A 71648-nucleotide genomic window follows, 5' to 3' on the forward strand; every position below is an offset into this window, starting at 1 on the left:
CCAGGCACTCCTGTCTTCCACTGTCTCCCGCAGTTGGGTCAAACTCATGCTGGTAGCTTTGAGAACACTGTCCAACCATCTCGTCCTCTGTCGTCCCCTTCTCCTTGTGCCCTCCATCTTTACCAACATCAGGGTCTTTTCAAAATACAATGGTTATGTTGTGATTAGAGGTTTTTATGTAAAGCTTGGTTTTGAATACAACCCTTGCTCTTTGGGAGTATATAGAAATTCTTGTTAAAGCAGAGGTAGGCAGACTTGAATCTACCTTGTGGTTGTATTCCCCAAGATCCACCAACTAGATCTTGTGGTGCAAAAGACCTAACTTTGGAATTAAAGAATTCTGACCACAGGAGTCCATTTTGAGTACTAAAACTGAATGGACTTCACAGATCTCTCTCTCTCTCTCTCTCTCGCTGTGTGTGTGTGTGTGTGTGTGTGTGTGTGTGTGTGTGTATCTTGCTTCTGCCTTGCTTCTTTTTCATTTAAGCAACATAATTTAGGCTATGGGTGCTATTGTTAAACGACGGGGAGTCGGAAACCCTAGCCACTGAACTGCCAATCACCCAGAAATTCTGATTAAAATCAGAAATCAAGATAACAAACTTTTTATAAAAGAGTGGAAATGGTTTATTGAATGTTTACAAATAAACTGTAAACAGATAAGAACATTGTTAAGATTACTGTAATAACCTGCAGTTTTATAAGAGTATATATTTAAAGTAAATGAATAAATGAGTAAATTAAGTTAATTTGGAATATGCAGAAAATATATTTTTTTAAAAAACAAATTTAAGGAACCACAGAAAGAAAGGGAAGGATGTCGAGTTTTGAAATAGTTCCAGTTACAGATAGGTAGCCGTGTTGGTCTGCCATAGTCAAAACAAAAAAAATTCCTTCCAGTAGCACCTTAAAGACCAACTAAGTCAGTTCTTGGTATGAGCTTTCGTGTGCATGCACACTTCTTCAGATACACTGAAACAGAAGTTACCAGACCCTTCTATATAGTGAGAAGGTGGGGAGGGGTATTACTCAGAAGGGTGGTGGGAATGGGTGATTGGCAGATAGCTGTGATGAGCCTGTTGACGACTCTTAACGACTGCAATAGGTCTTACAGGAAAAAGCAAGGGGTGAGAAGGTGAAAAATGGCTTTGTCATGTATAATGAGATAAGAATCCAATGTCTTTGTTCAGACCAGGTCTCTCCATGGTTTTAAGTTTGGTAATAAGTTGCAATTCAGCAGCTTCTCTTTCCAGTCTATTTCTGAAATTCCTTTGTAGTAAAACAGCTACTTTGAGATCTTGTATAGTTGTATACTTTGTATACTTTGAGATCTTCCCAGATACACTGAAACAGATCTTTGAGATCTGTTTCAGTGTATCTGAAGAAGTGTGCATGCACACGAAAGCTCATACCAAGAACTAACTTAGTTGGTCTTTAAGGTGCTACTGGAAGGATTTTTTTTTGAGTTTTGAAATGTTAACATGATTGTAATATTATCGAAATGTATAAAACTGAAAATCATTTTAAAAAACCACCCAGAAATCCAGTGCTATTTTTTCTAGAAGAAGAGGTGCTGGAACTCACCACAAACACCTCCCTTGTTCTCTTATAATGGCAACGGCACCTACCTTAGAGGTGCTGGAACAGAGTTCTGGTGAGTGTTGGCTGAAAAAAAAAAGCCCTGTATAACTCTACCAATAAATCATAAATAAATAAACAAATCCCTATCTACCTTCTGCCCACCAATGAGTTAAAGGCACTGTAGAATCTAGCAGACTCCATCCACCCTTCTGCTATTCTTTGCACATAAAAAAGATATTCAGCTTCATTTTCTCCTTCCCTCAATGCAGGAAATGCATTTTCTATAAGAAGCTGTCAGGGTAAACAAACCTAGTCTGGAAAGTAAGGTGCTTCTTAAGATCACCAACTGAGAACTGCAAACAAATGGAGCAAATAGCCTTAAATGAAAGGGACTTAAATTGCTAGACAAGAAATATAAATAGCCGTACACATGAGTCATTGAGAGACGGGCACAAAAGGATGTGTGAGATGTATCTCCATCGCAGGCAGCCAGACATTCTCTCCATACTGAATCGTGGAAAACTAAGGTGGATTCCAGCAGTCACTGTTTACAACCCCTGGTGCTGCTAAGAACTGATGGTTCTGGCACCCATAGTAGATTCTAGCGCTCCTGGGAGACTGAGGTTTAAATCTTAGTTGAGCTATGAATTTGCTACTTGGCCCTGTGCAAAGATCTCTCTCAGCCTCGATTCAACCTTTGTTGAATAAGCATTCTAATGACTCATCTTGCAAGTTTTTCTGGTTGAATGAGGGGAGCATTGCAAAGTACTTTTCACAAAAAAAGGTGCTACCAAAATGAGTAATAATATTCTGACTGCCCTTAAAAACTTATTCCTTTTACTTAAATAGCAAATATGTGTCACAGGCTGTTTTCTCATTGCTTGTTTCCAACCAAGAAAATGAGAAAAATAAAATTATGGGAATTTATCACTCACTTCCTTCCCATATGTCACATTGACATGGAGAGCCAGAGAATAACTCCTTACAGAAGCAAGGATGTAGGAGATCTGTCATCAGATGAATTTAGTAAGAGATTCTGGAAGGCCATAATTGGATCTCCTGACATTTTTTATTTTTACTTTAAAGTAGCTGCAGGGGATTCCCAATTTGATTGGAGCAACAGCACCGGATGAGGTTTCTGCATGTTGGCGCTATCCGAAATATTTGGAACCAATGTAGATAAACAATAGAAAGGTTCAGTTTTATTTTTATTTTTGTCCTTGACTGTTTCCCATTCAGATAATCCCTGTCCCTCATTTTAGGGTCTGCAAACTATGATATATGCTTCTGGGACACCCAAAGATAATCCTCCTGGATAGCTCAGTTGGTTAGAGCGTGGTGCTGATAATCCCAAGGTTGCAGGTTCCTGTGAGGGACAGCTGCATATTCTTGCATTGCAGGCACGTGGACTAGTCAGGCACGTCCAACAGGTAGATCGTGATATACCAGTAGATCACTGGACATCTGTGGTAGATCACTGGCGCCCCCCAAAGAAGCTCAACAAGTTTTGCTCCCCTAAAAGAAGCTCAACATTTTTTACTTGACCCCTTAAAAATTGGGCTTTCCTCCTCCCTAATAAAAGCTCAACAACCTTGACCCGAACCCCCCCCCCAAAATGCGTAGATCACTGCCAGTTTTTAACTCTGTGAGTAGATCGCAGTCTCTTGGGAGTTGGCCACCCCTTGACTAGATGAACCTTAGGGTCCCTTCCAACTCGTTGTTTAGTCATTTAGTCGTGTCCGACTCTTCGTGACCCCCTGGACCAGAGCACGCCAGGCCCTCCTGTCTTCCACTGCCTCCCGTAGTTTGGTCAAACTCATGCTGGTAGCTTCGAGAACACTATCCAACTATCTTGTCCTCTGTCGTCCTCTTCTCCTTGTGCCCTCCATCTTTCCCAACATCAGGCTCTTTTCCAGGGAGTCTTCTCTTCTCATGAGGTGGCCAAAGTCTTGGAGCCTCAGCTTCAGGATCTGTCCTTCCAGTGAGCACTCAGGGCTGATTTCCCTAAGAATGGAGAGGTTTGATCTTCTTGCAGCCCATGGGACTCTCCAGAGTTTTCTCCAGCACCAGAATTCAAAAGCATCCATTCTTCGGTGATCAGCCTTTTTTATGGTCCAGCTCTCACTTCCATACATCACTACTGGGAAAACCATAGCTTTAACTATACAGACCTTTGTTGGCAAGGTGATGTCTCTGCTTCCAACTCTACAGTTCCATAATTCTGTGTTCCCTCAGTGGGCTGTTTGCATTACTGGAAGAAGTCCCAGACTTTAACCAGCAAAGGGAGTATTCTCCCTTTGGTTTGTCAGCCCAGTCTGACTTTGGAACTTGGGCAATGAGAGCAATACCTATACCTAGCCAGGCTCCATTAGGTTAAAGGAACGTTGAGGTATGGAGAGGGAAAGGAGGTTTATGTTACCAATGTCTCATCTACATTGACGTCTAAAGTCCACTCAACCATACAGGAATGCAGCATTCGTAGGGTGCCTAGCATTGAAGAAGTGGCATAGAAGCCAAAACTCTTCTTTCTGGTAGAGTTGGCTGGACCCTTTCAAAGGGTGAGTGCAGCCCAGATCCCTTGAAAACACAAGGATGCTCTGCATTGCTTGTGGAGGGCAATTTTTTTTTTGAGCCAGCCCTAAATGCATGATACCAGAGTCCAGTCCTGGCAGTGAAAGGCAAAGGAGCATATGTTGGCACACATTTCCCCCTCTCTCAGGGTTGTGTGAGACACTTGGGTAGCTGACAGGGCAGCAAGCGAGGAGTTTAGGAAGGCACAGTCAAGAGTCGGAGGAAGAGGTGTTGTGGGACTGACACAGTCCGTACGGAATATATTGATGTGTGCTGCCAAATGCACAGGGCACCTGTCTGCAGCCAAGCAAGGAGCAGATATTGTCCTTTCTGGATAGGCGCTCTCAATAAATCTCCTAAAGTCCCCAAGCTGCATCAGTGCTGGCACATTTCAAGGTCGCCCAAAGAAGTCGCAGCAAAAATTCACAAGGTAGGTATCAAAATTCTTTATTACGGAAGTGTGATAGAAGTGGCTCTGCACTTTGAAAGGAGAGCGACAACTATGACCTAAATAAACAGCAAGAAGGAGAAGAGCATAAAAGAATACTGAAAAGGTAAAGATGGGATCTGAAACCAGATGCTTCAATGATACTTTAGTTGATTAAACAATCCACGGCCTTTTAAATGGGGGGGGGGGAGCAGCTATTGTTTTTGTTTGTGACTATGCTATATATTTTTGGGGTTGAAATAAATGACAGACGAGTGGCGGGTGTCATCTGGGAGGCATTTCGCGAGCATGTCTCGGGGAGTCTCTTTTATTGAATATTACAGCATTGCCACACGTGCTCGTTGCTGATTGGTTAACATAAGTACAAAGCAAAGGTTACCTATAGACATTAATCATCAATAGACTAAAGGGTGGGAAAGGGAACACAGAATTGGACAGGCGTGAAAGCTTCCTTATTAAATTATAACTAGTGATTGATATGGCAAGACTTAAACAATTACTCGGTGATTAATATACAGCATTCATCCATAAATGTGGTCAATCAAGCACTAAGAACAGGTCAGACTAAGAACAAGTCAGAATGCAATGTTTTCATGAACTCATGGTGAACTGAACATTCTAGGGTGATGCGCAGAAACAAAAACTTTCCTTCAAGTAAAAGGCGAAAGATTTATACGATCTGAAGAGAAACCAGAGTATTTCACTCCTTTATTGTGAATAGCATTTTATAGAGGTATAAATAACTGTAAATATGAAAAGAGCCAAAGTATTTTTCCCCCCCTTGGTTATATGTATTTTCTTTTTCCTTTGTGTGTTATTTTGTGGTAAATATGTATGTTTTCTAATTTGTACTTAATAAAAATTACTATTAAAAATATTTTTGGGTTTTTATATTGTAAACTGTCCTGTGATCTTTGGATGAAGGACAGTATAGAAATAACAAGAAGAACCTGCTGGTAAGAGTCTAGATCAGTGTTTCCCAAACTTGGGCTTCTATCTGTTTTGGGACTACAATTCCCATCAACCCTGACCATTGGTCCTGCTTGCAAGGGAACAGCTTGGATTGGCTGGCTAAGCCGGGTGAGGTTAGCCGATGGGTCTGAAATCCTAGGTGAATTAGGGACATCCCTTGCATGCAAAGACAGGATCCAGAGGGTTGAGCAGGCAAGACCTATAGTGGGTCCAATGGTCATGAAGGCAGTTTCTATATGTACTGTAGAGTGAAGTGAGCGATGGATGGGGCTCATCAACCTGGGAAGGTAGCCCACCTAGGAGAAGGAAAACTCGGATCCTAAACTTCTGCTGCCTTGCAGGATGTCTTCGGGAGGGGAAAGGGTTGAGGAGTAAATCCTTCACAAATCTGGAGTGGAGTCTTGTACACCTCTTTCCAGCAACTCCAGCAGCCAAGCTGGTGCCAAACGTATTGCTCTACTTTCTGTTAAGTTGTGGGTGAACATTGTTGGTTTCTGTTTCCTTCACTGTGCAGCGAAGTGCTTGTCACGGGACATTGTTTTGCATTCCACAGTCAGAGTACTGTTGGGTTCCCACAGGAATGGGAGACTGGATGTGACGTTCACTGGTTTCCTGTTTTTCACTTTTTCTCTCGGTGTTCTTTGTTTCCGAGAGGAGTTGCTTCTCTGCTCTCGCAGAGGCAAGATGCATGTTTGTATTCTCTCAGCATAGAAGTGTAAATAAAGTTAAGAATGTGGCACATACTGCTTATCCTTCCGCTGTGTTTAGGCTCAAGATAAGACGAGCCGGTATCAGCTTCAGCTTCAGATGGGCCGAAACTGGTCAAAATCTCACAAACATATCAGTCAACACAGCGATTCTTCAAACAGCTCTTGTTTATTCACAGGCCAGAACAGAACTGAACTGAAGGGTTCAGCCAGCCTGCTTATATAGAGCTCCAGTACAACGTAACTGTAACAACTTTCTATAACTATCCAATCACTGAACGTCACTTTCAATCCCCTATTTGGATATGTGGACCTGAACTATCTATAGTATCCTCCTGCTGGCCAAGTACATAACACTTTCCTTTGGACCCCATCAGTGAGGGGGTCTTGTCATCTGGGCAGCCCAGGACCTCCACACACACCGCCCAGGCCTGCGCTCTGGTTTGACTTTACTCCTAGAGATGCACTCCATCAAGACAGAGGGATGCCGACAACATATATTTGTAAGTGAAGTTGGGAACTACATTGCTTAGTAGTGCAAGACGTGTGTGATAACAAAAGTAAATTAAAAAGACTAAGCTGCGGGCACTTTTCTGCAGAATGAAGAGGAACAGAAGAGGCATTCAGCCTGCCTTCTTGCTCCCCACCCCGCTCTCCCCAAGGCTTTGAAAATATAGGGGGGGGGGAGGAATCCACTGCATGGTCATTCAGACATCGCTGATTCAGAGGGACAACATGAAGCTCTCTCCCCTTGAGGAGGATGAGTCACATGGTGGGGGAGGGAGTGGATTGGATTGGGACATCACAGCTTCATGCTTAGTAGCAGAAATAAGCTATACCTTAGAAGGGACCCTTTCACTATGTAGCCCAGCCACATAGACAGTTTTGGACCATATTTTCAAGCTTTCTGGAGTCTTTTTATCTGACCCACAGCTTATTTAAAATGCCACCCTACTGCTTTCATCCTCCCCACCGTCAACCCATGCCCAGTATTAGGAAATGCACAATTAGTACAATAATTAGAAAATGCAAATCGGTATTAGAATCTGCACACTGACTGCCGTTTGCATTTAAAGTAATTGTGCAAGCTCTGCGTGCCAGTGCTAAGCCAACGTTATATTTGAGTTCATGCTTGCCCATCATTACTTATCTCGTCCTGCAAATATGCAGCCACAGGATGAGTTCTAGGTCCCGTACTCAGTTCACACAGAGCTTAATCCTGAAGAAGAGAAATGTTATGTGATTATGTTCATAAGTCTTGAGTCTGGGAGGCTAGAAGGCAGCTGGTTTAGTGGAGGCAGCTGGGTGGTGGTGGGAGAGATCTACTTGGTGGCAACGGTGAAGCTAAGAAGGTTAATTTGGCTTGGTTCTTGGCATTCCCTTGCATGGTGCAGGATACAATCCATGCTGTGCCAGCCCTTATGGTCTCTTTCAGTATGTTTTTACTCTTGATCTTGCTGAAACGGGTGGATCTTTGTGCAATCTTATTCTCTGCAGATTGGACGCAAAGTAATGCACTATATTTTTGCTGCCTGCTTTTTCAGGACCTTCCGATCTTATCTTGCTTTCCACTCTGCCACTTCCAATCCACCTTACCTGGGGAGTAAGGCAACAACACTTGCAATCATTTATCTGAAGCAGAGGATGTAGAAGGGGGCTAGATAGAGAGGCAACCAATTCATTTTCTTTTAGTAAATACTTCTTAGCACAGTAGATCCTTTCAGGCTTTACTTTTGTCATGCTTCATCTCCAAGTTCAGTCAGAATGAGTTAGCACAGTGATTCTCAAAGGGTGTGGCGTGCTGCAGTGGCATCGCAGGAGAGGATGGCACGTGTGGGGGGAAGATTCAAGGACAATCAAAGAAACATAAGCATTTCAATGTAGTACGTTGTTGTTTAGTCATGTCCGCATCTTCATGACCCCCTGGACCACAGCACGCCAGGCACTCCTGTCTTCCACTGCCTCCCACAGTTTGGTCAGACTCATGCTGGTAGCTTCGAGAACAGTATCCAACCATCTGGTCCTCTGTCGTCCCCTTCTCCTTGTGCCCTCCATCTTTCCCAACCTCAGGCTCTTTTCCAAGGAGTCTTCTCTTCTCCTGAGGTGGCCAAAGTCTTGGAGCCTCAGCTTCAGGATCTGTCCTTCCAGTGAGCACTCAGGGCTGATTTCCTTCAGAATGGAGAGGTTTGATATTCTTGCTGTCCATGGGACTCTCAAGAGTCTCCTCCAGCACCATAATGTAGTATAGTATCAAAATATTTTTTTATGAATGAGATTATTGGGCAAAATCAAGCTCACACCTCTCATTGAGTTTACATACTGAAGGTACACATGTAAGAGGCTCATTTATCATTACATTTTAGGGAATGATTCATGTTCTCATTGCTTTATATTTTCTGGATGTCCCATGGCCATATTATAAAGTAGTATTTCTTATCAATAAAAAAAATGTGTGGCGTGAGCAATTTTTTATTCTGAAAGTGTGGCCCAGAGAGAACAGTTTGAGAGCCACCATATTAGCATGCGCTAGTGTTTACTTCTTGGTACCATCTTAAAAAGGTAAAGGTAAAGGTACCCCTGCCCGTACGGGCCAGTCTTGCCAGACTCTGGGGTTGTGCGCCCATCTCACTCAAGAGGCCAGGGGCCAGCGCTGTCCGGAGACACTTCCGGGTCACGTGGCCAGCGTGACATCGCTGCTCTGGCGAGCCAGAGCCGCACACGGAAACACCGTTTACCTTCCCGCTGGTAAGCGGTCCCTATTTATCTACTTGCACCCGGAGGTGCTTTCGAACTGCTAGGTTGGCAGGCGCTGGGACCGAGCAGCGGGAGCGCACCCTGCCGCAGGGATTCGAACCGCCGACCTTTCGATCGGCAAGTCCTAGGTGCTGAGGCTTTAACCCACAGCGCCACCTGTGTCCCTGGTACCATCTTGGCCACATGTAAAATCTTTACTTAAAATGGCTTTGTTTGCTGTGACTAATAAGCCTTAAGCTTTCTCCCAACCAGCAGTCTTTCCAGGCTGATTCTTTCTGCATATATGCAAAAAGATATATATCTCTTTTGGTACAAGATATGTAGCAAAGTCCAACAAAGGTAAAATCTTCTCTAGGTAAGCTGAGGTGAGGGGATGAAGGAGTGTGGAAAGGGGTGGCAAGAAACCAGTGACGCTTTTGGGGAGGGGTTGAAAAGGGGGCAATTGGAAGGAGAGCCTAGTGGTACTGAACCTTTGTTTTCCAGAGCAGTTAATTGATGGAAATACCAGGCTTGGCATTATCCCTCTAAATCAACATGTACCAGGAGTTTGTTGGTTTTGTGACAAATCCTAATGTTGGAAAAGCCATAAAAATGGGGGGGGCGGATGTGTGAGGTCGGTAAGGAGAGAAAGTGGGGCTCCTGGGAGCAATGTGGGCTAGAGAAGGAATAAGGATTTTGCAGCGGGAAGAAACAATCACATCAAAGTACTGGAGACAGAAATATCCAAAATACACTGTGAGGATGAGCTCCAAATGAATATCTCCATACTGAATGACTGAGAAACAAGATGACAGATGAAATCCAGCAAATTAAAGCACGCTGGGACAAATAATGCCAACTATACACATGTATACTGATGGGTTCTGAGCTGGCTTTTACAATTTAGGAAATAAATCCTGAGGTCAAATCAGAAAACTCACTGGAAATGTCAAGTTGGTGTTCGGCGGCACTGAAAAAGGCCGCGTTTGGGATTATTAAGAAGGGGACTGGATATAAAAAGCAAGCACGATAATACTATATTATATAAGGCCACAGTGCTTCCATATTTAGAATATTCTGTTGTCCTGTTTCCGTCAGGATGGTGGTTGGTGCAGAATCATTTACCTTATCGGCAGGAGTCTAAGAAGTTGATGCTGTACAGCTGAAGGATAAATGATGACTACAGAGAGACGCAATTAAGTTTAAAACAATCACACAACAGTATATTGATACATGAATAGCCAGTGTACTGTAAATATACAAAACAAAACAAAAATTCCTTCCAGTAGCACCTTAAAGACCAACTAAGTCAGTTCTTGGTATGAGCTTTCGTGTGCATGCACACTTCTTCAGATACACTTCTTCAGATATAGAGTGTATCTGAAGAAGTGTGCATGCACACGAGAGCTCATACCAAGAACTGACTTAGTTGGTCTTTAAGGTGCTACTGGAAGGAATTTTTTTTGTTTTGACTATGGCAGACCAACACGGCTACCTATCTGTAACTGTAAATATACAGAATAAGTGAGATAAGAGGTTTTTTTCAACAGAGGGTTGGTGTCACCATATGTTTATAAACTTCCCTGTTGCAATTAACTGATCCATAGTCCCAACTGCTGAGCTGCAGCAGACACTGGTGCACCAGTCTGTGGCTGATCTACTCTGATATCAAAAAATGCTTCTTGAGTAGGTAGGCTTCTCATAGCCCTTCCAACTGCCATCGGTTTAGCTGCTCTGAAGTCACAGAGCGTCTTGGCGGTATAGGGTATGGCAGCTTTTTTTTTGTTTTGGCAAACCTACCAAGACATTTCGTTTACCTGCTTATACATAAAAAAAAAAAAAATATCTGTTCATGTTCCTAAAGGTAATGGGACCCCTGACAGTTAAGTCCAGTCACAAACGACTCTGGCGTTGCGGTGCTCATCTCACCTTACAGGCCGAGGGAGCCAGCGTTTGTCCACAGACAGTTTTTCCGGGTCATGTGGCTAGCATGACTAAGCCGCTTCTGGCGAACCAGAGCAGCGCACGGAAACGCCGTTTACTTTCCCGCTGCAGCAGTGCCTATTTATCTACTTGCACGTTGTCGTGCTTTTGAATTGCTAGGTTGGCAGGAGCAGGGACTGAGCAACGGGAGCTCACCCTGTCACGGGGATTCGAACCGCCGACCTTCCGATCGGCAAGCCCAAGGCTCAGTGGTTTGTTGATCATTGTTATATATTGCATACAAATACACCACTTAGGGGATTATTTTATTAAGCAGTTCATTAATTTTTCTTCACAAAATTGGGGGGGGGATGAAACTCCAAGATTTGTGAGCAATTCTAACTAATATGTATAATCAGTGGCGTAGCGTGGGTTGTCAGCACCCGGGGCAAGGCAAGTAATTTGTGCCCCCTAACCCGTGGATTTGAGCCCCCTAACCTGTGGATTTGCGCCCCCTAACCCCCAGATGTTGCGCCCGGTGCGGCCGGCCCCCCTGCACCCCCCACGCTACGCCACTGTGTATAATGTTTGCCTGCACACACCTAGGAATTTTGAATGGCAACGATGGTGAAGATCAGCTGAACATTTCTGAAGCCTTTCACTTTATGTATCTGTCTGTGACGTTAATAATCATTTAGGAGAACATTACAACAAGATAATCCAAACATGACTCTTACATTCGCCATGTGTGTCTTGGACCTGAAGCTGTGGCAGGAGTGCATGCTGAGATATGGAACAAAGGAGAAAAAGAACAAAGCAGGGCATTGAAAAACAACAACCCAATGAAGGCAATAGCAATCTAGCATGGAATGGGTGTCAATGGCACATTTGCCTTTCTTGTTGCTTCCAGATGAAATGTTTCCACCCTGATTTGGTTGCACGGAAACTGCATGATGTTGGCAATTTTTTCCAGTATTCATTCTGATCGGTTTGCACAGAGGCTATACAATTTCAAGCCAAGCAATTGTTACCCTATACATTCCAGTGCGTCACTTTCCTTCCTGCAAAAAGTCCAGATTTTTAAAAAGAGGATTTGTTTTGCACAAAGGCCCAAATCCACTTTAACTGGGCAAGCTAAAATTGCTGGTGTGCCAATGAATCCCACCTGCAAAGCAGTGACAGCCTACAGGTGCCCTCTTGCCTCAGGCATGGTAGTAATCATTTGTCAGGTCCCTGTAAGAGAAAAAACAAATAGTTCCCTGAGATTTACACCAGGATATAGCAGGAAAAAACATAGCATGCTGTTAAGACTGGGAAAATGGGGAGGCACATTTGGTTGAGATTTCATGTGGATAAATGCACTTGGTTTTGCAATTTGTACAATTTGTACAATGCAGTTCAAAAAAGAGTAAAATTGGTGAAGAGTAATTGATCACCTAGCCTCTGATGGAAGTGCCTTGCATTGTCTTCTAATTGTATATGGACACAAGTGACTAATGGCTTGTCCACACTGGAGTTCACTGTGTTTTTGCAGCTGTTTGCCTTCCCATTTAATCTGTGTAGCTCACATAATCTTACTCTGAAATAACACCAGATTTGATGCTTGCCCCTTGTAAATTCAGATTTCTCTTATACATGGATAATCTGATAAATTAGGGAAAATTGGGCTCTAAACCACTCCAGCTGGGGTCACAGACAATTTTGTTTGGGTGGATCACTTGCCACTTTCTGCTGCTCCCCTTTCCATGTGCACTACTTTTCTCAGTGCTTTCATTTCTTTTCTGAGCATGCTTGTAACTATTTGCAGCACTCTCCTGAACTATATTCTCCCCCCTTTGACCCTCCAGATTTGCACAAAATCAGAAAAATGCATAAGCAAACCACATAAAAAAATTCTACCCTAGATATTGCAAATTAATCTGAAGTGTGCTGAAAATCTACAATTGCTTCCATTTCTTTTATGGCTGTGCTCCCAACTATTTCTAGCACTCCTGAAAGGGGGAACACATGGGGATAGCCGGGGGGGGGACTGCTTCCCACATCACTAAAAATCAATACAAATCTTAGGTTCTGCCTCCCCCCACTGAAAAGTCTGCCCTCCCTAACAAAAATCCTTGCTACACACATGGAGGAGCATACCGTTTTCCACTGTTTTGATCCCTAGGATTTGCACCAAACCAGAAAAGTCAAAGAAATCAGGTCAAATTTTTAAGGTGGTTTGCTTGAACCTTTTTCTAGTTTTGTGCAAAACCAAGATATCAAAAGAAGAAGAAAATACACCAGATATTGCACAGATATCTGTGAACATGCCCTATTGATACTTAATCATGATAGCAGATTTAACAAATTAGAAGGCAGACACAAACCCCAAAAGGAGATGCTACTGGAATGAACAGGAGAGGCAGAAGTTGCTCCTCATATACAAATCCAAGTATGTCTGGGTATGGAACGCTCCAGTGTAATTTGAAAGAGGGGGAAAGTGGATATACAGCTAAATAATGCTCACATGTGCTCAAGCCCTTATTCTCATGTTCATGCAAGCTTTCCTTGGTTTAACTAGTAGACTATTCAAGTAGAACTTCAGTTGATTAATGGGGTAGAGGACAAATTTTAACTGGTGATGCTGAGAGCTTGTTTATCATTTTTGAGGCTATTTTCATTTTGGTCCATTACTGCAAAACGAAACCGCTAAAGGTGGTATTAAAAGAGAGATGACCCTGTTCTCTTTAATCTGTCTTGTCTCTTCTCTCTCTTGGTAGAGAATAACAAGTGTCATCAGCTGGTCTTGTTGACTCCTAGTCCCCTTTCCCTGAGGAAGACTTGGAAAAATAAGTGACAAAGGGTCCTCCTTTAAGTCAATGCAGGGTGTCTGCTGAGTGCTCTGGTACGTACTTATGACACTGACAAGTCTTCTTTTCAAGCAGGTGCTGCCTAGCCTGAGCCATTCTCCTTGATCTTTGCTGCCAAAAAATAAAGCAGAGTTTTATGTTCTTCCAAGTTCTCTTCCACAGATTTCTGTATGTACAAGTATTTTCCCCCTCCCCTTTCCATTTATAAGCACATATCCACTCACCCTTTTCTGTTTAACAGTTTTGCAACTGAACACACACACTCCTATGATGATCAACAGCAGCAACATCACACCAGCTCCAATGGCTATGTAAGTCAGTGGGAATGAATTGGACACAGTTGAGGCCTCATCTGTGGCAAAAAGGAGAGTTGAGATGAGAGGAGGATACACATATGAAATGGAAATAAATAATATAGGATGGAAACAAATGATACAGGGTGGTAGTCAACAAAGTTTTGCCCAGAGTAGAAATCAATGGACCCAACTTCATCAATTTCATTGGGTCTACCATGAGAAAAACTCACTGTGCTGAAAATTACCAAAGCCACATGCATCTGATGATGTATGCTTTGGCCCACGAAAACAAATGCCATTCTAAATGTATTACATCATTCAAGTGAAAAGACCTTGTGGTTTTTGCTGCAATGGGCTGCCATGGCTACCACTTCTGGAAATCCGCTCCACTTCCCAGTGGGGAGGAGTTGTGGTGGACCGCATGGCCACCCACTCCCCACCGGGGGCAGGGGATTTTGTCCCCTGTTGCCTGGGGGATCCCGGCTACGTCAGAACCCGGCCAGCCAATCCGCTGGCCGGGGAGGTGTGGCCAGAGCCGTTTAAATGGAGGAGCGAGCCATAGGACTTCTTCTTTGGCTCGCTTCCTCAATCACCCGCCCTCCCTCCCTATTTTGCAGGTTAGGCAATGACCTTGCCATGGACCTCGGTTGGTCGCCTTGGTTGTCCGAGGGGCCTGGTAGGAATTTTTCCACTTGGCAAATTGGCACTGGCCACTTGGTTTTCGCCTGCCTCGTAGCAATCGCCACAACTTTGTTAGGGTTGCGGTTAGGCATTGTTTGACCTTGTGTGGGGGAGGGGAGGTGTGGCCACCACCTGCCCCTCCATGCTTAAGGGTATTCCGTTAAAGGAATCCGGGGGTGTTGATCTAGTCTGAAGCCCGGCTGGGGGGCTAAGGCCTTGACACAACCCCAACGAGAACACCAGGGGGAGCTTGAGTTGGTTTGCATCGACAGGGCTCTCCCTACTGGTGGCTTACCCTTACTGGACTTCCTGCACAATGGGCAGGAGTCAGATACAGCCAGGTCCAATCAATGCCTGAGCCAATACCGCTCACATTCTGTAATTTCAAGAAAGTTGTGGCCAAAATTTGCCCAATAACATAAACCTAATATTTGTGTCCTTGAGTGAGTTATTTCCAACGAGGGGGCGGCTGCGGGGTCTTGACACGCAACATACCTACAAAGTAGATCATACTGAGCTTCTCTTCGCCCTGCACCATGAGGCTGCACTTCCACTCCCCTGCACTTCTGGTCTCATAACAAAATTTGCCCTCTGGAAGGTGAGTTTCACATTTGGGCGAGTCACGCCTATTATTCCAGCACAGCTGAGCCATAGAAAGATCAGGAGCAGAGACATGACAGCAGAGGCTCACATTTTCTTTGGAATCCAGTCTAGGGCAGTCAGCAGAAACTGCAGGGAAGACAAGAAAGGAACGTTCACGGGGGTCCCGTTTCCACAAAGCTCAGGAGAGAATGCCAAGCCTCCATGCTGGAGATGCTCACTGCTACAAGAGACACATTCATCTTATGATCTAAGGTTCTAGGCTGCCTGACTCACAAGAAAGGATTCCTCCCAATGGAAAGGCAAAAACACTTGGATCGACACACAGACTTGAGGTGCTACAGCTCAATCGGCTTTATTTACAGGGCCACAATGCAGAGGAAGTCAGTGTACACTGTCCATATTTTGGGCACCAGCTTATATCCTGGTTTGGCATATGGTCCTGGGTCCTTTTGCCACCCTCCAAACACACAAGCGGAGGCACTTTTAAGTGTGGAACAAAACAGTACCAAAGCAGCACTCTACTTTTTGCACTGGTTTGCAGTCAACCAGATGAGGTTGTGTTTCTGACCCTTTACCTGTGACCCCAGTTTGAGTGTCAATTACTCAGTTGGGGGGTGGGGTGGCAGGGAAGGCGGGGTCTGCAGCACAAAACAGCACCAAACCAATCAGGCAGCAAACTGTCTTGGGCTGGGCTGACCAAACCATCAAAAGACCCTCTCTACCAGTGCCGTTATTCCAATCCAAATCAAAGCACCCTTTAGTTGCTTCAGAGTTTTTGTTTGTTTTGACCTCACATCTATTTTTGCCCAAAGTTTTAAGAGTTCCCGGGAATTGTTTCTGTTTTTCAACCAGAAGTTTCACCAGGTCTAGATGGGATAGTTTTTGTAAGTGTGATATAAGCAGTGTTATGGTCCTTGTTTACACCATAACACAAAGGGATCGAGGCTTATTCTTACCTTTCATCACTACCAAGCGGGTGGTCTTACTCAATTTCCTCCGTGTAAATGCAATACTACACTTGTACTCTCCAGCATGCTCAGACTGGACCTTGTCTATCGTTTGCTGAAGTAGGGAACTGTTGAAATTGTTTAAGTCAGCCTCCACAATGGTCTTGTTATCCTTCGTCCATCTCAAAACTGGGTTTCTTAGGATGTTCTTTGGAATATCTTGGAAGTCAATGCTCAATTCACATGAAAGGACAACTGTGCTATTAACAGCTGCATACCTCGTATCTCCATCCAGTGAATTAGCAAAACCTGATTTTAAGACAGAAAAAACAGGAATAAATAATTTCCATTTTCTTCAGTAAAGAGTAGGGAGAAACTCTCTTCCCCTTACAGAATTCTAGAAAGGCCTTACTTGTGTACCTATTTCTGGGTTCCCTAAATGAAGTAGACTCTGCAAAAAAAAAAAGCTATGAAAATGAAAAGGGGGCTGCATCATCACCATCAAGTACTCAAAGATCTCTTCTCCAAAGTTTGGCAAATGCACCATTTAAAGGCAAGGGGGCCAGATGGTAACAGAAACTGGCACTGGAGTAATTAAGAAAGACTATTCAAGGGACGGACGCAGGTGGCGCTGTGGGTTAAAGCCTCAGCGCCTAGGACTTGCCGATCGAAAGGTCGGCGGTTCGAATCCCTGCGGCGGGGTGCGCTCCCGCTGCTCGGTCCCAGTGCCTGCCAACCTAGCAGTTCGAAAGCACCTCCGGGTGCAAGTAGATAAATAGGGACCGCTTACCAGCGGGAAGGTAAACGGCGTTTCCGTGTGCGGCTCTGGCTCGCCAGAGCAGCGATGTCACGCTGGCCACGTGACCCGGAAGTGTCTCCGGACAGCGCTGGCCCCTAGCCTCTTGAGTGAGATGGGCGCACAACCCCAGAGTCTGTCAAGACTGGCCCGTACAGGCAGGGGTACCTTTACCTTTACCTTATTCAAGGGACAATGAAAGTGCTGCTCAAACCCCCCCCCCCCAGTATTAATCAGTCAACAAGAAGCGCAAGGAATTTGCAGGACCAACTTTCCATTAAAGGTACAAGTTTCCTGAAAGGCCTTTAAAACTTTTTACTTGTCCACAGCGGAAAGAGAGGTTATGCAACTGAGTTTTATTGCAAAAAAAAAAAACTGTCAAAAGAGCAGAAGTGGGGTGTGCACAGAAAATGATCTGGCAACAATGTCCTCCAGATTATCCATAAAAATAAGTGACTGAACAAATGGTGGCGATTCCAGACTTTAACTCGGACGGCCTGGAAGCATCACACAGTCACTACAATATATTTTACGCTTCCGTTTATAATGTTGTACAACTTGGCAGAACTAACCATGATGCACAAGACCTCTTCAGGCTGTCCCCATCACTGTGACTTGGATGGTGACTGTCTGCAGTAGGGAAGCAGGTTTTGTTTTTTTAGGGTAGGCTACTGATGCATTTTTTAACCCTGGTTTTCTGCTCAGGTAGGCTCCCTGATGCAGATAGCCACCTTCCAACTTGTGGAAGGAAACAAATGGGATAGGGATGGGGCACGCTCCTCCCGCTTCCTCCTCCACGTAACATTAATATAACGTATTTTTCACTCTATAAGACGCACCAGACCACAAGACACACATAGTTTTGGAGGAGGAAAACAAGAAAAAAAAAATATTCTGAATCTCAGAAGCCAGAACAGCAAGAGGGATCGCTGCGCAGTGAAAGCAGCAATCCCTCTTGCTGTTCTGGCTTCTGTGATAGCTGCGCAGCCTGCATTCGCTCCGTAAGACACAAACACATTTCCCCTTACTTTTTAGGAGGGAAAAAGTGAGTCTTATAGAGCCAAAAATACGGTAGTTGTTGTTGTTGGTTCTTCTGCAAGGAAAAGAACCGACGAGGTCAGTGATTTTTCCTACCTATCACTTTGACATCATGGGTGATGCGAAGCCCACTACGAATAATGAAACATTCCCAGGTCCCTTGGTCCTCCTGAGCTTTAAGGTCCTTTATCTGCAGCCTCCGGTCTTTATTTTGTAGAGTCCATCGTGCTGTTTTATTCGTTATTTTTGACTTGTTGGGGCCAAACCACTTAACCTGGGTAGACGTGTCCAAGGAAGACAGTTCCAGTTGTGTAATGTCACCCTCCAGGAGGTATTCATCTGAAGGTCCTTTTACTATGAAGGGGGGAGAAAGCCTTATTAGGTTAATTGTTTTTACCTAGGGCTCTTCCCTGTCCTTCTCCCCCAAGGAAGTGCAGGAAGATGGGACAGGGAAAAAGGAGTTGACATTTAACTTTTCTTCTTTCTCCATATCACATCACTCACCGCTCCACAAGTTAAGATTAGTAGTTTTTCTTTCCCCATGTGCTTCACATGTATACTGTCCTTCCTTTCCATTTCTCATAGTTAAAGAGTAATCCCCTTTATCTGCATTCTTTAATGAGTATGTTGCTGATGATGATGAGGGACCTTTGAAAGAAGTGGAGTCACAGAGAGTTAAAGCTTTTCATCAGAGAGCAAAGGTTCTGCCTTCCCTCTTTTAAACGCATAATGAATGGTACAACTGGATTTTTACCTTTTAAAAGATGTCCACGCTGATATTTAATTATTTCTTCTGATTTATATTTCCAGATCACTGGAACGCTTGGGTTAACTGTATCAACTCGGCAAGGAAGGGTAACTTCTTGCCCATAAGTAGCATCTATGTAATGCTCTTCACTCACACGAATCATCACACCTGAAAGACACAAAGGCTCAAAAAACACAAAAACAAAACCACATGGAAAAACAAAAACAGGTCAACAGAATTCTCCCCTCCACCCTGAATTCTGGGGTTTCCCGGCCCAAAGCTTACAATCTGAACACCATCTTTGGACTTTATAGTACCTTCATTTTTGTATATGCTTGCATTTATGTTCTCTTTTTCTTAATATCTTTTATTTAAGTGTTTCTTTATGTCACTCAAGTGTCACTGGAAAATGCATCAATTTGGATTTAATACTGAGAATTTGATCAACCCCTAGAATAAATGGGAGTACAAAGGACTGCCACAGTAATTCTAATTTCTGCAGGAGCTCTTACGTCTAGTTTTAAACCAAAGGATTGACCAGATTTGCGGCCAGCATGAAAACTTGCTTTTGAGTGCTGAAGTCAGCGTTACAGTAGATCAACGACTGTCAACCATATGGGTCACCCCAAGTCTCTGGAACCACAACAACTACTAAATCTGTTCCTGAAAATCTCTGCTATTTTTGCCGCGCCCCCCCCCCCCATTTGTTACCAAGAGAAGGCAGCCTTCTGTGAGCAGGAGATATTGATCCCAGCAATCCAGAGCAATATAGTAAAAGGGTGTGCAGGTCTTTTTTGTAGTAACAGTGTACAGCAACAATAAGAACGCAGTATGGGCCATGGCAAGGGGGAAAATGGGTCATATGGAAATGGTTCCTATGTGGACCAACACAGCTAGCTCGCTTTGCTTTTTCAGCTTTCATTATATTTCTAGCCAAAGCAAAACATCTGTCTTGGTGACTCTGGCACTATGTGTGCCTGCTGAAGAGAACTTACCCAGGACAAAGGAAACAAGAATGCATCTCAAGATCATATCCATCGGTAGAGCTTTGCGTACTGCAGACTCGGTCTTCTGTCTAAGGGATCCTAGCAGGGAAAGGTCAGAAATCTTGTAGTAGTAGAAGAAGAAGAGTTTGGATTTGATATCCCCTAAGGAGTCTCAAAGCGGCTAACATTCTCCTTTCCCTTCCTCCCCCACAACAAACACTCTGTGAGGTGAGTGGGGCTGAGAGACTTCAGAGAAGTGTGACTGGCCCAAGGTCACCCAGCAGCTGCATGTGGAGGAGCGGGGAAGCAAACCCGGTTCACCAGATTACGAGTCCACTGCTCTTAACCACTACACCACACTGGCTCTCCTGATTGTATCAGTGAAGTCAGCAGTGGTTTCTTCCCTGAATATATCATACATAATATATAGACAGAAAATAGTCGACTGATTGATAATATGGCCTGGTGTTCAGTTAGTCATTTGGAAGCTGGTCCTCTCTATCAGGTAGTGATTATGGGTGATGTGTGGCTGCCACCGACATCTGTTCAGCAAAGTAACTAGGGTGGTGCAACTGGTGTCCCAACACCAGCTGCAAGATTGTGGTGGAGGTGCAATATTTGCTGCCGCCAACAGAATAAATTATAATTTAAATATAATTTTCATATTTATTTCATTATTGGGGGGGGGGACCCAGAATTACCCACATGTAATTAATAAAACCATTCCAAATAGTGAAACGAGACAGAGGGCCTTCTCGGTAGCGGCACCTGCCCTGTGGAACGCCCTCCCATCAGATGTCAAGGAAATAAGACATCTGAAGACAGCCCTATTTAGGGAAATTTTTAATATTTAATGTGGTATTGTTTTTAACACTCGATTGGGAGACGCCCAGAGTGGCTGGGGGAACTCAGCCAGATGGGTGGGGTATAAATTATTATTATTATTAATCCCATTTGGGTAATTTTGATTTTTGATAATGAAATAAATATGAATGGAATCTTTAAATGTATGAAATTTGTTCACGGTTCTAACGGGACCCCTTTTTTGCTCTTCATTGTTCTAAATTATCATCCCTATGCTTCACTGGACCACAGATGCAAGGAATGGTTGTGAGACTCTGTTGCCTTGCAGCCATATTTCATATTGAGGGCTATTTTGTCTTATTTTAAAAAACCAAGTGTCAGGGGTTCAGAAGGAGAGACACAGGAGGGGGAGCAAATGGAGAGTGAGGAGGAGGAGTACGAGGGGGGCGCAGGCAGTGACAGTGGCCAGAGTTATTCCACAAGCCTCTCTAGCGAATCGGAGGACTCACAGAAGGGAGCGCCGGTGGCCAGAGCAAGGGAGATTCCAAGGGAGAAACCTCAAGAGGGAGGGGCCAGCGGGGAGTCCCTGAACAGCAGCTGGAGATCAGGGCCAGCGTCTCCACCAGAGCGCAGTGGGGAGGGGGAGTCCCAGGAGTCGGGACCAGTGTCCTCACCACCAGAGGGAGGAGAGGAGTCAGGTTTGGCAACACCCACATCAGGAAGCGGGGAAACGGTCAGAAGGAAAGTCACCGGCTGGGCGCGCGCGCCAAGTTCAAATGTACAGGAGCGCGGCACAGCGGGGAGCCCGGGAAGGGAGCCAGGTCCTAAAGCCCGCCGGAGGGAGGGGCAAGACTCAGGAGGCTCCGCGTCAGAGGAGTCCAGGAAGGAGGGAACCCCAGAGGGCAGAAGGACCCAACGCAGGAAAGAGCAGCGCAAGAGGTGGAGCCGGGCTAGAATCTTAAACTGGTGTGGGTGGAGCAGTGAGTCAGAGGGGACTTAGCCGGTCTAGCGTTAAGACGTGGGCCTGCGCGCCCAGAGCTTGGAAATGGAAACTAAACTTCAATAAAGACTTTTGTATATAATATCCACTGGGCGTTGGTCCTCTGTGAGCTGGGACCTAGCGGCAGTCCTGACACCAAGATACTCAGAAAATGAACTGATCAGATTGTGTATAGTGGAACAATCTTGCTCATCCTCCCAAAACTCCTCGATAAGCTAATAGTAAATTATTACTGAGAAAATGTGGACCTGATCCAGAGGCCTTTTTGCTGCCAAAATCCAACTTAACCACTGCAATATTAAAGCGTAGCTCTAAAATCTGCTTTCGGAAGAGGACCTGGATGCCATTACTTTATCCAGTTGTTCCAATACATTCCCCACCTTAAATTCATACCATGGGAAAAAGAAATACTTAGCAGAGCTAACTTCTTTTTCTTTGCCAAGCACTTACAGCCCTGTATTTTCAGACTATGAAATCTAATTTTCTGGAAGGGAGATTTAAGAAAATCCCTAGAGATCAGCACATTTGCATATGCAGCAACCTCTGGGTAGAGGACACGACACACAATATGTTATATGGTAAACTGTATATGTAATACCTAGGCAAAAATATTTAGAGAAATCTTTAGCATTGGTGCCACATGGTGAGCTGGTTGTCTGCAATCTGTAGCAGGTGACATTGAGAGAGGAAGGCGCTCCCCTGAGCTAGAGTCATTGAATAATAAAAATGTAGAGTTGGAAGGGACCCGAGGGTCATCTAGCCCACCCCCCTGCAATACAGGAATCATTTACCCAACATGTGGCTCGAACTCACAACCCTGAGATCAAGAGTCTCATGCTCTACCCACTGAGCTATCTGACAAATAAATTAAATTCCACGAACAACCTCCTCTGCTTCATCTAAAAAAAAAGATAGAAAACTAACTTTTAACTTGCTTTTTAAATTTCTGATTTGGCACTACACTAAATTTCTGAGGTAACTGAGGTACTATTTCTGGGTTAGTGGAGTCTGTAACCTGAAGCGTACGTAAGCTGAAGCGTATGTAACCCGAGGTACCACTGTACTTGGTTACTTTAAAGCAGATACAATGGTACCTCAGGTTACAAACACTTTGGGTTACATACTCCGCTCACCCGGAAGTAGTACCTTGGGTTAAGAACTTTACCTCAGGATGAGAACAGAAATCATGAGCTCCCGTTGCTCGATCCCTGCTCCTGCCAACCTAGCAGTTCGAAAGCACGTCAAAGTGCAAGTAGATAAATAAGTACTGCTCCGGCGGGAAGGGAAACGGCGTTTCCGTGCGCTGCTCTGGTTCGCCAGAAGCGGCTTAGTCATGCTGGCCACATGACCCGGAAGCTGTACGCCGGCTCCCTCGGCCAGTAAAGCGAGATGAGCGCCGCAACCCCAGAGTCGGCCACGACTGGACCTAATGGTCAGGGGTCCCTTTACCTTTACCTTTATGTCGGTGCAGTAATAGGAAACTATGCAACCTTGAAGTCACAGAGTTCAATCATGTTGAATTGCTGAGTGTTAAGATCTCAGCAAGACAGACCACCCGAAACTTCCTTAGTTGGATAAATAACTTATCATCCTGAAAATTTAGAATAGGTCTTCCTGCCCTTCATCCTTTGTCCAGATAGTAAAATTGCCTTTGAGTCATATTCTGCTGCATGGCAGGCTGTGCCAACAGTCTCTTTGAAAGGTGAAGGTTAGCTTTTAAAAGCTTCTTTTGAATTTCCTTGAGTATAGCATTAAAGTTTGGCACATTTCCCCAGAGGAAGTATTAATCTAGCTATGCACAATTTTGAAAGTTCAATATGTGAGAAACCAGCATGGGCGAGGAATAAAACATGACTGATAGCAAGGGAGTTACGGTGTTGAGAAAGAAAGTCACATGTATTTTGTGTGTATTTTCCCCCCTATGAGGAAATGCTGCCACATAAGGAGATCTTTAGTTTAGAAAATAGGTAGAGGACATGGCAAGAGATTATGCATGGGTGCAGAAGGGGAATAGAGAAAAGTGTTTTTCCCCTCTCCCATAATACTATCACCATCTAATGAAGCTGGATGTTGGAAGTTTCTGGACAGAGAAAAGGAAGTACTTCTATATATAGCTTGTTAAACTATGGAATTCACTCTCACAAGAGTCAATAATAGCCTTCAATGTGGGCAGCTTTAAAAGAGGATTAGACAAATTCCTGGGCGATAAGACTATCAATGGCTACTAGCCACGCTGGATATGTTCTGTCCCCATTGTTGGAAGCACATTTCCAAACACAATTCAAAGGGTTGGGGCTGACCTTTAAAGCCCTAAATGGCCTCGGCCCTGTACACCTCCACCCCCATCGTTCAGCCTGGCCACTGATGTTCAGCTCCGAGGGCCTTTTGGCGGTTCCCTCACTGCAAGAAGGGAGATTACAGGGAACCACGCAGAGGACCTTCTTGGTAGTTGCACCAGTCCTGCAGAACGCCCTCCCGTCAGATGTTAAGGAGATAAAGAACTACACAACTTTTAGATGACATCCGAAGGCAGCCCTGTATAGGGAAGTTTTTAATGTTTGATTTTTTACTGTGCTTAATGTTTTTAACTTGTTGGAAGCTGTCCACAGTGGCTGGGGCAACCCAGCCAGATGAGCGTCAAACAAACAAACAAACAAAAATAGCAGTAAGCCTCTGAATACCTGTTGTTGGGAAGCACAAGCGGGAAGAGCGCTGTTGCACTCAGGTCCAGTTTGCGGGCTTCCCATCAGCATGTTGTTGACCACTGTGAGAAGATGATGTTGGACCAGATGGGCCTTTGGTATCATCCATCAGGGCTCTTGTCAAATCAAAATACAGTGGTACCTCAGGTTAAGTACTTAATTCGTTCTGCAGGTCTGTTCTTAACCTGAAACTGTTCTTAACCTGAAGGACCACTTTAGCTAATGGGGCCTCCTGCTGCTGCTGCGCCGCCTGAGCACGATTTCTGTTCTCATCCTGAAGCAAAGTTCTTAACCTGAAGCACTATTTCTGGGTTAGCGGAGTCTGTAACCTGAAGTGTCTGTAACCTGAAGCGTCTGTAACCCGAGGTACCACTGTAATGGAAAGGAGGTACAAGAGTTTATCTCAAAGCTGTCTAGTTCCCTGCATGTGAACTGGGAGCACAATCAAGGCTAATGGTACTGCTGTTTTTGCTGAAACAAACTGGAACACAGGTCAGTGGATCACAGGAGAGGCTTGTTGCAGTTTTGGCTCAGAGCCTATGCTACCTGAAGGATGTTCTCTGAGTAACACTTTAAATGCTCTGGTAGAGTGATTGGTTTTGGGTCGCATATACAATACACTGGTCACAGTCAAAGAATTTAGTGGCTCCCTCGGAACACAAGGCAGATTCATGTAAAGAAGGTGAATGCTGAGAAGCTGAGCTGTGGTCTCTGGAGGAGCTACCATGGTGAAGTGGTTGCAAGAGGTTGCATCAGGTAGATGTGACAGCAGATGCAGTAGTACTGATGCTGCACTCATAGCATATATTAACTGGGACCACAGTTGGGGAGACTGCCAGAGGTGGCCACAATATGGTGGATGGTTGTGATGAAGCCAACATTGACAGTGTAGGATGCTAAGGTGGGGTCAACAATGTCACAAAGAAAATGACAAAGGTTACTGCCAAATTGATACTGCCAAGCCTATCTAGTGGTTGAGGTAGGGGTATCCTGTCTGGATAAATCAGAAAGGTGAACTCACTAAGGAGTATCCAGTGTACATGCACGTGTGTGTGTGAATGAGAGACAGAGAAATCCCACCTGTCTGTTAATCTAAACGAATTAAGGGTTTTTTTTGTCCTGAATCCTAAGGATAGTATTTGATATAAAAGAACAAAAGGGACATATATCTTGGTGTGCCTTCCTGACAGGAGAAACATCCTGAGTTTTGTTGTTGTTGTTTAGTCATTTAGTCGTGTCTGACTCTTCGTGACCCCCTGGACCAGAGCACACCAGGCACTCCTGTCTTCCGCTGCCTCCCGCAGTTTGGCCAAACTCATGCTGGTAGCTTCGAGAACACTATCCAACCATCTTGTCCTCTGTCGTCCCCTTCTCCTTGTGCCCTCCATCTTTCCCAACATCAGGGTCTTTTCCAGAGAGTCTTCTCTTCTCCTGAGGTGGCCAAAGTCTTGGAGCCTCAGCTTCAGGATCTGTCCTTCCAGTGAGCACTCAGGGCTGATTTCCTTCAGAATGGAGAGGTTTGATCTTCTGGCAGTCCATGGGACTCTCCAGAGTCTCCTCCAACTTCTCCTGAGTTTTAGGAGAAGTCAAGCCTACCATCGCAAGTTATCTCCCTCCAACACGGAACCCAGAATCTATCCAGCATAGTAATTTGTAAGGTTGCAAATGAACACTAAATGAAAGGCATATGAAACCAAGATAAAAAAAAAACCTCTGGAGCCCAGCATCAAGGTCATCAACCTTGACTAAGCAGTGCTGTTAGTGAAGGGTCCAAGAAAGGAACTGGGATTAATAGTACCACTGGGTGGAGTAGAGGAACAGTCCTTTGCATGCCTTTCCCCAGAGCTTAGGCTCCGCTGAGACCCATGCAGAATGCCTGTGTGTGTGCTGGGATCTTATACTTTTAAAGTTATTTAGAAGCTCACTTGGTGGCTAGTTTGGCACATATAGTTGGTGGCACTGAACCTTGAGAAGCCACACGGGCACTGAGGTTTAAATCCAAGGTGGTCTTGGGCACTGATGAAACTGAAGCTGGTCTCTCAGTGGAATGACAGGAGAGGCTGTATAGCTTCTTCAGAGCCTGTTTCATACAAAGCGTGTTCTCCCTAAAATGAGAGCACGTGTTGTGGTGGGGGCCGCCAGGCCAACCCTCTGTTGCCAGGCAGTTTAATGGTTATTGCCTGAAGCAACGATTGGCTGACCGGGTTGCTGGGGCAAATTGCATGTTTCAAATTGGGTGGGTGGGACCAAAGGCTATAAATATTGGGGGCACACTGCTTTTGCTTTCTCTTTCGCAGAGTGTTTCGGATCACCCGCCTGCCCGCCCTGTGATCCGGTTGACGTTGCTGTGCCTGTCATGGGGTTGTCTGCCATTGGGGCAGGGGCCTAGTAGGAATTTTATCCATTTGGCTGATTGGCTGATGCCACTTGTTTTTTGCCTACTACTTAGCAATTCGTCACAACTTGTAAGGTTGCGGTTAGGCATTGGTTATAAAAAACTGGTGGTGGAGGGGTCAGGATAGGCTGGGCCTGCCCCTCCAATGGTGCTGGAAGGGAATTCCGTTAAAGGAATCCTGGGGCTTGCCACAATTTCGTCCAATCCCTGAAATGGGACCAGGGCCGGCAAGCCTTGGGGAGCTGGTTGGGTGAGCGGTGAGGGACTGACGCTCAGCTCAACTGATCCCCAACATTGTTTTCCCTTCACTGGCTTCCGAGGGAGTTTGGAAAGTCAGTTCTGTCCCAGGCGGGAGGACAGATAGTCATAACCAATGCCTAAGCAACCACTCACAGACTATGTATTTTAATAAAGTTGTGGCCAAAATAGTGCCAAAAACCTTAAACTAAAATTATGTGTGATTTGTGAATTATTTGAGGGGTGGCTTGGGAACCTCCACACGCAACAACACCTGGAGAGGAGAAGAGCAATTTCCACGGGGTTGCTTGGTATACCACTGACAGCAGGGACAAGGCTCTATGCTGTGTTCCTCCTTCCTAAGCAGAGAAGGCAAAGCATGACCTATAAAGCCGCAGGTATGCAACCTGCTTTTGATTTTGTGGAGAAATACAATACAGGACTCTTCACCGCTCCTTTGTGTGTGCAAGGGTTACATAAACAAGGTCTTTTGTCATGTGTTTGTGTGCTCATGCACAACCCTTCCTCTGTTTGTCTCAGCCCGCCCCCATGGCCTTGTGGTTTTCTTCTTGCTCTGCTCTTGTTTGCGGCTGAGGTTTTTGTTCAGGAACCTGCTGAGAAATGATAAGAGGCTCTGCTTGCAGGGCTCTTTCTGTTTCTTCCACACCACCCTCCAGAACGAAAACAAAATATTTGCCATTTCCAGCCTGCAACATTAATCTGAAGCCTGGAGCCCAGTAGACCTTACGGCCAAAATAAGATGAGGCTTGGGAAATCCTTGGTCATATCTCCTGATATTTTCATTTCCACCTAGAGGCAACTGCCAGGGACTTCAACAGTGTAGGGAACTAAGCAAGGCACACAGGTGACGTGTGTGCCTGTTTCATCTGCTGCCCAGGTGTTACCAGCTGGTGGACAACTGCGAGGCTCCTGATCCCCTTCTTAGCATTCATTATCTTGAAACCAGACTTGGGTGAGGCATCCCTTCAGCTAGATCAGTCTTCAGAAACCTGGCTTAGGACAACAACTCCCATCAGCCTCAGCCAACATAGCTGGGGGGGGGGGCAACAGGGTGAGGAAGGCTGATTTAAATAATCATCAATCATTTGCTACATTGGCTCCCAGTACGTTTCTGAGCACAATTCAAAGTGTTGGTGCTGACCTTGAAAGCCCTAAATGGCTTTGGCCCAGTATACTTGAAGGAACGTCTCCACCCCCATCGTTCTGCCCGGACACTGAGGTCCAGCGCTGAGGGCCTTCTGGCAGTTCCCTCCCTGCGAGAAGCAAAGCTACAGGGAACCAGGCAGAGGGCCTTTTCGGTAGTGGCGCCCGCCCTGTGGAACGCCCTCCCATCAGGCGTCAAGGAAAGAAACAACTACCTGACATTTAGAAGACATCTGAAGGCAGCCCTGTTCAGGGAAGTTTTTAATGTGTGACATTTTAATGTATTCTTAATCTTTGTGGGAAGCCGCCCAGAGTAGCTGGGGAAACCCAGCCAGATGGGCAGGGTACAAATAATAAATTATTATTATTATATTATATTATTATTATTTGCCTGCAATAATCCAGCTCTTTAGATTTTATAAGCCATCCATGCAGTGTTTTTTCTTTTACTGAAGTCTTTGGATTTGACCTTATTGATGACTAGATTATTATTATGAGCATGCATATAAATAAATATATATAATATAAAGTTGGGTGAACGATATAAATAAGCATATGCAAATTTTATAAAAGTCTGTGTTCTCCGTTGCCTTCTTTTTTGGTGATGCGTTTCCCATTTTCTTTACTTTTTTGGTGATGCAAAAGTAGCCACCCTCTTGAAAAGATTATTAAGGAATGAGACCAAGCACATACCATGCATATAGACACACTTTAAGCACTGGCAGGGGGAGGAATTATATATTATTTGGAGTCTGAGTTTAAAACCACATTGTGGAACATTTTGTTCAGTGTTTTATTTAATTTTTTTTAAAAAAGTATTTAGTTAGTCACCTGAGGCAGAAGGGGCTCATCAACCTGGGAAGGTAGCCCATCTAGGAAAAGGAAAACTCTGACCTGAATCATCCACTGCCTTGTGGGATATCTTTGGTAGAGTAAACCCTACACAAATCCAGAGAGGAGTCCCTATATATATATGGACACGGGTGGCACTGTGGGTTAAACCACAGAGCCTAGGACTTGCCGATCAGAAGGTTGGCGGTTCGAATCCCCGCGACTGGGTGAGCTCCCGTTTCTCGGTTCCTGCTCCTGCTAACCCAGCAGTTCGAAAGCACGTCAAAGTGCAAGTGGATAAATAGGTACCACTCTGGCGGGAAGGTAAATGGCATTTCCACACGCTGCTCTGGTTCGCCAGAAGCAGCTTAGTCATGCTGGCCACATGACCCGGAAGCTGTACGCCGGCTCCCTTGGCCAGTAAAGTGAGATAAGCGCCGCAACCCCAGGGTCGGCTATGACTGGACCTAATGGTCAGGGGTCCCTTTACATATATATATATATATATATATATATATATATATATATATTTGCTTTCGTAGATTTTCACGGGTACAGGAATGCAGGTTTTGGTGTCCTCGGGTGTCTTCCCGTGTAAAAGTTGGGGTGTCTAGGCGACGTTTCGACGAGGTCTCACTCGTCATCTTCAGGCTGGTGCTTTCGGCTTCTTGTTACTGGAACAGAGCGGGATCTCAATGTTTGAGTTCCTATAAATACTGTAGAGGGGGTGTGGTGTCTAGCCTCCAATGTTCTGGGCAGAGAGGAAGTTCCCAGGCTAGTGTGCCTTTTCTTCTTTTGTTCCTTAATTACTTGAGAGATACCTTGAGTGATTTCTTGAGTGATATCCTGAGTACCACTTAGGTGGGTCATTAGGTGTGGATTAGTTGCTAAAGTCTTTGTGTCTTGACCTCTTGAACTTTGTGAAGAGTTTTCCTGAGAAGATGGCTGTATTGCACTTAGTTGTGCTTTGGCTTGGCTTCGTGTATAGGGGCGAGCTGTGGTTTTGTGGCTTGTGTCAGCCAGATCTGTGTAGGGATTGCAGGGGGGTGCAGCATCTGGAGGTGCCACCATGGATTGGCTACTGGATGGTGTCAGTAATTCATCTGTGGAGAGGGTCTGGGTTTGGGTCTGGTGTGGTTGATTGGTGTTGGCGTTCTGTGTGCCTCTGGATCTGGTGTCAGTTTTTGTGGGGAGGGCTAATTTCCAGATGTCTGGCAAGCGGGATGTGTCGTCACGCTTGTTCATGTTGTGAGGGTGTTTCTCTATCTCGATGGCTTCCATGATTATTCTCTTGTGGTGATGTTCCGTGTTAAAGAGCAATTTGGAATCTGCAAAATTAATTTCGAATCTGCAAAATTAAAATAAAAGCCTCTCCTATCAGTGAAGAAATCCAGCTAAGAATCATCCCCAGAGAAAAATCATCCAGATGCCCCAAACTCTACGGCCTCCCCAAGATACACAAAGAAGGAACACCACTCAGACCAATAGTCAGCTCCATAGGCTCACCTCTACAAAATCTCGCTAAATTTCTCGCCAAGCAACTTCAGCCCTATGCAGAATCCATCTCTTCACACGTACCAAACTCCTTCCAGTTCATAGAAACAATAAAGAAGCAAAACCTACATCCTAATGACCTACTTGTGAGCTTCGATGTTGTATCTCTCTTCACACAAGTGCCCATTAATGAAGCCTTGACAGCTATTCAAAACAAATACAATCCCCCCGAATACATCTTGGACCTGACCAACCACTGCCTAACCAACACGTACTTCATCCACAATGGACAAAGATACAAACAGATAGAAGGAGCACCTATGGGATCACCCCTCTCACCGGTCATCGCAAACCTGTACATGGAACACTTTGAAACCAATGCTTTAGACAAGTCAGAACACAAACCCAAACTTTGGCTCAGATATGTTGACGACACCTTTGTAATTTGGCCACACGGGAAGGAAAAACTGGATAGCTTCCTCACACATCTCAACAACTTACACCCCAAAATACAATTCACTATGGAAATAGAAGCCAACAACCAACTTCCCTTCCTTGACGTCCTAATCTACAAAAAACCTGATGGCTCCCTAGGACACACTATCTACCAGAAAAAAACACACACCAACCGCTACTTACATGCACAATCACACCACCACCCTGCACAAATAAACTCCGTAGCCAAGACTCTCATCTCCAGAACCAAACGCCTGGCTGACAAAGACCACTTGACAACTGAGTTACAGAATCTCTCAAATGTGTTAATTGCCAATGGATACCAGCAAAACAGGATTACGAAGCTAATCCAAAAGGAAACACCCCCCAAAAACCAAGACACAGAAGAAAACAATGGCATGGCCCTCCTTCCTTATATCAAGGGCACTACAGATAAAATTAGCAAAATCCTCCATAAACACAATATCAAAACAGCCTTTTGCACCAACCAAAAAATAGCCAATATCCTCAGAAACCCCAAGGATAAAATCCAGTTGGAAAACCAAGGGATCTATGAAATACCCTGCAAAGTCTGCCCAGCCACGTACATTGGACAAACAAACAGACGAATAAATGCACGTATCGCAGAACACAAGAATGCCGTCAAAAAAGAAGAAAAAACTTCCTCTCTTTTCCAACACATGAAAGAAACAGGACACGAAATTAATTTTGCAGATTCCAAATTGCTCTTTAACACGGAACATCACCACAAGAGAATAATCATGGAAGCCATCGAGATAGAGAAACACCCTCACAACATGAACAAGCGTGACGACACATCCCGCTTGCCAGACATCTGGAAATTAGCCCTCCCCACAAAAACTGACACCAGATCCAGAGGCACACAGAACGCCAACACCAATCAACCACACCAGACCCAAACCCAGACCCTCTCCACAGATGAATTACTGACACCATCCAGTAGCCAATCCATGGTGGCACCTCCGGATGCTGCACCCCCCTGCAATCCCTACACAGATCTGGCTGACACAAGCCACAAAACCACAGCTCGCCCCTATACACGAAGCCAAGCCAAAGCACAACTAAATGCAATACAGCCATCTTCTCAGGAAAACTCTTCACAAAGTTCAAGAGGTCAAGACACAAAGACTTTAGCAACTAATCCACACCTAATGACCCACCTAAGTGGTACTCAGGATATCACTCAAGAAATCACTCAAGGTATCTCTCAAGTAATTAAGGAACAAAAGAAGAAAAGGCACACTAGCCTGGGAACTTCCTCTCTGCCCAGAACATTGGAGGCTAGACACCACACCCCCTCTACAGTATTTATAGGAACTCAAACATTGAGATCCCGCTCTGTTCCAGTAACAAGAAGCCGAAAGCACCAGCCTGAAGATGACGAGTGAGACCTCGTCGAAACGTCGCCTAGACACCCCAACTTTTACACGGGAAGACACCCGAGGACACCAAAACCTGCATATATATATATATATATATATATATATATATATATATATAATGTTCATAACTGCATATATAAACCACATGTCTCAAACCTCACAGAAAAAGTCCTGAAACCATTTTGTCCTTCCCTCCTTCCCAATTGACCTCAAATATTTCTCTTCAAGGTTAAAAGAAAATGGAAAGGCCTCCCCATTGTCTTCTCCTTCACAAATCCTGTCTTAAGGGTATGTCTGTGTATGAATAGGGTGAGCCTGTGACCTGGCTCAAGAACTAAGTATTTGTCATTACAAAAGACTGGCCAGGCTCCCCAGAGTATCCAATCAAGTGACCATTAACAGGTTACCTGCCAGACAGGAGATATACAACACACTCAGATTTCTGTTGTAGACCACCTTTTCTGTGATGTAGGTATGATGTTCGTGGGGGGGTCTTGGGTTACACCCCTTCTGTGATGTATGTATGATGTATGGAGGGGTGGTCTTGAGCTCCAGGGCAGGGAATTTAAAATGTCTATATAAGGGGGGGCACACCTTTGTTCTGGGTCCTCCTCCTTTCCTGCGGGTGAGGGGAGCACCCTGTTGCAACAGTTCAATAAAGATCAGGCTTACTAGCTTCTTTGCTTCTCAATATTCTCTGGTTGGCCTCTGTTCTTTTCTCTGACCGATGGAGAACCTACAAAGGACTCTATAAGGGCTCTTGTGTTCCCCATAGAGGAATAAGGGCAGATTTTTGTTTATTACACAAGTCAGCTGAGCAGCCCAGGACCCTCAGCAGTGCATGCCATTGTCTTCGAGACAGACAGATGCCAACAACAGTCACCAAAGCAAACAAAACCAATTCTGGCCACCATGTGTACTCTGTTTCTATTCCACATCAACCCATTCCACATTAAAATTCACATGCGACAGAAACAAGGAGGAAAGAGGTTCAGAAAAAGGTGTTGTCTTGTGGGAATGTCTCATACTGATAATATGGCAAGACCTTAAGCATCCCTATATTTCTCTTTCCCTTTGTGCTCTGTCCACCATAATTGGACTGCAAGAAGATCAAACCTCTCCTTTCTGAAGGAAACCACCCCTGAGTGCTCACTGGAAGGACAGATCCTGAAGCTGAGGCTCCAAGACTTGGGCCACCTCATGAGAAGAGAAGACTTGCTGGAAAAGACCCTGATGCTGGGAAAGATGGAGGGCGCAAGGAGAAGGGGATGACAGAGGACGAGATGGTGGGACAGTGTTCTCGAAGAGACCAGCTTGAGTTTGACCAAACTGCGGGAGGCAGTGAAAGACAGGAGTGCCTGGCGTGCTCTGGTCCAGGGGGTCACGAAGAGTCGGACACGACTAAACGACTAAACAACAACAACAAAGTTGCCTTCTCCAGCCAGATGTTTCAAAGGACAACTCCCATCATAAGCCTCAGCCAGCATGTGCTGATGGGAATTGTAGTTCAAAATATCTGTAGGGTTCTAGGTTGAAGAAGGCAGCTTTAAAGGCTACAGTTTCTATTATATATCTATTGCATTTTATAAATGTTGCAAGCTGCTTTTGGACTGCAGCCAAAATGTGGGATGTAATTAAATAAATACCTGCCCCCCCCCCAAAAAAAAATCACTGGAAAAATAAGTCATCCAAGAACTGTGGGGAAATCTGTTAATGCCAATAAAACCCACATCGTTATCTGACTGTTAAACAGATTGTGAGTGTGTTAAGGTACTGATGACTTTACGAAGTCAACAGAAATGAAAAAAATAATAATGAAAAATTACAGTGATAATGAAACTTGTTGCTGATGTCCTATACATTTCCATAAGATAAAGATCTTGATTTTTAATATGCAAGTTTCCATTGTAATTTGAATGCTGAAGCAATCAAGTTTTTCTCTTTGACATCTTCCTAACCTTTACATATTTACTGACATTAGCTCTCCAAGTCTTTGCTACCCAAAGCAATACTACGGCCAGAAATGTGATTGTAAACTAAGCCCACACTCCTATGAATACTTACTTGGGATTGGGAGTACATCCCATTGAACGAAATGGGACTTTCTTCTGAGTAAACTGCTAGCACCTTAAAGACTAATAAATGTATTATGGCAAAGATTTTCACATCTCCTCCAATGTTTCTCAGATTAAAATAGGGACATCCTAGTTCATCCCCTCCAACATTTTCACTGATGAAACTAGTGACGGCTTCTGCCATTCCCGGACTCCTCCTGGAAAATCAGGACATTTGGAGGGTACTGTTAAGTTGTGGGTGAACATATCAGACGACACAGCGATTCTTCAAACTGCTCTTGTTTATTCACAGGCCAGAACAGAACTGAACTGAAGGGTTCAGCCAGCCTGCTTCTATAGAGCTCCAGTACAACGTAACTGTAACAACTTTCTATAACTATCCAATCACTGAATGTCACTTTCGATCCCTTATTTGCATACGTGGACCTGAACTATCTACAGTATCCCCCTGCTGGCCGAGGGTCAAAACTTCAGTACATAACAGGTACTTTCATTGACTCAAGTCTATTTCATCAAATACATGATTGTGAAGAAACAGCCAGGACAGCTGCCCTGCAGCATCTGCCACCTGAGGCCATTGACTCCCTCTGCCTAATGAAAGAACCGGTGCAGCCTAAAAGCTAGAGAGCGGTAACATTTTTGATCTTCATATAACTCCCACACCCATCCAAATAGCCTGCAGACGTCAAGCCACAGGAAAATCCTTCCAATGTATTTCTTATCCATAAAAAAACTGCTGTGGCGCTAGCAATTTTTTATTTTAAAAATGTGGCCCGCGGAAAAAAGCTTGAGAACCACTACTCTACACATTCACTCAGAAGTAAGTTTCACTGATCTCAGTGGGATGCAATCCCGCTTTCGGATGACCTGTTTATTCAACATTCGTTCTGAATTGTTTCCACAGAGTTTGTAGCTAAATATACTACTCTTGCCCCCAGCAGGAGGGTGGCAAGGCCAGAGCGGTACATGCGGGTATGCAATGGAGATACCAAGATGCATCTCTTGGCTGCCATCACATGAGGCCTTTCTCCATTTAATTAGTTTTTTCTCATGCTGCACTGCATGAGATTGAAAAGCACAGGCAGATGCCCCACGGTAGGCCATTTGTTATTACAAAGCCATTTAACGGATCTCTTTGCATGAAAAGGTTTCGTTTCTCCTTTAATGCTGGTGTGTGGTGGCCAGTTCCCTGATTAACCACCCGCCTGCATCACAGCAGCCGAAGGACCTAGGCTAGCAGACACATATGCCTCTTCGCATTATGATGGCCGAGAAACCCGAAGACAGTGAATACATTTCTGTCATGCTGAGAGAAAGCAGTGTTTGCACTCACACATCTTACTCACTGAGAAAAAGCCTGAGGCTGGGAATCCTGTTTCTCATAAACCAGAGAGTCCTATAAAAGTTTTTATGTTCCTCTGGAGTGTTGGAGAAGCCTACAGTGCTTAGTTCTATGTGTGGTAAAAAATTGAGCCATGAAGGACTGGAGCAGAAATGGAAACGCTTTATTTCTTCGCCCTCAATTTTCTCTTGACCCTGTTTGGGGCCAGAGATTGAAACATGGTGGGAAATTTGAAGAAAACAAAACTTAAAAAAAAAAAATCAGGATGATGAGTAAAGTTACATTTATTGCATTTATAAGGATTTCATTACTAGCTTTTTCTCGAGAAATTTGAGCTCCTGCTTGTTTCTTTTCTTTCTTTCTTTTTATATTCATACAGTCTTGAAGTCTGATATTAGCACTATCCAATTTATGCACCCACTTGCCACAGTGCTAGCTGCTTATTTTCTGAATTTTTGCCCCTTTCCCCATGTGCAGATTTTATTACGGCATTAGCTTTCATGAATTACATCCCACTTCATCCAATGCATGGTAGGTCCAGTACAGTGCAAACCTCTGCATGCCTACTCAGAAGTAAGCCCTATTGAGGTAGGTGCGTTTAGGACTGCTGTGAGGCAGAGCAATCCTAATGTGAGGATGGGACTGGAGACAAGAAGTAGGGGATTCATTGCTGCATTTGCATCTCTGCTGGCCAGGCTGCTTCACTGGAGAATCCCCCACCTCCCCACCCCTCTGCTGGCAGCTTGGGAAATCTGAGGAGCTTTAAAGTGGACCCAGCAGATGCAAAGCATCCAGCACTGGCATCCTGTTTGGGGGCAATACCCTGTTTGAGAGCTATTAGTTACTGCTCTTGAGAGAAATGCAGTAATAGCTTCCTATTTACCAGAGGCTATTTAAGAGGAAACTATTCACCATCCCATCACCTCCTGGCAAACAGAAGGGGAAGAAATGGAGGCAGTGAGAGATTTTACTTTCATGGGCTCCATGATCACTGCAGATGGTGACAGCAGCCACGAAATTAAAAGACGCCTGCTTCTTGGGAGAAAAGCAATGACAAACCTAACAGCATCTTAAAAAGCAGAGACATCACCTTGTCGACAAAGGTCTGTACAGTTAAAGCTATGGTTTTCCCAGTAGTGATGTATGGAAGTGAGAGCTGGACCATCAAGAAGGCTGATCACCGAAGAATGGATGCTTTTGAATTCTGGTGCTGGAGGAGACTCTGGAGAGTCCCATGGACTGCAAGAAGATCAAACCTCTCCATTCTGAAGGAAATCAGCCCCGAGTGCTCATTGGAAGGACAGATCATGAAGCTGAGACTCCAAGACTTTGGGCCCCCCATGAGAAGAGAAGACTCCCTGGAAAAGACCCTGACATTGGGAAAGATGGAGGGCCCAAGGAGAAGGGGACGACAGAGGATGAGATGGTTGGACAGTGTTCTCGAAGCTACCAGCATGAGTTTGACCAAACTGCGGGAGGCAGTGGAAGACAGGAGTGCCTGGCGTGCTCTGGTCCAGGGGGTCATGAAGAGGCGGACACGACTAAACGACTAAACAACAACATGCACCATCCTAGCCTTTCAATATGTGTGTGTGTGTGTGTGTGTTTAGGAATTCAGCCTGCTAGTTTGTCACGTTGTCCATACAAAAACCAAATAGGCACAGCATAATTAAATGCAAATCCGTAACCGAATTATTAAAAGTCAGGTGTGCATAAAGCAATCTTATCACATGAATGTTCCGTATAAATTGCCTTCCTGCTGCTAATAATAAAAGAGACTGCTTTTCACATGAGCAGCCTAGCTTTACTTGCCAGTTAAAAACCAGAAACTTTTTGCAGATTGGATTAGGGGTCAAAAGGAACTAAGAGGGGAAGAAAATCCCAGAGTCTAATCGCTTTATGAATAGAGCAATCAGACAGAGAATGAGGAACAACATCTACTAACTGAGTTCTTCTAAATACAATGTCTCTGAGCATACAGAATATTCTTGTAATGGTCAAGGGCATTTGCTAAAATCTCCAGAGTAAAAGCATGTCTTTTGATAAAACATTGATATGGCAAAGTCCATCTCCAATTTGATTTATGTACAGCACAGAGTTATGCTATGTGCTTTAGAATCAATATACTCATCTACAAGTAAACATAATGTCCCAATGCATTTTTTATTTTGCCTTAGGTTTTTCCTTTTCTTTCGTCTTGTCTCTTCCTTTGCACTGCATTTCTGTTTTATTATACTGTTATACCAGCCAACATTTTTCTGATTAAAATAGGGACGCTCCGTTCAGTGGCATAGCGTGGGGGGTGCAGGGGGGCCGGCCGCACCGGGCGCAACATCTGGGGGTTAGGGGTTGGGGGCACAAATCCATGGGTTAGGGGGTGCAAATTACTTGCCTTGCCCCGGGTGCTGACAACCCACGCTACGCCACTGGCTCCGTTCCATAATGATAATTGTACTATGTATAACCCACACATATTACTGGGTTGCCCCAGCCACTTTGGGCAGCTTCCAACATATATAAAAACATAATAAAACCTTTAAGAAAAACCCTTCCCTATACAGGATTGCCTTCAGACTGCTCAGGGGTCGGATAACTCTACACCCTCCAACATTTCTCCTATTAAAATAGGGACATCCTAAGGAAAAGCGGGACATTCTGGGATCAAATCAGGAACTGGAACAGCTTCTCTAAATCAGGGATGTCCCTGGCAAATAGGGATACTTGGAGGGTCTGTGCTGTTAACCCCTTGCTTCCACTTTAGCGGCTCAACTAGCAGGAGATAACTGAAGTATCTGTAAAGCAAAATCCATCTGGACTTAGAAAGGGCTCTTTGAGTGGTGCAGTATAAAAGCATTTTCAAACATGCTGTCATATGTCCCTGACAGCCTCTGGCTCGGATCAAGCGGGGGCGAGAGGGAATATGTGCCCTAGGCAGCAGGTCGGAAGAAGTGGCAAAATAGCATCCTATGTGGGAGAGGGGCGGCAGTAGCAGTGCAGACCTTTGTCCCCCTATGTAAAAATGTGTAGATTTGGCACTCGTCAGCATGTTGCGCTCTTTTTTGTGCATACATGAATGATGAAAGAGGTTTCCAATAAACCAGAATCCAGATTTAAATTTGATTAAGGTGTATGTGAAAATGATAGTTTTTTAACCATTTAACACATGGTTTATCTTGCTTGCTTCTGGCGTTAGCTGTAGTATGAGGCAAGGTGAAGCAGCCATTTCTGATATCTTTAAAAGCAGATGAGTCGGAGACTGAAACAATTGATCTACAAGGCAAAATCCACCAAGACAGTCTTATCCCTGATTCATAGTGAGGATAAGTCATGGATGGAAATGGAACTCCTCTACCTATTCTATAGGGAACTCCCATTCTCCCTGAAGAATCTAAAAGTGTCACAAATTTCCAATCTTTAGTTGTGGCTAGGGCAAACCAGTCAGATGGGCAGCATATAAATAAAATTATTATAAAATTATTAATATTATGCAAAAGGCCCACTGAAATTAACATGCCCTTGCACATTCTCCCCTCATTTCAATGAAGCATGCAAAGGAGAACATCTTCATGTTTGTCCTCCATATTAAATTGTGTGTTCTATAAAGGTGCAATCTGGATTTTCTGCTTGAGGCACCAACATGTCCTGGATGGATCCTGTGTTCTGGTTAGGGCTGTAGAATTTCAGGTTATTCTCTCACTAGCTGCAAAATATGGTTGGAATCCCTACTGGGAGAAACCTTTGCTTAAAATTGAAGAGAATGCGAGTGTGCGAAAGCAGGAAATTCTGTCTTGGCTGATGATGATTAAAGCAATTTTCAAGGCAAGAGGAAACAAATGCCTTGAGAAATTTTAGTCAAACATTTCAGGGACTACGGCGCGTTGAGGGGGATTGCATAAAGGCACACACAAAAAGATGATTAGGTGAAATGAAGAATAAAATAGGGAGCAGCTCAGGAAAAGCAAAGCTAGGAAAACGCTGCACAGATTACAAATTACACAGCAGAAGCCAGAGCAAGGATGCAGACAGACACACAGTGGCTCTATTCGTAAAAATATTCATTGAACGGGTAGAGAGATGGGGAATCAAGAACGCACCTGATGTCCCTGTTCCCAAACTCTGAGTGTTCACTCAGGGGTACAAATAAAGTTGGTGCATGGGCTCTGTAGCCACAATCAGTAACTCTGCTTTTTGCAAAGCCCTGCCAATTGCACCAAGATGAATGCTTGGAGTGCCTTTGATACTGTTCACAGAGTATGCAAAAAGAACTAAGAAATGCAAACAGGTTATGTGTTTATAAAGAGAACCTTCAGTAAAAAGGTGGACATGAAACCCCTCAAAGAAGAAAAGCAAAAGGTTAGAGACCTCGTTGACAAGCTAATGCTAATGTGTGTGTGACATTTGTATCGCTGGAGAGAAAATGGTGTAGCGCATGAGTAGGCAAACTAAGACCCGGGGGCCGAATCCATACCAATCGCCTTCTAAATCTGGCCCGCAGAGTGTTTTTACATGAGTAAAATGTGTCCTTTTATTTAAAATGCATCTCTGGGTTATTTATGGGGCATAGGAATTCATTCATCCCCCCCCCAAATATATATATATACTCCGGCCCCCCCCACAAGGTCTGAGGGACAGTGGACCAGCCCCCTGTTGAAGAAGTTTGCTGACCACTGGTGTATTGTCTAAAATGCAGAAGACAACTTATCTTCTATAAGCAAGAGGGAGAATGTACTCTTTTTTTAACCTCCCTAGGAAATAAACTTGCATAGGGGCGAGCCAGGGATGGGGTGAATGTGTCAGATTATCAGAAATATCCTGCTACCACTGACTTATTATAGGACTGGTTTATAAAACAGGGAAATTGTGTCCTTACCTCTTTCTTTCTTTCTTTCTTTCTTTCTTTCTTTCTTTCTTTCTTTCTTTCTTTCTCTGTATTTCTCTTCTGTTCTTTCTCTCTGAAAGATGAGTTCCTCGCCAGGTGTTAACGCAATGAAGAGCTGAAGGAAGAATGGGGGGAAACCCTCCCTCTTACTCTCAAAATACTGAAAAAAGCCAGTAAAGTTCAGAAAGCCACTCAGCATTTCTGGTTTCTCCATCCCCTCCCTTCCCCTTGCACCGGAAAACAACAAAAGGGGGGGGGGGAACCCAGCTGGTTCTGGGCTGGACTCAGAGACTTTCAAGAAACCTCCAATTGGGGTCATTTGGGGCACTCTGTGGAAATCGAGTTGCTTTTGGTGTTAGTTAGAAAACTACAGGCAGAAGTTATAATGAATCCTTCTAATGGATTTCTAGTTTCTCGGTTTAATTTTCAACACACGTCAGCTTTCCTTGCTCTCTCGGACTGGCCAGAAATCACTGTGAAAGAATTAAATAATCTATTTCCTCCAACTGACTTCCTTCATCCTCTACGCGGTTCACTTTTTATTTTTGATACTGTTTCCTTCTTGGATGAAAAGAACTGAAATATGGTGTATATATACATATAGACACACCCACCCACCCACCCCCATATATGTATATATATGGTTGACTATCCGTTTTGTAGAAGTTTCCGTACGTTATTATGTATTATCTGTATTTCTTTGTTTTTCATTTGTGTTTTTTTTCCTTTTGATTGCGTATTATTATTTTCATGTGCAGTTTTACAAGTGTGTGTGTATGTGTTGTAAATAAACTCAATAAAAATAAATAAATAATCTATTTCCTCATGCATCAACAAAAACACAGAGATTCTATTCAGGTAGAGGGGTTTGCTGCATCTGTGAGGGGTGGGCCTCATTTTGTTTCTTTGGTCTTAAAAACTGAGTACTTTTTCGCAATGGTGTCCAAACTTTTCAGAGGGCCAGATTTGATGAAGTGAAGGGCTGTGGGAGCTGACCAAAGGGCCGACCAAAGTTGTTGACATTTTTAAGGATTGAAGTTGTTGAGCTTTTTTTATTCTTTTACCCCAAAATTGTTGACATTTTTTAAGGGCTGAAGTTGTTCAGCTTTTTTTAGGGTTGGAGTTGTTGAGGTTTTTTACCCCAGGAAATAAACTGCCACAGTGGCTGGATTAAACCAACCGGCAGGCCGGATTAGGCCCCCAAAATGGACTTTGGACATGCCTGCATGACTAAGGACTCAGTGAGAAGACCAAGGAACTTACTTCCCTGAAAACTGCCATTTTTGCCAGTCTTTCAGAAGAGTAATCATGCCTCTTGCAGCAAAGCCAGCGAAAAGTCTTGTAGCACAATAATTTAGCAAACTAGAGAGCCCACTTTGTCAGATACATAAAGTGTCATCAGCAGATACATACACGTAAAGTAGGGCATGTTGTACAAGAGCATGGAGAAAAAAGTTGTAAACAGTGAGGCTAAACGGCCATGGAAGCTAAGAAATAGAACATGTCTGTATCACTTTCATCATGCAAAACTTAAATGCACACAAGAGACGAAGCATGGCCAATAACACATGCTAAGACTATGAGTGCTATTTAACTTTTGACTCAGAGGAGACCTATTGAAATGAATGAACATAAGTTAGGCCCATTAATTTCAATAGATCCACGTTTAAATTGTACCCAAAGTATCTTGGGCCCCGTCTGCACTATAAAGCAGTATCACACCACTTTAAACCATCATGGCTTCCCCTCAAAAATCCTGGGAAGAGTAGTTAAGGGAGCTGAGAGTTACCATTTCCAGAGTTCCTAACAAAGAGGGTTTCACTGGTAAAAGGAATTCTGAGAATTGAAGCTCTGTGAGGGAATTGTAGCTCCGATAGCTCCCAGGATAATTTGGGGAAAGCTATGACAGTCTAAGGGACGCGGGTGGCGCTGTGGGTTAAACCACTGAGCCTCTTGGGCTTGTCGATCAGAAGGTCGGTGGTTCGAATCCCCGTGACGGGGTGAGCTCCCGTTGCTCGGTCCCTGCTCCTGCCAACTTAGCAGTTCGAAAGCACGTCAAAGTGCAAGTAGATGAATAGGTACCACTCCAGCGGGAAGGTAAATGGCGTTTCCGTGCACTTCTCTGGTCTCACCAGAAGCGGCTTAGTCATGCTGGCCACATGACCCGGAAGCTGTACTCCGGCTCCCTCGGCCAAAAAAGCAAGATGAGCGCCGCAACCCCAGAGTTAGCTACGACGGGACCTCTAATGGTCAGGGGTCCCTTTATCTTTACTTTATGATGGTTTAAAGTGGTGTGACACTGCTTTAAATGTATTGTGCGGATGAGGACTTAATCAGTCTCATGGACATCTAGACTGTTACACATTTTGAATTACTGCAGTGCAGTCGGAAAGATGGTGTTTATCACCCGTGACTGTGAAAGATCACTACGTCATTGTACTGTTTACAGTTGGGCTTTGCATGGAAATTTCACAGAACTTCTTACATGTCAAGGCCTTTTGGGCCGCACTGTTTATAGTCTCTTCCCTCCTGCCCCAAATTTTGTGAAGACTGCCATGAAAAGCTGATGCTGTCAGATTATCAAACAGAAACCATCACCTCAGAGCTTCAAAATTCTCACTTTGAATGTTCAGATGTCACATACAGGAGGGGGCAGGAGAGTCTTAGTCTCTTCTTGGACTGCCTTTCTTCCTCACAGCAGTACAACAAGCCATTTCACATCAAGAAAATGCTTTGGAGGCTCACAGGCGCCATGTTACTCTGAGGTTTGATCAAGAAGCAGCAACCCTAGGCCATGGGTGTCAATGGATGAGGGCAGCGCCCTTGGGTGAACCATAAACTCCTGACCCCCAACTTTCATTTTTAAAAAAGACAATGTTTTTAGCATTTGTAGTACCCGACATTTGAGATAATATGTACAGCCACAATTTTCATTTCTTTTGTGAGAAACTTCAACGGCAGACATATCCCTTGCTCCTCACAGCTAACCTCATTTAAAGGGGTGCAACCTTCCTCTATCCTTTCTCCACCTTTGCTTTCTTCAGACTCTGTCCCCCCCCCAAAAAATCTGCACCTTTTCCATTTTACTCCAAGCTTCCCAACAGCACTACCAGAGGAGAGAGGGAGATTTAAATCTTCAACGAGCCAAATTACAGCCAAACATCTTACTGCATTTAATGACTTTCAAAAAGATTTAGCAGAAATGCACCTCCCCATGCCCACCGCCTCAAGATCACAACCACAGCAGGTAGTAGGAGGGAACCCTTTCTCCCCCAGTCATCGCCCTGGCAAACCCCCTTCTATTGAAAATTGAAATATCCTCAGAGTCGAGCGTGGATTTCATGCTCTTTATTCAGCTCACAGTAGCGAGGAATGCAAGTTCCCCCAAAATATCTGCTTTATATACATTATTTACACAATGAGCCGCACGTGATTGGCTAATTCCGGGATTCTCCTGTAGGCCAATCAAGTTGCGGATTCACTTCCACCTGGAGCTGGATTGGGTGGCTCCAGTGGACCAATCATACTGCTGCACTGTTCTAGGACCAGTCAGACTGCTGCATTTTGAATCCTATTGTTCTAGGACAAATCAGACTGCTGCATTTTGGATCCTATTCAACTCAGTACATAACAAAAATGTGTCCTTTTATTTAAAATGCATCTCTGGGTTATTTATGGGGCATAGGAATTCATTCATCCCCCCCCCAAATATATATATATACTCCGCCCCCCCCCACAAGGTCTGAGGGACAGTGGACCAGCCCCCTGTTGAAGAAGTTTGCTGACCACTGGTGTATTGTCTAAAATGCAGAAGACAACTTATCTTCTATAAGCAAGAGGGAGAATGTACTCTTTTTTTAACCTCCCTAGGAAATAAACTTGCATAGGGGCGAGCCAGGGATGGGGTGAATGTGTCAGATTATCAGAAATATCCTGCTACCACTGACTTATTATAGGACTGGTTTATAAAACAGGGAAATTGTGTCCTTACCTCTTTCTTTCTTTCTTTCTTTCTTTCTTTCTTTCTTTCTTTCTTTCTTTCTTTCTCTGTATTTCTCTTCTGTTCTTTCTCTCTGAAAGATGAGTTCCTCGCCAGGTGTTAACGCAATGAAGAGCTGAAGGAAGAATGGGGGGAAACCCTCCCTCTTACTCTCAAAATACTGAAAAAAGCCAGTAAAGTTCAGAAAGCCACTCAGCATTTCTGGTTTCTCCATCCCCTCCCTTCCCCTTGCACCGGAAAACAACAAAAGGGGGGGGGGAACCCAGCTGGTTCTGGGCTGGACTCAGAGACTTTCAAGAAACCTCCAATTGGGGTCATTTGGGGCACTCTGTGGAAATCGAGTTGCTTTTGGTGTTAGTTAGAAAACTACAGGCAGAAGTTATAATGAATCCTTCTAATGGATTTCTAGTTTCTCGGTTTAATTTTCAACACACGTCAGCTTTCCTTGCTCTCTCGGACTGGCCAGAAATCACTGTGAAAGAATTAAATAATCTATTTCCTCCAACTGACTTCCTTCATCCTCTACGCGGTTCACTTTTTATTTTTGATACTCAGTACATAACAAAAATATAGCTCACATTGACACAAAGGAGATTTCCTCCCAGTGCAAATAGCAGTCTTGTCTCCAACTCAAGCTTTTTCCCGAAGGTTCCTTGTGAATTGAACACTTACATATTTGCATTCAAGACCACATGAGGCTTCATATCTGGTACAGAAGCCATGAGAATTCTCACCCATGTGCCATGGAAGGCTTTGGGCATTCGCTCCCAACCTTTGGGGTTATCCCACAGGATCCACAAATAACGCTCCTCCATTACTGATTTCACACCTTCTGAATTGATTAATTGGGTTGATCAGTGGGTATGCTGGAAAAATAAATAAATGTATATGAACAAATAAAGTTATATTTCATACCTTTTGGAATCAATAGCTTGGATTATTGATCGGTTGGTACAACTGAGGAAATAAACGAATTATTTTTTGCTGCTTTATTTGGTTTTGGCACACTGGCAAATTTATACAAAAGCGTGACTGAGTTCCTAATAGATTATCATCAGTATACATTTTCTCAGTTACCAAAGCCTAAAATTGCAGCATTTAACATGTGGATGTCCATGGGTTTTGGGGGGGTTAAAAGCGGGGGCCCTTGTACACAGGAAAGTTGGAAACTACTGGTTTAGGGACAGGGCCTCAAGGACAACATGAGACGACAGCCTCAGGTGGCAGGAAACACGGGAACAGCAGGTCTTGATGTCGATCTTTATTCCCTCCCTGTCCCTCATATACATCTTCGCCCACCCTTTCTATCCTGGCAGGGAATGGGACATCATTTTGCCATTTGCATCAGGTGCCAAAATGTCTTGGGCCAGCCCTACTTAGGGAACACTCCAGTCTGGGTGCTAGATTATAACTTCCTTGTTTTTCTTAAACATGGCAGAGCAAGGAACGGAAAAATAACATTACAGAATTGTTCTTTAGTCATTTAGTCGTGTCCGACTCTTCGTGACCCCCTAGACCAGAGCACGCCAGGCACTCCTGTCCTCAACTGCCTCCCGCAGTTTGGTCAAACTCATGCTGGTAGCTTCGAGAACACTGTCCCACCATCTCGTCCTCTGTCGTCCCCTTCTCCTTGTGCCCTCCATCTTTCCCAACATCAGGGTCTTTTCCAGGGAGTCTTCTCTTCTCATAAGGTGGCCAAAGTATTGGAGCCTCAGCTTCAGGATCTGTCCTACCTGTGAGCACTCAGGGCTGATTTCCTGAAGAATGGAGAGGTTTGATCTTCTTGCAGTCCATGGGACTCTCAAGAGTCTATTACAGTCTATTACAGAATATACACAGAAAATATCAGACTCTACCCGGAAACAATTAAGTCCAGTGTCAAGTACTGACTAAACTATATAACAACACTGTATGGTAAAATTAACTTTTCCCGCTACGTTTTTGTCAGTAGCCTTTTATCTTGTTGTTCCTGTTGTTTTAAAATATGGTAGTCATATGATGATTTTAGTAACACTTTTTTACATTGCCCAGGAAACTTCTAATGAAAGGTGTTTAAGACATATTATGAATATAAATAAAGTCATTAATTGGTACCTGTATGCCACTTTGTGTTATAACTATACCGTATAGTTAAACCTATGGTTTTCCCAGTAGTGATGTATGGAAGTGAGAGCTGGACCATCAAGAAGGCTGATCGCCGAAGAATGGATGCTTTTGAATTATGGTGCTGGAGGAAACTTGAGAGTCCCATGGACTGCAAGAAGATCAAACCTCTCCATTCTGAAGGAAATCAGCCCTGAGTGCTCACTGGAAGGACAGATCCTGAAGCTAAGGCTCCAAGACTTTGGCCACCTCATGAGAAGAGAAGACTCCCTGGAAAAGACCCTGATGTTGGGAAAGATGGAGGGCACAAGGAGAAGGGGATGACAGAGGATGAGATGGTGGGACAGTGTTCTCGAAGCTACCAGCATGAGTTTGACCAAACTGTGGGAGTTAGTGGAAGACAGGAATGCCTGGCGTGCTCTGGTCCAGGGGGTCACAAAGAGGTGGACACGACTAAACAACAACAACAACATGCCACTTTGTGAGTAATTTTTCTTTGAAAGAAGATTGTAAATTTGTTGAATCAATAATAAAACACAATACAGCGATTGAGTCTTGATTGCCCATTCATTATCAAGCCACATCCAAGCCTGGCGTGGCTCAAAGCGCTATCAAATTGTACAGGATGCCAATATAAATATATGTACCTCATGATGCTGAATTTCAGTGATTTATCTTCTTTGGAGTACGGTGGGGCTGCTGTGGTTTCTCACCCACACTTGGTTGGTTGCTTTCTATGAATCCCTGCCTAGGTAACCCAGAGGAAATCCGAAGCCCCCAGAAGCGACTGAGATTTCATTTCTCTGCCACCCACTCCTTCCTTGACAATGCTGCTTGCACCCCATTCTATGGTGGGAGGGGTGGGCACCGCATTGGTTTACAGGTGAGGAGACAGGGTGGCATATATTGTGGGTAAGACAGCAAATACCACAAACGTCACAGCCATGTCTGAATTGCTATGCAGCATAAGACACGTCTTTCATGTTTGTTGTAATTCGCGGAGGCAGCCAAAACATGAAGCAAAGGAAGATCATCTCAGGCAGTGAGTTCTGAGTGCCATTGAGAATGCACAGAATGAGAGTGGCATATCTGACAGACAGGGCCCAATGCACCAGGAAGTTCTCCTGCACAAGTCCCTCATGTCTCTGTTCTGACCCCTCTCCTCAGACTGTCCCTACTGAGTAAGAATCAGCCTCCTCAAGGCCTACAGTTAGCTAAGGAAAAACAAGATACTTAGCTACATGCACATATTAAGCGAACATCTATTTTGGCTCTGAGATTAGTTAAGGAAAAACAAGCTATGTAGCTGTATGCTATGTAATTAAGCAAATTATTTGTTTGGCCCCCTGTCTGATCTTTGGCTGAGTATTTTCTTCTTATCCGTCCACCCACCTAAAATAAAACCAGCCCTAAAGTGGTGGCACACTTTCATCTTCTTGTTAAAGAAGATTGACACCACAGTGGTGATATTCTTATAAAAGCTTGGGGAGATCAGGCAACAACTATTAAACAACAGTAACAGTAAAGCAGTAACAATAAGAAAGTTGCTGATCTTGACCCTGTAGCGTAGCGTGGGGGGCACAGGTGGTTTCCCCAGGCGCAAAACTGTTAGGGGTGCAAACTTTCAACACATGATGCTGCCTCAATACAGCTGCGCTCTTCTGTAACTGGGCTCCATTGAAAATGGCTTCTGCATATAAACCAGGATGTGGCCTCTCCAGAAGACGAAACGACTTCCTTTCTTATCTCTGTGGCCGAGATCTCCTGGTTGACTCAGACGCCATTAGGCAGTTGAATGCACATGTGTACTCCAAACATTTCTCTCCCACTACCTGCCTCTGTGCAGCCCCGGGCACTGGCAAACCACGCTGCGCCACTGCCTTGACCTTTGGTCCTGCTCTGGTCTGCCTCTTCTTTAAAAAAGAAAAAATCCCAACACTAGGAAATGGCCATAGCACTGCTCTTTAATTTGGGCATGACCAACTGTGCTGGCCCCAGCGGGGGGTACCGTGCGGCGTGGTCTGAGTCCGATCCTAGGTCGAGGGTAAGGAGGCTGTCCGTCAAGGGCGAAGCGGGGTCCAAGGCAAGGAGCTGGGCATGGTCAGGAGCTCTGGAAGAGCAGAACAGGTTGCCGGCAGGAACAGGTTTCCAACGACATTGCTCCCGCAACCTGAGACTGGGCTGACTGGCCTTTATCTCCTCTGAGGCATAGGGCGGTCCCGGCCCACAGGTGACTCGCCTCTCCTGGCCTTAAGGCGAGCACTCCTCCTGAGAGAACTTAGTTCCCTCCGCCTCTCTGCCCTGAGCCTCTGCAGCTCAGTAGAGGCTGGAGGGTTACTGGAACCAGAGGCAACATCGCCTTCCCCTGACAGGGCTGGGAGAGGAGCACCTGCAGGCAATGGGTCCTCGATCACCCCCAGAGCCAGAGCGGATTCAGCTGGTGTCTGCTCCTGAGGATCTGGCACAGGTGAGGGCCCTTCAGGTTCAAGCCCCTGCCCCAGCTCAGCCGGCCTTGGAGGCGGGGACTCCTGTGCAGGCTGGGATTCCTCAGGTTCAGCCTCTGAATCGGATTCCCAGGCCATGACACCAATGTATGAATTTAGCTCTTTGCCGTTTCACATCATGGTGCCACACGCAGTGCACCCTTTGCCCCTGCTTCACACACAATGGGACTGCAGGCCACAGCTCAACGGCATAGAGCTGTTTTGCACAGAATGGTAGAGTTGGAAGGGACCCCAAGGATCATCCAGTCCAACCCCCTGCAATAGCAGGAAAATGCAGCTGTCAAGCTTGCCATTATCAGTTCCATGTTCCAACCAACTGAGCTATCTCTGGTTCATTTACCAGCAACTCCAAGGTAGGGATGGGGAAAGTCTCCCTTCTGAACCTCTGGAGAGCTGCTAACAGTCAGTGTAAATAGTACTTAGCTAGAAAAGGCAATGGTCCAATTTCATATAAGACAGCTCACTACGTTTGGCTTCAAGAGACGCTTGAGCACAATGCTTCCTGTTAACCGCTGGAGGCTCGCTCCTTAATTGCCCAGTAGGAATGCCTGTAATTGAGGTTTCGGCTGCCCAGCAGAAAGAGCAAAATGCCCTATCACCAAAGAGCGTCTTGCTTCAGCATGTTGCCTATAATGTCTGCAGCTTCAAAGACAATAAGCTTTCTGCCTGAAGCCACAACACCTGACACCGGCGGCAGTTTGCAGAGAGAGCTTCAGCTGGCACACAGAGAACTGTAATGAAAAGCTTTGCAAATGAGGCTATTGCCTCACCTGTGACAAGACCGATAGTGGGGGGAAACAACCCTTGCAGAAGGCAGACAAGATGCACGGCCAGACTCAAAAAGTCAGTACTGTATAAATGAGAACGGCCACCTGGAGCACCTCCAGGCAGTTGCTGTTTTGGGGTGGGATTCAGTTGCATCACAGAAGATTCAGGCCATGCAATTAAAGATTTTATTTTATTTTTATTTTGTCTGCTGCCCCTCATCCAAAGATCTCAACATAAAAATACAGTCAAACCTCGGTTCCCGAACGCCTCCATTTTGGAATGTTTCAGCTCCCGGACGCCAAAAACCCAGAAGTAAATGCTCTGGTTTTGAACATTTTTTTTGGAAGCCGAATGTCCGACACTGCTTCCGCTTGAGTGCAGGAAGCTCTTGCAACTAATCGGAAGCTGTACCTCGGTTGTCAAACATTTCAGAAGCCGAAGGGACTTCCAGAATGGCTTATGTTCGACAACCGAGGTTTGACTGCACAAAATGAGAACATAAAATACATAAGAAAACAAAAGCGAACAAATAATTCCCCTTCCACAAACACGTTAAAAAGGCCACAGAATAATAATTAGTCAAACATCTCGTTACAGAGAAATGTTGAATGAATGCATCAGCCACCAGCCATAGCAATAAAACAACAAAATGCGGTATACAGAGAACAAAGGTAAAAAGTCAATTATATAAAATACATTTTGGGGGGTTGGGTCAATAGTCAAATAATGGGTCTTATTCTAATTGCCCCGGCTAAAAACCTTGCAACCTTTGCTGTCACCTGCATGATGGAGCCTACCTGGAAAGAACATCCGCAAGTGAGGTTCCACTCCTCCCATCGTGAAGCAGCAGTGAGAGGAAAGAAGAAGAGTTTGGATTTGATATCCCATTTTATCACTCCCCTTCAGGAGTCTCAAAGCAGCTAACATTCTCCTTTCCCTTCCTCCCCTACAACAAACACTCTGTGAGGTGAGTGGGGCTGAGAGACTTCAGAGAAATGTGACTGGCCCAAGGTCACCCAGCAGCTGCATGTGGAGGAGCGGAGACGTGAACCTGGTTCACCAGATCACGAGTCTACCGCTCTTAACCGCTACACCACACTGGCTTTCAAGTAAATTCAGTATCAAGCTGATAAAGAATATGAACCTCTGTCAGGAATAAGAATGTAAGGATTGCATTGCTGGATTAGACCAAGGTCCATAGCTTATCATCTTTTGTTTCTGACTAAGCCACGCAGGTGATGCTGTGATCTAAACCACAGAGTCTAGGGCTTGCCTATCAGAAGGTTGGCGGTTTGAATCCCCTCGATGAGGTGAGCTCCCATTGCTTGGTCCCTGCTCCTGCCAACCTAGCAGTTCGAAAGCACGTCCAAGTGCAAGTAGATAAATAGGTACCACTCCAGCAGGAAGGTAAACAGCATTTCTGTGTGCTGCTCTGGTTCGCCAGAAGTGGCTTTTTCATGCTGGCCACATGACCCAGAAGCTGTCTGTGGACAAACGCCGGCTTCCTCGGCCAGTAAAGTGAGATGAGCGCCGCAACCCCAGAGTTGTCCACCACTGGACTTAACGGTCAGGGGTCCCTTTACCGAAGCCCCATAGCAACTCACAAGCAGGACACTGGACACAGCAGCTCGCTTCCCAGCAGCCTATGAAGAGTCTTTGGAATTAGAATTAGAGCAGAGCTGGAGCATTTTTCGAGGGAATTCTTGAAATGTCGTTTTGTGCTGCTTGTTTTGCAACATTTTTCAACTTCTCCGGGAAAGGTGAGGGAGGTGATTTTGTGACCGACAGGCAGCACTATGTGAAACTCTTCTGAGAACCAAAAGAAGATATTTTCCCTGAGTTTGACTCAAGAGGGAAGTCTGTATGAATGCTCAAAATGCAGTGAGAGCCCCTCCACAACAGGCTTGTGGCTCCAATTATGCCTACCTGTGCATATATACCTTGAATACATTCTAACATTCCCCACAGAGACCTTGCTAAGATAAAAGGGGATGGTCCTATGTGTGCCAATTTTGGAAGAAAATAATGATATGTGATATATAAATACTTTTTTTAAAAAAATGAAAGGTTTTATCATGTTTCCCTTTTTCACTGTATCTTTCATGGCGTAGACTCTAGGTGGCAGTATGACCTTAGCAGAACTTTTATGGTGCTCAGAATCCATCAAAATTGCTCAGAAGTCACACACCTACACCTAAAACATGTGAACTGTTTCTGCTGGTGTTACTATCAAACCAGGGTTTCGGTTATCAGCTGTGTGTCTAGGGTTAGGCCAATAATTTTCCAGCTTCTGTCTTACCTTCTGATTTTCCTTCTCCAGCCTTAAAGGGCAAGGAGGCTGCTAGGGTACCTATTAAGAATATGGTCTCGCTTAAGGCAGCTAGAGAAAGAGAGGGGACTTGGGCCTGAGGCCAAACTAAATATGCCGAAGACACATTAACCATTTCCAAATATATGTATATGTATCAATCAAAAAGACAGCCAGTTTGAGCAGAGTGGAAATGGAGCAGCTGTTTAAAACTTTGCCTTTCTCATTTTTTCTGGCCCAGATTATGTTCTTCAAACTTAGAAGCATAGAATTATAGCACTGGAAGGGACCCCAAGGGACATCTAGTCCGACCCCTTGCCGTGCAGGACTCCTGCCCACAGCCGTCCCTGGGTGGGCTTGAACCACCAACCTTGAGCTTGAAGGACATAATATGAAGCTTTCTATCCATCCCCATGCCTTGCCCCCGTGGTTGAGGGGGCCGGGGCCATGCAACGTCATTCCGCCCACTATGTTCAATACTCCCTGTGCTCATAAAATGACAGGCTTATTAGTTGAGAGCTGAGTGCAAGTCATCACCCAACAGCTTCAGCACATGCCAATTTATTTATAGCATCTTTCACTGTCCACCCAGTGAATTATGGATATCATTACAGTAGGGGAGCTGTGTTAGTTTTTATTAATAAGCTTATTAAAAGAAGCCAGTTGCACCTCTAAGGCTAACTGAAATTACTTTATTGAAAGAGCACGAGCTTTTGTAGGCAATTACTTCAGCAAATGGAACTATGAGCTGCAAGGCAGGGAATAATAATATAACACTTAAGACTGATACAATTTTACTGAGGTTTTATTGAACCGAAGGCATACCAAATTATAGCTTAGGCTGCAATCTTTACCATAGTTCGCATGAAGCCCGAAGAATTCAACAGAATTTTCTTCTGATGAGACATAGTTCGGATTGTGTTGCTAGTCTTGTTGCTGTGTGGCTACACCTGATTTTAATTGATATAACGTTTACATGCAATCTTCCTCAATTCCTAAGGAAGTAGTTAGAGACATTTCAGAAAATTCCAGGTACCAAACATGATTCTCTTTGCTTTTAGGTTGTGAGAAAAACTATACACTGGTATCTCGGGTTACATACGCCTCAGGTTCCATACGCTTCAGGTTACACACTCCGCTAACGGAGAAATAGTGCTTCAGGTTAAGAACTTTGCTTCAGGATAAGAACAGAAATCAGTCTCCAGCGGCACGGCAGCAGCAGGAGGCCCCATTAGCTAAAGTGGTGCTTCAGGTTAAAAACAGTTTCAGGTTAAGAATGACCCTCCGGAATGAATTAAGTACTTAACCCGAGGTACCACTGTACTCCTTCTTTTGGCTTTGAATGATGTAGATAAATATTTTAATTCAAAAATTATGGGGAGGAATCCAGTGTTGATCTACATCGCCATGTCAAACATTCCATCAGTTAGTTCGCATTCGTCTGTCTTGGGAGATCATGGAGGAATGTCCCTTTGGGGGTGAAGTCAAACCGTTGGAAAGTTACAGGGCCTGCTGTGGCTGCAGAGAGACATGTTTTATTGCAGGTGGGGCAGATGGAGGTGTCTGGTTGTGCAGATACAACATGGCTTCTCTTCTCTCTGCACTCCTCCCAGCGGTCATTCCTTCTCTGGTCGTGAACCGACTGTCTTTCTCCAGGCACTGTGGTCATCTGCAAGGGATTCCCACATAGCAGGGTTGACGTTGCCAGTCTTTGTGTCTCATTTGCAGAAATCTTTGTAACACGTGGGGCTACCTATGAAGGTGACCCGGAAACTGCAATTAATCCAGAATGCGGCAGCTAGACTGGTGACTGGGAGTGGCCGCCAGGACCACATAACACCGGTCCTGAGAGATCTGCATTGGCTCCCAGTATGTTTCCGAGCACAATTCAAAGTGTTGGTGCTGACCTTTCAAGCCCTAAATAGCCTCGGTCCTGTATACCTGAAGGAGTATCTCCACCCCCATTGTTCTGCCCGGACACTGAGGTCCAGCACCGAGGGCCTTCTGGCGGTTCCCTCACTGCGAGGAGTGAGGTTACAGGGAACCAGGCAGAGGGCCTTCTCAGTAGTGGCGCCCACCCTGTGGAATGCCCTCCCTTCAGATGTGAAGGAAATAAGCAGCTATCCTCTTTTTAAAAGACATCTGAAGGCAGCCCTGTTTAGGGAAGTTTTTAATATTTAATGCTGTATTGTTTTTAACACTTGATTGGAAGCCGCCCAGAGTGGCTGGGGAAACTCAGCCAGATGGGCGGGGTATAAATAATAAATTATTATTATTATTATTATTATTATTATTATTATTATTATTACTACTACTACTACTACCCACGGGCCTGGTGCCTGAGCCCAGCTCCCCACAGAGCACATCCTTGGGGATCCCGCTATCTTCCATTCTTTGGACATGAACAAGCCGTCACAAAGTGGCCATCCTTGAACACATGGACGTCAAAGGGAGATTGCAATATAAAACTGCTGAATTGTACTTGATCAAGAAGGTCAATACCACCTCCTGTTGCTTAAATTAGGAGAAGCGTTTTGGTTTTGTTTTCATCACACTACTTCTGTTAATTAGTTGACCAATGCCATGATCTCTGCGTAATAACCAGTAGCTGTTTTGTGAATGGTCATTGTTAATAACAGAATTATCACTGTCTGTAATTTCTGCATTTCATTTCCCTCTGAACTTTCCCCATGACCCCCATATGTGTATTGGCATCTAGACTTTTTGTTGATAATTTGTCATACTGACATGTCACACAAACTGATACAAACCATGGGTGTCTGCGGCTATCTGTGAACATTTGGAATGATCTCTGTGTAGCATGCCTTTAGTTAAAATAGCAGTGAAAAGTTAAAACAGGCCAAACGAAAACAAAGTCACATAGGGAGGGAAAATGGATTTAAAAGTCAGCGTCTTCCTTTGAAGATGGAGAGGCCAGACATTTGAGATCATTTCATTGCCCACTTTCTCATGGTGAAATCTCCTGTGCTGAGACCAGACATGATGTCAGTTTTGACAACATACCTTGCTGTCAACTTAAGGAAAGCTGCTACTAAAAGAAGTGTACACATGTATATAATGGGCAAGCAATGTATTAATGCAGAGGTGTTACAGCAAAAATGCAGCAGTTTCTCTTCCCACCCCCAAGAACAGGAGTTGTGATCTTGTGGAGGTTTTCTGTTCCCATGTTATGCTGCTCATGTAAATAAGCCACTTAGGAACAGCTATTTTCACTCATTCCCTTAAGGGCAGGTTTACACTGTAATTTTAAACCAATTTCAAACCTTTTAATTATGGGGGAAATGGATTGAGGATTAAATGTGTAGATTTCAATCTGAACCTCCTATCCTACATGTGTGGGAGAAATGCAGAAGAAATATAGTTGTGGAGCTTTCTTAGCAAAGTAAAAACACTTTTTTGCAGCTTATTAAAGCTTAGGAATTAGGCAATTACACCTTTCTGTCTGTCCTTTTCACTTGTCTGCCGATCTTCCCCTTCTCAACCCCCGTTGCAGAGAATGAACCACATGTTTTTGTAAGATTAACTGAAAAGACGATTTACTTACATTTCAATGCGGGCAGCAAATATAGCAAAGTGGTATGCAGAAAAATATTTCTACGTTACAGTAAAATAAAAGTTGGTAGTCTTGGCTAACATGACTGAAAGTAGGAGCTTTAGCTATGGGTGTCGGGTCAGCTTGAAGGCATGGTGGAAAGAGAGAATTTCCTGACAGGCAGAAGGAAATATCAAGGATTCCTTTGTTACATAGTTCCTGGCCATAGGAGGCAAAGGAAGTGACCATACACAGAGGGTCCTTTGTAGGAAGCTCAAGATCTGTCTGTGCACTAGCCCTGTGCTTGTCTAGCAAAACACGCATTTGTGATTTTGGCTGCAAACCCCACCATAGTGTTATTAATGTTTTTTATGAGATACCCTGGGACCATTAAGGTATGTGTGGTACTCATTAGCAGCTTAAAACACAGTGAGGTCATTGAATGCATTTCAAGTTGCACATGCACTTGCTGGACATACCAAAATGGCGGCAGGTGTTAGAATTCCTGCTCCATGATAGCAGTCATGGGATTGTTGTCTTTCACATGACAGTATATGTTTTGACTCCACAGTGTGGGAAGTGATGGAGACAGGATGTTTGTGTTACTGTGTGCCGTGAAGTGGGTCTATTGTCCTTTGTTCTTTCTCTTTGCTGTCTGATGTCAGAGAGAGAGGGAGCCATGTTGTAGTGCTCCGTGTGTGTTTATATGTAAAGTAGTTTAGCCAAAATGCTGAGTTGCTGAGGTCTGTCACCCATGATGCGCAAACTCTGTGGATCCCTAAGTGTGCCGGTGTCGGTTGGCATTGGTCGCTGTGATGTTTGGGCTGAAAAAAGCTTCTGAAGCTCCTGAACGATTGACCAGGAGGGAGAGAACATGCCAGTCGGGCATGTGTCTCTGCCAGGGTCCTACTCGAGTGTAGGCTGAACTCCTGACAGCAGGGTATCTTTACTTAATACACATCACCCAATTTTATCCCCTATGCCTGCCACCCACCCTATTCAAGGAACCTGGCCTCTGCACATGCACAACAATGTTCTGACCTGTACAAATCCTAGCTTAACTGCGGCTTGCATTTCAAGTAGGAGGGAAGCTGGTTTGAGGGAAAACGCATAAAACAGGAGTATTTTTCAAGAAGCTATAGGATACAGGGGGATTGTGGCCAATGCCATGTGCACTTGGCTTCAAACACCATTGGTGGGAGTGCACTGGAGCCAGAATAAAGGGTATGCAGCCTTAGTGAAGAGGGGATTTATAAACTGAAATTATCAACCAGTCCTGCCAGCGGCATTAATTTTTCAGACGGGCTATACATCTCTAAGGAAGAAACCTCAGCACACTCATAAAAGTACTATTTCCCCTAGTTTTGTCATTTAAGGTGGTTTCAAACTGGTTTAGAATCTGTAGATAAGTCTTGAAACCACTGGCCTTCTGTTGAGAGTTCTTCTTTTAAAGTCCTTGTAATTATACAGATCTGGGATTATATCCTGTTTATGACAATTCTGCAATGCTTAGACACAGAACTTAGGGGCATTGTATCTTTCCTTCTATACCACCATCCTCCCCCTGGGAGATCACCTTCGGACATTCAGCAATAAGGGAATGAAAGGAGAAAGAAAATATAGATAGTGAAGGTAGCGGAAAGAAATTCCATCTTGCAGCAGTCATAGAGACACCCAGGGGCCAAACACTTAGGTTATTTTCTTTTTTTAATCTTTTTTGCACAAAAAGAACAAATGCAACATGCTTACAAGCCACAAGGGCTGGCTAATAAAAGTATCTCAATGCAGACATGCCATCATTGCAAAGATGAAAATATTATTCAGTAACAAGCAAAAGGGGTATAATATCTAGAGTCAAGAGAGGGTTCTAGCCTCTCCAGTCATGCTGCTAGCCATTCAGTCTTTCGCCCCTTTTTCTCAAAATATGCCAAAGAGGGTCAGGAAGACACAACACAAGCAAGCAGAAACAGTTTAATACACATAGGGTCCTGTCATCTCCCCAAGTGGTGTCCACAAGAACTTCATAATCCCTCATGCGCCCCCCCCCTCAGCCGCCATATAATCTAGTATCTGGCTGAAGCTAAGCTTTTGATCTATGTCACACAAACGATTTGGCTTTGTCCTTCGCAAAATCCTTTCCAACTTCTGGGGCCCCATGAACCCAGCACCCAACCGGACCACCTGTGCCACCCACAGCGGAACATGCAAGGATCCATATATATGCAGGCCAGCTGATGCTCCGTGCAAAGGTTTGTGGAGGAGGCCATTAACAGGGGAAAGGGGAATAGAGCAAAACTCTTCTGCCCCTTCCTAAACCCACCAATAGGGGAAAGCTATGTTATAAGAATTCTAAGGTCTCAAATATAGAACAAATGTTCATAAACATACAGGGCAAACACATACGTAAGTATATAAACCACGTGTCTGAAATAGTACAGGAGAGCAAGCCTGAAGCCATTTTGACTCTCCCAAATTGACCTCAAATATTTCCCTGCAAGGAGGAAGGAAATGGAAAAAGCTTTCCAATTGTCACTGGACTGTAGGGACTTACACATCCCTGCAAATAGAGTCTGGCAAGTATCTGTTAAGCTGAGCGGAACTATCAATATGTGTGAGAGATTCAGAAACTACCATATCAAAGGAATGGCCAAGCTACCCGGAAAAGGCATTATCAGGTATCCTGGCAGACAGGAGAGAAGCAACACTCTCAAATTTCTGTGGGAGACCACCTCCTTCTATGATGTAGGTATGTTGGTTTTTTGGGGGGGGGGGTCTTGGGTTACAGGGGGGTCAATTTCAAAAGTCTTTATAGGGGCTTCCCACCACAACTGGGGTTTCTCCTACCTCCTTGCAAGGAGGGGAGCGAACTCTGTTAAACAGAAAAATAAAGATCTGCCTTGCTTTCTATGGATCTTGCCTCCATCCTTTCATCTGACTGATCATGGACTTAGGGGACTCGGTCCCTTGGGGAGCTGGGCAGCAAAAGCCAAACCCCCTATTTTTTCTGTAATAGCTACACACAGGGAGGGCAGCCCTTCTCATATCAGGTTGGCGGGACAACACAAATGGGGTGTGCGTGCATGGAATCACCCCTTGAAAAGTCGAGCGTGCATCTTCTTGCCTTGTCTGGTGTAGGGAGGAAGGCATGTTCCACGGGGGGAGCATTAAATCCCCCTTCCAACCTCATAGCTTGAGAACACCTGGGGTGAGCAACCACTTGGCTGTCCCTGTAAGCAGTCTTCACTTGATAGGACCATCAGGCTATCCTTGGGACTTGCCCTGTAAGCAGCCTTCTTGCTTCTTTTAAATCTGCAGGCCCTTCTCCTCCTGGCCTTCATCCTTTACTTCTTTCCCCGGCAAAGCGGAAGCTAGCATCAGATCCAATGCTGGGAAGTTTCGGGAGCGGGTCTAAAAGGGCGGAGGGAAAGTAGTTGGCAACGGAGTTACTTCCTGTCTATTTCAATATCAAAAGGTTTCACGTCCCATCAGCTGTACAGCAGCAGAGCTTTTTGGAGGGGTGAAAGTCCATCAGAAAAGCAAGCTCAACTGTTCATCATTTCACAATGTCCTGGTCAAGGCCTTTCCTTTCCCAGAGCCAGAGATAAAATGGTTGTTTCTGGGCTGTGAGATTTCCATGCTATCCTGCCATTGATCCATAGCTGTCAACTTACAGATTTGAAAATAAGGGACCAGCAGCCTCGAAAATAAGGGATTTTCCGGGCACAGGTATGTTCAACTTCTGAGCCCCTCCGAGCCAAAGGCAGAAAGCCCAGCCAGCAGCCAAATGAAGCCTCATCAATAAGGGACAGCAGCGGGACATGGCACTGGGATAAGGGAGTGTCCCGCCAAATAAGGGACACTTGACAGCTATGCATTGATCTCAGGCAGAATTGCACCTGACCTGGCCTTGCACTTTTTCTGTGTGTATGTTCTGTTTTGTTCCATTGACATTAGTGCATGTGACTTAAGCCTTCTACATACATCATTTGCATGAAGGGATATCATGCAATTATCAGGAACACTTAAACATGTTTGTCTGTTTGTTTTCCAGAGAACTGAAGGCTGCTTGCAAAATAGTGCATAAACAGACAAACAAACAATGTCTCATCTCTCCTCAGCCTTTTTTTTTTTTAACTTAACATTTTAAAAGGTGCATGGAATTTGAATGAGGAGAGTTATGTTACCCATCTCTAATGACATGATAGGCAATAACAGACAGATGCTATTGATTAACATTTGTGTGGCTTTGATCAGAACTGCAGCAGGGGCAAAGGCTTACTCTCTGTCCGCCACATCATGGGTCAGATCCTGCTTCTTCCCTGCATCGGATATTGGTTAAAGAAAAATCAATGACCACAACAGCAAGCTACGTGGCAAACCTCATGTCTCGCTGTAGCAGCGTTTCACACTTCTCCCTGCCCTAATGCCAGAGCAATGCTTTTCAAAGGGTTTTTGACATCTGTTTTCATTAAAATAATAAACAACACAACGGCGGGTATCTAGAAAAGATTTTAAATGGTGCAGTGTTAACCCCTCACCAACACTGCCCTGTGATCTAAAAATCATTTTCTTACTTTTTAAACTATTTTGCAGTAGATCTGCTGTTAGTTATTTGGGGCATCCTTTTGTTTGTGAAAAGTGATGGCTGAATAAATACCGTATTTTTTGCTGTATAAGACTCACTTTTTCCCTTCTAAAAAGTAAGGGGAAATGTGTGTACGTCTTATGGAGCGAATGCAGGCTGCGCAGCTATCCCAGAAGCCAGAACAGCAAGAGGGATTGCTGCTTTCGCTGCGCAGCGATCCCTCTTGCTGTTCTGGCTTCTGAGATTCAGATTTTTTTTTTCTTGTTTTCCTCCTCCAAAAACTAGGTGCGTCTTGTGGTCTGGTGCGTCTTATAGAGCGAAAAATACGTTAACTAGCATTCCTGGGCTGGTTCGTATTGCAACTTTAGCTGTTTAGGGAGGGCATGGCTTTGAAAATGTTACATCTGTCCCAGGCCTCATCAGGAGGAAAGGTCTGTTGGCATTGCTGGACGTTCAGCGATGGCAGAGCGTAAAATTCTCTTTTGGGTCCCCACCCCACTCAAGCCTTGCTAGAATAAAATAAAACCAAACGCCCAGAGGAGCAGAGCAGGTGAGAACAGAAAGCAGATGGAGTGACTTACTCTTCGTTTCAGGCAGGTCAAAGCAAGGATGGAGACTAGAATAACAAGGAAGGCTATCAGCCCCAGAGTGATCTTCTCAGCTGCTCTGGGCTGCACAAGGGCGATCCGGGCACCTGCAAGGCAAGACTGCAATTAAATAATCTGGAGAGGATTAAAAGGACCAGAAAGCATCAAAACTTGGGGTTCACTTAGTTGCTGGAAACAGACAATATTTTTTAAAAAAGAAGATGGAGGTGGAACAGAAGACCCTTTGTTTAACAGAGGGTACCTGCTTGCTTTTTTCTATCCAGCTATTGTCTCTGAGCAGAGGTTTTCAGAGGAATTTGAAGAACCATGAAAGCCTATTCATCAGAGGCAATAGTTGGATAATGAATATGTTCAGCAATGGTGGCTGGGGGAAAACTAACAGGAGATGGAGACTGAAGACTGGTTGTCAGTGGCTGTACCACATTCTGTTCTGGAATCAATGGAGACAGACTACTTGTTTTTTTCCTAGTCCACACACAGTCTTGATCAATTACATATAGATCCTATAAATGTAGGACGCGGGTGATGCTGTGGTCTAAACCACTGAGCCTCTTGGGCTTGCCAATCAGAAGGTCGGCAGTTCAAATCCCTGTGACAGAATAAGCTCCCATTGCTCTGTCCCAGCTCCTGCCAACCTAGCAGTTCGAAAGCACGCCAGTGCAAGAAGATAAATAGGTTCCACTGTGGCGGAAAGGTAAACGGCATTTCCATGCGCTCTGGTTTCTGTCATTGTGTCCTGTTGCGCCAGAAGCGGTTTAGTCATGCTGGCCACATGACCTGGAAAGCTTTTTGTGGACAAACACTGATTCCCTTGGCCTGAAAGCGAGATGAGTACTACAACCCCATAGTCGCCTTTGACTAGACTTAACCTACCTAGATCATATATCATTTTCAGGCTGCTTTTATGGAGTTGCTGGGTTTAGCTTCTTTTTATGAGCACGTTGTTTTATTGTCTTTAAAACAGTTTACTATAAGCTGCCCTGTTAATTTGATCGGAGTACAGTGGTACCTCAGGTTACATATGCTTCAGGTTACAGACCCCGCTAACCCAGAAATAGTGCTTCAGGTTAAGAACTTTGCTTCAGGATGAGAACAGAAATCATGCTCCAGCAGCACGGCGGCAGCAGGAGGCCCCATTAGCTAAAGTGGTGCTTCAGGTTAAGAACAGTTTCAAGTTAAGAACGGACCTCTGGAACGAATTAAGTATTTAACCCAAGGTACCACTGTACCGGGCACAGATTTCAGCAATGACAAATGAAAGAATTAATAGCATATAAGCAAATTAATAATGTACCTGCAATTTCAAGGTGGTACTGCACCGATCCTGACATCCCATCTGGGCCATGGACACTGCATTCCCAGGTACCTGTATCATTGGGCAACACCTGAGGAAACTCCAGGGTCGAGCCTTGGCTTAGGAGCCCAAAACTCGTGGAGGCAGCCTCAGGCCAAGACATGTTTGTGGGATTCAAACCGAGGTACTTCCACGTAAAATGCTCCTTTCCTGTGTGGGAGCTGAGATTGCAGGTGAGAAGCAGGCGAGATCCCTCCATGATGATTCCCTCAGTGCTCGGGGTGACTGAATGGAAAGAAAGAAACAGAAGCTACTCCTTTCTCTATCCTCTATCACCTGCCTCTCTCATATCCTCCCTCTATTCCTGGCCCCATTCATTAAACATGACACCTCTTACTTCTAGGGCTGTCAAATCAGTTTTCACCTGGCAGATCACCTGACTTTTAACCAATTAACTGATGAACATGAATCTAATTCATTTTTTCATGACCCCCAAAACCTCACTGCCAATGAATTTTGGAAATGTGGAGGGGAAAGTAAAGCAAAAGGGAAGGTGAGTTTATTTGACCAAAGCTCTCCCTAGTTATTAGAAGTACAGTAAATGCCATTTAAAATATTTTCTTTCCTATTCTGTGTTGTTGCAACATGGCAAAACCAAAACAACATCGGAAACCACACAAGCCTGCCCTCAACTTACAGAATTCCTGACATTACAGCCGCCACCACTCTGGATTCACCAACCAGAGCTTTGGTGGATTAAACTAGACCAGGCACGTCCAACAGGTAGATTGTGATCTACCAGTAGATCACTGGACGTCTGTGGTAGATCACTGGTAGATCACTGGCTCCTCCCAAAGAAGCCCAAGAACTCTGGCTCCCCCCAAAAAAGCTAAACATTTTAGCCCTGCAGCCCATAAACAAAAGCTCAATAACTTTGACCTGAACCCCACAAAAAGGGGGTAGATTACTGCCAGTTTTTAACTCGTGTGAGCAGTCTCTTGGGAGTTGGCCACCTCTGATCTAGACTGAATAGCTATGATTTGAATGACATCTAGATGGGATTCCTGCAATAAGAACATCATGGGATAACCTTTTAAGCTGCCTTTTCAGAAAGGACAAGCGCACTCCCCAGACAAGGAGATCACCCCCTCACTTGCCTTCTCCCCCCCAACCCATTGCTGGACTCCACTGTCATTTTTCTTTCAGAGGTTTTAACATGTGGGACACAACTCACCAACCTAGAAATCTACTTTGCTCTTTCTGTGTCTCCCACTCCTCACAAAATAAAGAAACACAGTGGTACCTCGGGTTAAGTACTTAATTCGTTCCGGAGGTCCATTCTTAACCTGAAACTGTTCTTAACCTGAGGTACCACTTTGGCTAATGGGGCCTCCTGCTGCTGCTGCACGATTTCTGTTCTCATCCTGAAGCAAAGTTCTTAACCCGAGGTACTATTTCTGGGTTAGTGGAGTCTGTAACCTGAAGCGTATGTAACCCGAGGTACCACTGTAAATAAATTCTGGTTCCGCCCCCGCTCCTCACCTGTCATTACTGCCAGTGTGATGTTCTTCGTGATGTTTGTTCCTTGAATGGCGATCTCACAGGTGTACCAACCTGCATCATCAAGACCCACCGCAGGAAGATGGAGGGTAAAATTTCTGTTGCTTCCATTACTGAGGGTGGTTATTGCCTTTGGTTCTCTCCTTGCTGCGTAGCTCCAACGTGCTGCCACCCTGGAAATGCCGTAGTCCATGGGATTGTCGTTCAGGAGGCAGGGCAGGTGGGCATCAGATCCTGCTGCAACATAGACTACAGATACGGCTGGCTCAGCAAATCCTGGGTTGGGGGGGGAGACATGATATTGTGTGAATCAGGCCCAGACAGAGGGGGGGGGGCATATGGGCCACTTGGCCCAGGCCTCCGATTCCAAAGGGGGCCTCAGTCAGCATATTTATCTATATTTTCCATTTTGTCTTTATATGGAGAAACGGTTCAAGCCTTGAAATAAAATTATTTGTCAGCATAACTTTTGTGAAAATTATTTCTATACTTATTTATAAGACTTCAGTTATCCCCAGGGTAAAAAAAAAGAGGGGGCACATTAACTACCTGGCCAGGGCCTTTGCCTGGCTCTGCGAATCCCACAAAATACACCAAGGGCAGCAGGAATTTAGAATGGAAATGTGTTCTGATTCTTAAGAGAATATATATTTATTGTATTTTTTGTCGTCAGAGGAAGCACTCTATGGTTGGGGAAACAGGAAAAGCAAAAGGCAAATCTTACCTATGACTTTCAGGTTGTACGTGGCATAAATTTTCTCCCCATCTGCAAAGGTGAGTTCACAGACCCAGGGCCCAGAATCACTCCTGAATGATCTGGAGATAACCAGAGTCTGGTTCAGGGAGCAGAACCGACCAGAGTTGGCAATGAGAAGACCTCCATGGAACCAGCGTATCTCTTGGGGGTTTTCTGGATGTGTGGAGTTGCAGGTTAACTGGATAGGTTCAGACTCAATCAGGGGACCGGGAGAATCAGGAGTCACTGAAGGAAAAGGAGAATCATACACTGATGTGCATATCACAAGATATGACTTTCATCATATAGCTAACATCTCCATCTGTTCCTTTCTGGAGAAAGCAGTCAAGTCCAAGGGGCATAGCGGATGAAATGGTGCAGTCACCTTTTCTTTGCAAGAGGGGGTGAATTCTGCCTCATTCACATATCAAATGAGGATTGGTGAGGGGAGTCAAACCATTCTGCAAGGGCATTATTAAGGGGTAGTTGACAGGGCCTGACCCAGCTCCAAGTCTCTTGTCATGTCCCTCTATTTTTAGAGACTTGAACAACAACAGATAATTAGTTTCAGGTAGGGATGGAACAGTTGTTAGATTCAGTTTGCATTCAAAGGTCAATTTATAAAAAACCAACATTTTCCAAAATAATATGAGAACCGAAACACAGCCATCCTTTGAAGTTTGCCCTTATCTGAATTTTGTCAAACAGTGTTTGCAAAATTCATTCTGTTAGGGACAAGCGTGCATACAAATTAGTGAAGAAGATGTGCAAAAATGCATTCATCATGCAAAAAAAGACTTTTATTGGAAGAAACTGCCAGTGGATTATTTTTTTTAATGCAAATCGCTGCAAAAAGGTAGAGAATTGAATCTAAGATTTGAAAAATGAGAATCAAAGAGGACTGAAATTGACAGATCCTTCCATCCATTACTTACCAGCGTGGGTGTGTTTTCTGCAAAGTGTAGCGCCAGTGACACTTGAGCCATCCACCATCATAATTTGCCCAGAACCATCTGCCAATTTATGCCAACTTGCCTCACAGGCCAGCACCGCAAGTGCAGCAACGCCCCTGCCATCCCCTCCCCTCTTTACACTCCATCTCTTGAAGAACTTTTCTCCCAGCCCACCTCCGATGCTGGAAGTGAGTAGGGCTTAGAAAAATGGCTTAAAGCTACTGAGGGCAGCGAGGGAAGGGTTTGGCTACCCTCGCCCATGCTCTCCCTTCCACATTCCAAAGCAGCTCTTCAGATAGCTTGCTTGACAGAATCTGGCTACCGTATTTCCTGCAGCTGCTGCCAGCTGTCAGATTTACCTACCTGACACCACGCCAAGCTCCACCTGGCAGCGCAACACCTCTTTGGCAAATTTCACCACGGCCACATAGGTTCCTGCGTCCTCTTTCCGCAGCGGCTCAATCCTGAGCGAAAAATTCCCACGGATGAAGCCAGGGTCCCAGACGGTTGCTCGGTGCATCGTGGAGCGGGCCATTTTCTTGACGCCGCTTGGCTCCACCATGAGCACCAAGTGGCGGTTCCTGTGGGAGCTGGGGAAAATGCAGGAGGAGGAAACTCAACTGTTAAGTGCTGGATGAGTGGGGTGGGAGCCCAGAAAGGGGATACAGGAGAGAGGTGGGGGTAGGTGGAATGGAGGGAGTTGAGGGGAAGGAAGAGGAAGTGGTAAATAAAAGTACCGTATTTTTCGCTCTATAGGACGCACCTTTTCCCCTCCAAAAATGAAGGGGAAATGTGTGTGCGTCCTATGGAGCGAATGCAGGCTCCTTGGCTTCAGTGATAGCAACGCGAAGCCTCTGAAGCGCAGAGGGAGCGCTCCCTCCCTTGCTGAAGCCTGGAGACCAAGAGGGGTCAGTGCGCACCGACCCCTCTCACTCTCCAGGCTTCAGGGATAGCCGCCTGAAGCCTCTGGAGTGCAGCGGGAACTCGAGCTGCACTCCAAAGGCTTCGGGTTCCTTTTGCTGAAGCCGGGAGAGCAAGATTCCATTTCTCCTGCTGCTTTGCTGAAGGGGCGCTGAGGGAGATTTTTTTTTTCTTGTTCTTGTTCTCCCCCTCTAAAACAAGGTGTGTCCTATGGTCGGGTGCGTCCTATAGAGCAAAAAATACGGCAATTGAAAGCCCCCTCTCCCCCCCCCAACCCTGAGTGCATTGAAATGGGTGTCTTACCTTTCTCCATGATGCACCCAGCGAAGAGCTAATCCCTTGTACAGCTGCCTGAAGCTGCTCTTCATCCTCCGACGACTCAGGTGACAAGGAAGCAAAGCTCGCCCACCTTCTTCAGCCCACACCCTACATGCTTCTCCTGGTGCACAAGGAACATTTTGGGCTGCGAGAAGATTGTGGGGCCAATCAAGGAAAAGATGAGGTTACAAACATGTCCGAGAGGACGATATCTCTCAGCCTAGCCTATGCCACCCAGGTCTCTTGCCGTGATAAAATGGAGGGAGTGAAATTAGGGTCTGGAAGGGGTGGGTCTTTGTTGCTTAAGAGCATGGAGCAGAGATGGAGAGTGGACCTCCTGGAAGAGCTCAGGTGCACAAAAAGCTGAAGCAAAGCGTACATCAACCACTAACCCCACCCTGCCTTCAGGTATCCTGGGCCACTCCTCTCTTTCCTTACCAATAGTCAGTTGCAGACTGAGGACAATAGTCCAGAAGAATAGTAAAGTCATAGTGGTGTCACAGGGACAAGTGGGTGAGTGCCCTCGAGCTTCTCCTCTTCCTCCTCTGGCTGAAAAGGGAAGGGTTTGTAAGGGGAGCTGCAGACTGGACCACACAAGAACCTGAGGATAAGGAAATGGAGGTGGATCTCTGATCAAAGACTTCTGTAGTTGCCCTTATATTGCAGGTGGGCTGCTGGTTTCCTGGCGGCGCTGCAGTGAGCGACGTCACAGCCAAGAAATCAGCCCCAGGCTGAGCCATGTGCAGGAAGGCAGCCGAGTGAGTTCTAGAAAGCAACTTGCAATGGAAACTGTTTCCATCTCATTCGGTCCACTCAGTAACCGTTGTTTTTCTTCACGGTTTTGCTCGCAGTGGAAAATGTACATAGGGCCAGTTTCTCAGGAAGTGCCCTGGATGTTTTTCTTTGATCTCTCCCCTTTCATCGCATGGTTTCTTTGGTGCTCTTCTTTCATCTTTTCCCTTTTATGGTACGGTTTCTTTATCTTGGTTAAGTCAAAACGTGGCGGTGCTGGTGATGCTTTGAGAATGTGGAGATGCTGATGCTGCTGGACCACATGTAGGTGGACACCAAGGAGGTTCTGACCAGGTCTGGATCAGCTAACTTCCCCCAACCTTGGGCCCACAAGATGGTCTGGACTACCAGTCCCATCAGCCCCTGACAGCACATCCTGCACTGCAGCCCAAAACACCTGGAGGGATCCAGGTTAGAGAAGGCCAGTCTTGAAGAACAATTCCTCAAGAGGCAGCTTGGCAGTGTCCATTAAGAATGTGCAGGAGAGGGCAATATAAGTGGAGTTGCATGAAAGGCACCATGTGGACTATACATTTACAGCAGTATCATACCATTTTAAACAGTCATGGCTTGCCCCAGAGAATCCTGGGAACTACAGTTGGTTAACGGTGATGAGGGTTGTTAGGCGGGGCCAGCCCAAGAAATTTCGGCGTCTGAGGTGGACCCCAAAATGGCACCGGGGAAGAAAGGGTGAGGGAAGATCTATGCCAGGAACGGGGAGGGGGGTGGAGAGAAAGATGGACATCAGGATCTGAAGTCCCTGTGGATCCTGCCGCCTGAGGCAGTCACCTCATCTTGCCTCCTGGGTGGGCTGGCCCTGTTCTTAGGAGACGCCTATTTCCCTTACAGAGCTACAACTCCCAAAGTTGTTTAACAAGCAATTACTCTTCCCAGGGAACTCTGGAAATTGTAGCTCTGTGTGGGGAATAAAATGTAAAGGGAACCTTGACTATTAGATCCAGTCGTGACCAACTCTGGGGTTGTGGCGCTCATCTCGCTTTATTGGCCGAGGGAGCCAGTGTACAGCTTCCGGGTCATGTGGCCAGCATGACTAAGCCATTTCAGGCGAACCAGAGCAGCACACGGAAACACCGTTTACCTTCCCACTGGAGCGGTACCTATTTATCTATTTGCACTTTGAGGTGCTTTTGAACTGCTAGGTTGGCAAGAGCAGGGACCGAGCAATGGGAGCTCACCCCGTCGCGGGGATTTGAACCGCTGATCGGCAAGTCCTAGGCTCTGTGGTTTAACCCACAGCGCCACCCGCGTCCCTGTGTGGGGAAGAGAGGTCTCCTAATATCTCTCAACACCTGTAACACACTACAGTCCCCATGATTCTTTGGTAAAAGCCATGACTGTTTAAAGCAGTGGTTCCCAACCTTTTTTTGGCCATGCCCCACCTAAGTGTCTCTAAAATCCTGATGCCCGCCCCCCTTGTGACATATAATCCTTATTATTCAAAAAGTGAACTCCTATTCATGTGGAGGAAGCCTAAAAGGCCATTCCCTGTTAATAACTCATTCTTGAATTGCCCCCCGTAAAAATCAAATTGCCCCCCACATTGGGAACCACGGATTTAAAGTGTCATGATACTGTCCTAAATGTATAATGCAGGTGGGGCCCAATACTCATGGAGTCCTATTGCTTATGTTCTTTACAAGCGAAACTGTTCCCAGATGTAAATACATATCCTGATTTGGATTTTGCACGGCTATCAAGGAGGCTGGATCATCCTTGAACTAAGGAACTGTCTTGACACAGATCTTGTGGAGGGAAAGGAATCATGCCTTCTCTTCCTGTGGCAACATCTTCGAACAATGCAATTGGAAAAGGTGTTCATCAGAAAACTTTAAATGCAAATCTTTTTGAAGCTCGGATTTTGCCATTATGGGACATCGTGCTTATGGACAAATTAACCATCTCATGAAAGGAACATCGATCTGCGAGAAAAGGACTGACATCTTCCATACAACATTATCCTTTTATCCTGCTTGTTGAACGGATCTGGCAGCGTTACAGATCAGTCCCTGAGCGACAGCTCGCATTTGTTGCATTTCCTGTAATTTGCCAGGAAATAAGACAATCCACAGGGATGCGGGTGGCGGGTTAAACCACAAGGTCAGCGGTTCGAATCCCCATGATGGGCTGAGCTCCCATTGCTTGGTCCCTGCTCATGCCAACCTAGCAGTTTGAAAGCACATCAAAGTGCAAGTAGATAAATAGGTACCACTCCGGCGGGAAGGTATATGGCGTTTCCGTGCGCTGCTCTGGTTCGCCAGAAGCGGCTTAGTCATGCTGGCCACATGACCCGGAAGCTGTACGCCAGCTCCCTCGGCCTATAGAGCGAGATGAGCGCTGCAACCCCAGAGTCGGCCACAACTGGACCTAATGGTCAGGGGTCCCTTTACCTTTAAGACAATCCACACAGGTGAGTTGGAAGGACTAGTGTAAAGTGGGAGTAAGATCAACAAGCTGGGAACTCAGGTTCAGGTGTCTGTCCTGAGGGAATAGGAGTTCTGGTTCAAGAGACGTTTCTGGTCGAGGTGCTTTTGTGCTGAGTGAGCTTCTGTGAAATGATGGCTCCACCCGGAGGTTCTGTTTTACTCAGCATGTGCCTCTATCTTTAGATTTGACGTCTCTGTTGTCTCTGTTTCAGCCCATTCTAAACGCTGACTCTACTGTGGCTTCTTGTTTATAATCTCTAGCGCTAACCCTGACCAGCAGCACATTGACGGCTGATGGAAGGTCACACAAGACCCATCTAGGCAGTGGCGTAGCGTGGGGGGTGCAGGGGGGGCCGGCCGCACCGGGCGCAACATCTGGGGGTTAGGGGGCGCAAATCCATGGGTTAGGGGGCGCAAATCCACGGGTTAGGGGGCACAAATTACTTGCCTTGCCCCGGGTGCTGACAACCCACGCTACGCCACTGCATCTAGGGAGCCTTAGGTCAGAGGGTACCGAGAAAAGATCTCACAGAAAGGCATTTTCAGAGAAGAGAGATAAAGCTGTGTGACTGTGACGTAGCCTCTGACCCAGGGAGCTCACAGCCATCAGAAATCTGCAAAGGTTCAACATGTCACAGGTTGTTCTTGCTACACCAGCCTGACCTACCTAACTTATTTGCAGTGCTATTTTTCTAGAAAAAGAGGTGCCGGAACTCACCATGAACACCTCCCTTGTTCTTTTATAGTTGCAGTGGCGCCCACCATTCACCAAACCCTAAATTACTTAAATAGCTAACATCAATGTGGTTATTTACCATTACCTGCAAATTTTTGAAGGTAGGAGGTCTACCAGTAGATACCAGCCAAGATACCAGATTTATAGGCATATAATGCATGAAACATACCCTCCAACATTTCTCCAATGAAAATAGGGATATTGTTGTTGTTGTTGTTGTTGTTCCATGCCCATCCGACTGGGTTACCCCAGCCACTCTTGGTGGCTTCCAACAAATATAAAAACATAATAAAACATTAAGCATTTCTGAAGGTTGCATAGCTACTTATCTCCTTGGTTTGGGGGTCGCATAACTCCATACTCTCCAACATTTCTCCGATGAAAATAGGGACATCCTAAGGAAAAGCAGGGACGCGGGTGGCACTGTGGGTTAAACCACAGAGCCTAGGACTTGCCGATCAGAAGGTCGGTGGTTTGAATCCCTGCAATAGGGTGAGCCGTTGCCCGGTCCCTGCTCCTGCCCACCTAGCAGTTTGAAAGCACACCAGTGCAAGTAGATAAATAGGTACCACTCTGGCAGGAAGGTAAACAGTGTTTCCGTGCACTGCTCTGCTTCGCCAGAAGCGGCTTAGTCATGCTGGCCCCATGACCCGGAAGCTGTACACCGGCTCCCTCGGCCAATAAAGCGAGATGAGTGCCGCAACCCTAGAGTCGGTCACGACTGGACCTAATGGTCAGGGGTCCCTTTACCTTTAAGGAAAAGCGGGAAAATCCTGGATCAAATCAGAAACCAGAATTGCTTCT

General features: G+C 45.1%; 2 protein-coding genes across 2 annotated transcripts; both read right to left on the reverse strand.

The window, feature by feature from the left end:
* Nucleotides 1-13775: 13775 nt before the first annotated feature.
* On the reverse strand, nucleotides 13776-40898 carry LOC310834794 (T-cell surface glycoprotein CD4-like). The gene is made up of 9 exons (XM_083719143.1): nucleotides 40653-40898; nucleotides 19889-19978; nucleotides 18900-19061; nucleotides 18650-18793; nucleotides 18242-18499; nucleotides 16321-16620; nucleotides 15257-15490; nucleotides 14009-14136; nucleotides 13776-13895 (listed from the first exon to the last, which is right to left on the reverse strand). The coding sequence occupies exons 1-9, from the start codon at nucleotides 40873-40875 to the stop codon at nucleotides 13791-13793; spliced, it is 1644 nt and encodes a 547-aa protein (XP_083575269.1). The 5' UTR covers nucleotides 40876-40898; the 3' UTR covers nucleotides 13776-13790.
* A 16696-nt stretch (nucleotides 40899-57594) lies between these two features.
* Nucleotides 57595-67670, reverse strand: LAG3 (lymphocyte activating 3). The gene is made up of 8 exons (XM_083719310.1): nucleotides 67311-67670; nucleotides 66858-67017; nucleotides 65997-66223; nucleotides 64669-64926; nucleotides 63927-64220; nucleotides 62385-62669; nucleotides 61064-61176; nucleotides 57595-59305 (listed from the first exon to the last, which is right to left on the reverse strand). Exons 1-8 carry the CDS (start codon nucleotides 67360-67362, stop codon nucleotides 59201-59203), a joined length of 1494 nt encoding a protein of 497 aa, XP_083575436.1. The 5' UTR covers nucleotides 67363-67670; the 3' UTR covers nucleotides 57595-59200.
* Between the last annotated feature and the right edge of the window lie 3978 nt (nucleotides 67671-71648).

Source organism: Podarcis gaigeae (assembly GCF_964106915.1).
Source record: "Podarcis gaigeae genome assembly, chromosome: 17".
NCBI classification, from domain to species: domain Eukaryota; kingdom Metazoa; phylum Chordata; class Lepidosauria; order Squamata; family Lacertidae; genus Podarcis; species Podarcis gaigeae.

Excerpts from the sequence above, each read along its gene's own strand:
- LOC310834794 (XM_083719143.1), bottom strand. The coding sequence starts at position 40,875 with ATGGAGAAACCAGAAATGCTGAGTGGCTTTCTGAACTTTACTGGCTTT. Across the intron at positions 16,621-18,241 it reads CCATGATGTCAAAGTGATAG|GTTTTGCTAATTCACTGGAT; the intron begins GTAGGAAAAATC and ends TCTTAAAATCAG. Across the intron at positions 13,896-14,008 it reads AAACTGTTAAACAGAAAAGG|CAAAGATCAAGGAGAATGGC; the intron begins GTGAGTGGATAT and ends ATTTTTTGGCAG.
- LAG3 (XM_083719310.1), bottom strand. The coding sequence starts at position 67,362 with ATGACTTTACTATTCTTCTGGACTATTGTCCTCAGTCTGCAACTGACT. Across the intron at positions 67,018-67,310 it reads CAGTCTGCAACTGACTATTG|CCCAAAATGTTCCTTGTGCA; the intron begins GTAAGGAAAGAG and ends ATCTTCTCGCAG. Across the intron at positions 59,306-61,063 it reads TGACCTGCCTGAAACGAAGA|ACCCGCTCCCGAAACTTCCC; the intron begins GTAAGTCACTCC and ends CCGCCCTTTTAG.